This window comes from Ziziphus jujuba, chromosome 9 (genome assembly GCF_031755915.1).
Source record: "Ziziphus jujuba cultivar Dongzao chromosome 9, ASM3175591v1".
Classification (NCBI taxonomy): Eukaryota; Viridiplantae; Streptophyta; class Magnoliopsida; order Rosales; family Rhamnaceae; genus Ziziphus; species Ziziphus jujuba.
Genome location: NC_083387.1, coordinates 4,513,155 through 4,575,397, shown reverse-complemented (window position 1 = coordinate 4,575,397; position 62,243 = coordinate 4,513,155). Strand labels below are relative to the sequence as shown.

Sequence of the window (62,243 nt, the reverse complement as noted above, 5' to 3'; positions counted from 1 at the left end):
TATTTATCCTATAGATATATTTTTACCTTATAAGTTAAATTATTTATGAAGTTTAATTAAAAAATATTTACCAATATAATTTTTTCCATATACAAAATTCAAATTCAAATTCAAAGCCAAATATATTTATATGATTTAATTCAAATTCAAATATATTTATATAATAATTTTCATCTATGAAATTAAAATTAAAATTCCAATATATTTTTTGATTCTTTGTAAATAATTAATTTTCGTATCTTAAATCCGTAAATTTAATTTGATTAGACAAAAAATTTAATTTAAATAAAATAATAGTATCTTCTATATCTCTTCCATTATCTAATATGATAATGATTTTAATATTGTCGAATTTTTAAAGTAATTTTATTTTTGAATTTTAAATTTTTTTTAATGATTTTGGAGGGGACAGAATGAGCATGAGGGTGACGCGTGGTAAAAATTTTTGCTGACTCTTTTACCTTATATATTATATAGATTATTATATCATTATTATTATTATTATTTATCCTATTAAATGCTCAATAGAAATTAATTATCTCACTTATTTTTGTTTGTGTGCATGCTTGACCGCCAACTCATTTGGGGCACCCTTTTTTGTGCATTTTAAACTTTTCATTTGTGGCATCTATTTTTATTTTAATCCCGATAAAAGTAAAATAAGAAGAGAATAAAAGAAAAAAGAAATTTATAGACAACAAAGTAAAAAGGAAAAAAAAATTATGTGTTTCTCTATTTTAATATTTGATATATAATTTTCTTTTAAAAGGAAAATCTAAAAATGGCATGCTAGAGAATAAATTTATAGGGTATATCAACGTATACCATGACCATAATAATGCATTAAAATTGAATTATAAGCTTATTTATTTTACATATTTCATAGGAAATTATTCCAAATGGGGCCTTAGTAATTCCTTACATTCTCATTCCTTAGTTTTTATTTCTTCTAGTAAGATAATTCTTTACATTTAATAAGAATATTAAAATTCTGTTGGTGGAAAGATCGGATTAAATACTGAACACAAATATAATTTTGGAAAAATCTACGTATCAATAAATTTATGTGATAAACAATACTTACAAATCAAATAATTATGGAAAGAGGTGATTTTGTTGGTAAAGTTTTGTAATTGTAATTCTTATTTTCTGAAAAATTTATTTGTTTATTTGAAACATAATATGGAAACCTAATTGATTTTGCTTCTTCAATGACATCTTAATAAGGAAAAAAAAAAAAATCAATAAAGTAGCTATTATATATTTTGGAAAATATCTACGCATCAATAAATTTATATGACAAATAATGCTTACAAATCAAATAATCTTGAAAAAAATATGATTTTGTTGGTAATTGATATTTATCTTCATATAAAATAATTAAAATTTAAATAGTTTTAAGGTTAATTAAATAGGTCAATATTTTTCTTATTTTAGTTTTATATTTCTTTAAATAGACATTATTTATATATATATTAGGCCACAATTATGCCACAATTTCGTTGTAATATATATTAGGCTATATATATTAGGTCATCTAATATTAAGCTATATATATGTATAATTCTGTTATAATATATATGCATATTAATTAGACCATAAATATATATTTGGTCAATAAAATAAAATCAAATATTTTATTTATTATCAATTTATTTCAAAATTATTAATTTTATTAATTATTTGATAGTATGGATATTTATATTAAAAATTAATTTTATATATATTTGATTATATTCATAAAAGATAAAATAATGAATAATAAATAATAACTAATAATAAATAGAATAAAAAAATAAAACTGAAAATAATGATTTTAGAGAAATTTTGAAGGAAAAATATGCTGACACGTAGCGCATATATTTTTTCTTTTATATGTTGTATACATTTTGCATTTCTATCTTCTATTTTTATTTTTATTTTTTTGTCTTTTCTCTCCTGTTTTCTTTTTTTTTTTTTGTGTTTTATCTTCTATTATTATTTTTTCCTGTTTTGTTTTTGTTATCTTCTTCTTTTTTATTTTTTTAATAATCTGTTTTAATCTTATTTTTCTTCCACGACTTTTTTTTTTTCCTTTTTCTTCGTATTTTTTCTTCCTTTTCTTTGTTTCTTCCTCTCAATGTTTGAGTTTTATTTTTATTTTTTAGCAATATATAAATTGTATTTAAGAATTTTTTTGAATATTCAAAATAATATATATAATTTGAATAATTAATAGTAATAATATAATAAACTAGATAGCTTAATTTTTTTTTAAAACAAATTATAGACAGAGAAATAATCTAATTTAGATCATTTGAATTAATTGAAAAATAAGTAAGTTATTGGAAAATTATATTTATTTTTATTAATTACTAAAAAAAAAAAAAGGGTCAAATCCTATTGATCCAAATATAGAGCTAGGTCAATTTTTACATCAAATCCTACTCCAAATCCTAATCCTAATCTCAATTCCAATCTAGTTATGTCTTCTTACCCAACGGGTCTAGATAAATAATGTATAAAAAAGGAGATCTAGTTCAGATCATGTTGTTGACAGCCGCTGGCCGTTCAGAAGAGCCGTAGAAAGGAAAGGTAGATAAATAAATTCTCTGTTTCTTCTCCAGCCAAATAACAAAGGGACAGATTATCTCCGTCCAGCCAAATAAACACAGGTTGAAGATCATGTCGAAGAGGCTAATGCTGAAGGGGAATAAGAGTCGTAGGGCAATCAACTGTTTTTAAGGGTTTTTTTCTTTTTATTTTATTTAAAAAAAAAAAAAAACATGCTAATGGTTTTATTTTCTATTTGAAGGGACGAATTTTCTCCGACCAGTCAAATATATACAGGTTAAAGATCCATCCAAATAAATACATGTCCAAGAGGTTGATGTTGAAGGGGAAAAAGAGGCTTAACGTATTTAACTGTTTAAGAGGTCTTTTTTTTATTATTATTTTTTTTTTTTACTGAAAAGAAAAAATGCTAATGGTTTTATTTTCTCTTTGAAGGAACGAATTTTCTCCGATCAGCCAAATAAAAATATTTTGGAGAGGCAGATGTTGAAGGGGCAAAAGTGAAGGCTGAAGGTAATTTTTTTTTTTCAAGAATATTCTTTAATTTATTTTTTTTTTCATTTTATTATTAAAAAGCAACATGATGCTTTTGTGTGTGTGTGTTCTAAATTTTTTTTCTTTAATCTCCTATATGTAATGTTGTTAGTTTGACTTTTGATGAAAAAAATAATAATAATAATTGAAAACGTTAATTTAGCAGCAAGAGGAGAAAAACAAGGAGGAAGACATGATGAGTAAGTTGCCAGATGAAATTCTGGAAACAATTATGTTGTTTGAAGATGGAAGAAGCGGCAGCGGCGAGTTTGGTTTCTCAGCGTTGGCTAAAGATTTGGAAGACTACACTTACGACTAGGTCTAGGTTGGATTTTAATGTCGACAATATAAACCAATTGGAAAAAGGGTGGTCAAGGGAGGATTTGATAAACAAGAATATAAATGCGGTGAATGAAGCAGTGAACTTGTACAAGGCACCAACTCTGGATGAGTTTGATTTAAAAGTTTGCAGTTTAAATTCAGATCATTGTCATCATATAAACGCATGGATGGATTTTGCTGCCAAAAAACAAGTCAAAAAGCTAAGTTTGAACCTTTCGACTAATACTTATGGCCACGCTACTTTGTGGGTGATAATTTTCATTGCCTCAGGGATTTGGGTATGGTTGGAATAGATGTCACTGAAAACTTCATTCACCGTTTATTCTCCAACTCTCCTTTTCTTGAACGTTTTTCTCTCTCTGAAAGTTATGAAATTAAAAAGTTGGAAATTGTTTCTGCTCCCAATCTCAACTTCTTGGTGTTACGAATGTGCCATTATCTGCGACACCTTGAAATATCCTCCGCGAAGAATCTCAACACAATGGGAATATGTGATGCTTTATCTTTGAAAAGCATTAACATATCTTTTGCCCCAAATCTCTCCCACCTAATTCTTGGCATCCAAAATAAGAACTTCAAATTTGACCCCTATCTCACCCTACTTGATCAAATCAACAAACTTACTCTGCAAATGCTGGTGGCACACTATTTTTTATTTTTTTTATTTTCCTCCTTAATTTCCTAATTATTTTATTTTTGTTTTCGTGTTTGGAATATATCTAAGTTTATGTTTATGTTTGTGTATTTTGTTTAACTTAATTAATTCGTTAATTAGGTCTCCACAAATAGGATGTCATGTCCGTTTCCTCAGTTTCCTCAATCAATGAGCAAGGTTGAGCATCTAAAATTGCAAATGGGTTTGCCTTGTTTTCAAATACCAATTCACCGTTTGCCGGGTTTTTTTGAAGCAGCTCCTTGCTCGAATACTTTCTCGGTGGAGGTCAGTATCTACAAATATTCTTTTTTATTTTTTATTTAACTTTAAAATCCAAACTATTTATATAGGCCTGCTAAAATATTATTTACCAGTTTAAAAAGTACTATTTACAAATAGTATTTCCTGAAATTCTTTCCAGGGAACGCTCCCATTTGACTATGCTAACTTTTGTTTAACTAGATTTTGTCTTATATGTAATTGGGCATGACAATCTGTGGCAGGTCGGCTACTCATCATTTAATCATCCAGCGAATGCAAATGCCTTGCAGGTATTATTATTATTATTGTTGTTAATATCGAAAAATATCACCATATATAATAACTAAAAAATATGGTTGGAATGGTATAAAATTTTTTCTATCTTTAAAATTAATGATGCTCTCTATTATTGATGTTATTTATTTGAATGATTTTGCAAACATGAATGTTCACAACTATTTATTACAGTGGTTGGATAAACTTATACCTGACAAAGTGAAGGACCATCCATGTCAATACCTTAAGGTGGTGAAGTTGGAAACTTTTGCTGGAGGCCAATATGAAGTTGACTTTGTCTTGCATTTACTCAAGTATGTATCGGTTGGAAAAATAATCATTCAGCCTATGCGTTTAAATGTTTGGAATGACAGAACGTGCTGGAAATATTATAATTTTGATAATATCTACGAAAAATTTGTTGTGGTTCTCTGACCACTTTAGAGAAGAAATATGAGAAGAAAAATAAAAAAAATTCTATTACTTTTTTGGAAATAGAATACAAAAATAAACACTTATCTCATGGAGAATTATCACGTGGAACCTTTCTCTACACTGTTAAATTCTCTTCGGAATTATTCACTCTTCTCTCAAGCTCTCTCTAGAACTTAAACACTCTCTCTCGGAGTTTACTCTCAATACTCCTCACTTGGGATGATATTGAGCTTGCTCTACTTGGCTTGAATATGCATGCAACGGGCCTATTTATAACCTTACTAAGTCGGTTGCATGGCCATCATTTTCAACTTCTTCTGACAGGTGCCCACAATTGTTGAGCAAATTATTTTTTGGTGTTAATTGCAGCAACCATTGTTAACAATGGTGGCTGAGCAGTGTTCACACTGTCGGTGCAGTGGTGGTGCGGCTAGACTTCACAATTCTCCCCTTCCAGCCGCATTTAAAAACTGATGGTCATCTGCCATCCATTCCAGCTATGTCTCTGCACAGCTTCAGCTTCTCTTAAGCAACAACTTTTGTTAACATGTCTGCTGAATTCTCTTTTGTGTGGATTTTCATCAGTTTCAGCAACTGTTGATCTATTACTTCAAGTATCCAATGATAGTGGATGTCAATGTGCTTTGTACGGAAATGATTCATTGAGTTTTTGCTCAAATCCATGGTACTTTGGTTATTATAATGTATCTTGTAGTCTTCTTGTTTGATGTCCAATTCTGTGAGAAAACGCTTTAACCACAATATTTTCTTATCCGCTTTCGTTGCGGCAATGTACTCTGCTTCAGTAGTGGATAAAGCAACACACTTATGCATTGTCTGGTTTTCATGGAATACTACATCTCTGCTTCTAATAACCTTCTTTGTTTTTAGATCCCATAACGTGTATCCGAATTCTTCATCTCCATATCCTATAAAGATGCATGGAGTAGATCTTGCATCGAGCTTCTGTCTGAGCTCCTTGGATACATGTACATAAGCTAAACAACCAAACACTCTTAAATGAGAGTAGGAGGGAATCTTACCTGACCACACTTTCTCCGGAATTTCAAAATTCAACAGTACTGACGGTGATCTGTTGATTAAATAGCAGGTGGCACGAACAGCTTCTCTCCAAAATGGCTTTGGCAGCTTAGCCATACTGATCATACTTCTGACCTTTTCCATAATGGTTCGGTTCATTCTTTCGGCTATTCCATTATGTTGTAGGGTGCGAGGGACCCTTTTCTCATGTCGAATGCCGTGTCTTCTGCAGTAGGCATCGAACTCCTTGGAAGTATACTCGCCTCCATTATCTGAGCGGAGACATTTCAGCTTCTTTTCTGTTTCACGCTCTACCATGGTATGAAACAGTTTGAAGTAATCCAATACTTGGTCCTTTGTATTCAAGAAATATACCCACACCTTCCGAGAAGCATCATCAATGAAGGTAAGGAAATACTTGTTGCCATCTAATGATTCCACCTCCATGGGACCACAAACATCAGAGTGCACCAGACTAAGCAACTTTGATCTTCTCGATGCAGAGGAACTGAAGGAGACTCTATGTTGCTTACCAAACAAGCAGTGATTACAAGGATCTAGTGCAGCATCCTTGCAAACAGTGATAAGCTTCTTCCTTGCCAAAGTGGACAATCCTTTTTCACTCATGTGATCGAGTCTTTGGTGCCACAGATTTTGAGACGTCTCTCCTTCTGCAATATTGAGGCTATCTGCACATATCTTCGCATGAGTGTTGTACAGCATCCCATAAATATGTCATTGGGTGACAACTATGGCACATTTCGTCATTTTCCATGTGCCTTTGCTGAAGTAGTTGTCATAGTCTTACTTGTCTAAGGCTACTCCCGAAAGTAGATTAAGCCGAAGATCTAGAACATGACGGACATCCTTAAAAGTGATTGTACAAACAACATTCGTTTTTACCTGAATATCACCAGTTCCCATAATCTTTGCAAAACTGGAATTTTCCATCTTTACCGTACCAAAGTCTCTTGCTTTGTATGTTTTGAATAAATCTCTGTGTGGGGTGACATGGTAGGATGCTGCAGTATCGACTACCCACTCAACATCTTGGGTTGATATATGAAGGCATGTCTCTTCTTCTGTGGAGCAAAGCGCCACTTCTCTTGTAACAGTGATTAGTGTCTCTCCATCCTTTTTCGACTGATTACCTTGGAGTCTCTGCTCTCTCAACAACTTTCTGCAGTTCTTCTTCATGTGACCCTCCAAGCCACAATGAAAGCACTTATATGATGATTTTCTGCCATATGTAGATTTGCCTCTGCTCTTGCTCCTGCCTCTCCCCCGATCTCGACTACCTCTTTGCTGTCTTCCTCTCTCTGTGACGAGGGCATGCGACTGATCCATGCCAATGTTCTTTCTCCTAGCTTCTTCATTAAATAGGGCATCCTTAACCATAGATATAGTAAGTTTGCCATTTGGGGCCGAATTGCTGAGAGAGACTACCAATGTCTTCCAACTGTCTGGAAGAGAGCTTAGAAGTAGGAGGGCCTGATCCTCATCCTCTAGTTGGTAATCCACAGCAGATAGTTGATTTACCAAGCTCTGGAACTCACTGGTATGCTCGGCTACAGAAGTTCCACTCTACAATTTTAGATTTACCAATCGCTTAAGCAACATGGCTTTCTTTCGAGTAGTCTTAGCCTGGTACATGTTCTCCAATTTTGTCCAGAGGGCATATGCATCCGTTTCCTTTGCTACATGATGGAAGACATTATGGTCGATCCATTGCTTGATCTGACCGATCGTTTTCTTGTTTAATTTCTTCCATTATGCTTCTTTGCTGGGATCAGGGTTTTCTCCTTTAGCTTCTACAGGATCAAACAGATCCTTACAATTGAGGAGATCTTCCATCCGAGGTCTTCAAAGTGTATAACTTATGGCAGTGAGCTTAACCATAGCTCCCGAAGATGATTCTTCCATTGACATTATGGCTTGACCAAAAATGGAGCCGAATTTGGCAAAACGGATTTAACTGTTGTGTCCGGAATGGCTGAAAATGGTGGACTTGACTCTTCCGGGGTCAAAATATAATTACCAAAAATTTTGGGGCAAAAATGTAATTTCATAAAAATTCTAGGTCAACCTGTAAATATAAAAACTACAGTGGTTAATCTGTAATTTCAAATAATTCAGGGGTTGTTTTGTAATTTCAGAAACTTCTGATGACGTGGCAGATTGTGTTGACGTGTCAACACGTGGCAGATGACATGGCGATTGCGTGGCTGACGATGTGTCGGGTCGCGTGGCAGATGATGTGGCTGAGTGCTATGACGTGCCTGCTGACGTGGTCGTCTTCAACCTCCAGACGGCACGTGCGGGGCGTGAGGCGCGTGATCTGCTGCAGAAAATTTCAGATGGTGCGTGCGGGCGCATTAGGCTCGTCGTTTCTCTCCGACGAACTTGGTTGTTCTCTTTTTGTCGAGTACTTTCATCTGGTATTGTCAAATTATTGATTTGAGCAACTTTTCAAAACATCAACTTGAAGAACAGGCTCTATTTGTTCAAATTTTGAACCCCAGCTCTTGACCTAGAGCTCTGACACCACTTGTTGTGGTTCTCTGACCACTTTAGAGAAGAAATATGAGAAGAAAAATAAAAAGAATTCTATTACTCTCTTGAAATAGAATACAAAAATAAAAACTTTTCTGGTGGAGGATTTTTACGTGGAATCTCTCTCTACACTGTCAAATTATCTCTAGAATTGCTCACTCTTATCTCAAGCTCTCTCTGGAACTTAAACACTCTCTCTCTCGGAGTTTACTCTCAGTACTCCTCACTTGGGATGATATTGGCCTTGCTCTATTTGGTTTGAATATGCATGCAACGGGCCTATTTATAACCTTACTAAGTCGGTTGCATGGCCACCATTTTCAACTTCTTCTAACAGGTGCCCACAATTGTTGAGCAAATTATTTTTCGGTGTTAATTGCAGCCACCATTGTCAACAATGGTGACTGAGCAGTCTTAACACTGTCGGTGCAGTAATGGTGCGGCTGGACTTCACAGAATTCTGTCTTGGATGTGCCAAGCTATTGAAAACCAAAATAATCCAAATGAATACTAAGGTGGAGGTAATTATAATTTGATTATGAATAAATTATATATTATGTTTTTATATTATTTTTTACTAGCATTGACTACAAAGAGCATCTGAAATGTTTTTTTTGTTAAATAGAGCATCTGAAATGTGGATGTGAATATTTATTTATATGTAATAGTTATGCACAATGTTAATTGTAAAAAGTTTGATTATGATATATTTTTTTTGTTAGTTATGGTTAAGGTTTAAAAAATAGATGGATTAAAATATGAAAATATTCATAAAAGTATAAAAAAAAAATTGTATATTAATTAAATTCATGAAATATAATAGAAATTGATGAAAATTTGTTTAAAATAATTAATTAATTTATTAAAATTTAACATTAATTTATTCAATTAATTAATTATCAAATTAACTATAAAAATGGTATAATATTAAATGAATTTTATATATTTCTAATCAATATATAGATATATATATTCAAAAGATTGCTATTCAGTTTTGTTCTTCGAGTACGTAACTGACTCATAGCCCACATCTTTGAATTAATTAACATCTTCCTCATTATATTTATCTCTCTTTCCTTAATTTTAATTAAGTTGTGGGCTGTAGCTACGCCTATTAAAGAAAGCAAAAGAAGTTTTGACATTGATGTTATATACTACAACTGGCTGACTTTTTAAATTCGCCCATTCGGTCTTCTCCCACTTTCATATTTTCTTATTATTATTTTTTATAGGATATATTTTATTTACACCCATTTAAAATCATCATAAAGCACTCTTTAATTTATAATTTTATCATAACAGATCTATCTGTCAAGTAGCTTTCACAATTAAAGATCAAATTAAAATTAAAAATTAATATTTTTATTTGAATAATATTGTAAAAATATAATTTTATTTTTTAATTGTTAAAATTGATTAATAAAAACTAATAGATGATTTATTTTAGTAAATATAAAAAATTAAAAAAATAAGTAATAATTTTCTAAAAACATTCAAAACATAAATAATAATTTTTCAAAAACATAAATACAAATATATAATTAAAATAAATCTAAAAGATTTAAATAAAATTTTCCCGTGGGACGGTGTAATTTCGTAAATTCCATGAGGGCAGCAATTTTTCTATTAAAATTTTTATAGATTTCTTTTTTTGTCCCCACATCAAAACTTTTGTAAAGGAAGAAGCACAAGGATAACACAGTAATTTCCCAATCGGGAGAAAGCCTAAGTATGTTCTTTTGAAACAAGACCGTTAATATCCCAAAAAATATCCCAATTGATGAGAAATTAATTTCAACTCTTTATACATACAAATTCAAAGTAAATGACACTTAATTTCCACAGTGAGATTTATTAGCCACAAAAGGTAATTATAAAATTTTATCTAGGAGTATTATTATTGTTTTTAAGTGGAAATTATTACAAATTAATCATACATGATTAAAATTTCCACCATATATATAGCATAGCTAGCCGACGAGAGGGACTTGAGTGACAATCCCACTTTGATTGACCCAAACCCGAACTCTGTTGCAGCTAAAGTCTTTACTGACAGGACTTCCTTCGAGGATGAAAATGGCTTTGACATTGCGATTCTGTTGCTCTATCTTTCGCGCTGCCTCTTCACCTTTTTCTCCCACCAGCTCTGGCCACGAATTCTTACCTACATACCCACACATAATATTTCATATCAATATTCTCAGCCTTAACCATATATTAATTATTTCTAAATATGCACGAAATATGTACCGTTGCTTATATATATATATATATGATGATGATGAACAAAAAGAAAAAGAAAAAACAGAAAAAAAAAAAAAACATATAAAATTCATTACATGGACAGAACTCAGATTCCATTCATCGACCTCAATCTCTTTCCTTCCTTTCTATTGAGGATCGAAGCTAGCAAAGGGGCTGGGGGTATATATAAGATTCAAAAGGGATTGTTCCTCTTCAATCTTGGAGTAGCTGACTCCTAGGTATAGACCACATCTTTTGACTCCTTAAGTTGAAGTGACATCTTCATCATATTAAATTTATATCTCTTTCCTTTTAATTAAACTTTGTGCTGTGCCTATGCCTAATTGAAGAAATCAAAAAATTAAGAGGTGTTTGACATTGATCTAATGGGGGCATTGCAAGTTTGATTCCAACTTTGTGTTGCAAGTACTAGTTGTCTGTTTGTCTGGGTGGAAATTTTCCAATTAAAATATAATTCATATGTTTTAGCTAGTAAAATGTAAATATAATTCATAAGGAAACTATAGTTGAGGTTGTGCAATTAATCAGATCTCTCATCAAAGTGATTAAGAAGACTATGTTTGATCTGTTGTGTTTAAGTTATTTAAGCTAATGCTGACTTTGAATTGGCTATAAATTATGCTGCCTAAGCTCTTTTAGGTCGAAATAGTGACTCTTAATTGCGATAATGCATGAATTATACACTGCGTTGACTTTGTGACCTTATCCTACTTTCCATCTCACTATATGAGGTCCATTGTCTTATAGGCAGTAGCTTGGCCCACTTCGTCTTAATAAAAGAGCGAGGTTCAATCAAAAGCCCTTTATTTATTTATTTATCTATAGTTATTCCTTTTTGGTAATATATTTATCTATATAGTTATTCAAAGTGAAAAGAAAGACCTGATTTTGGCCTTTTTAATAGCACCGCTGCCGCTGCGAAATTTTGGAAACTTTTCTTAAATTTCAATTCACTGATCTAGCTATCTAATTCTCTTTAAAACAACACATATAAGACAATATGTTAAACTTTGGAGTTCTAAATGTTAAAATACACGGTAAAATTAAAAAAGAAAAAAAATCAAAATCAAAAAGGGGATTTGGGAAAATTTTAAAATATACTGGGAAATTTTATAAATTTTTGGGGAAATTTATAAACATTTTGGGAAAATTTATAAACATTTATAAAAGTTAATTCCAATGGTTTAGCTATATATAGTTGTTCAAGAAAACATATATAAAAACAGTATTTTAAACTTTAGATTTCTAAATCTCAAAAAAAAAAAAAAAAGGGGTAAAATTGAAAAATAAGAAATATTTGAGAAACTGTTAAACTTTTGGGAGTTTTAAAAACTTTTCTAATATTTAAGTTCAATGAACTAGGTGCCTATATTTCTGTAAAAAAACATATATTTATACATTATTTAAAACTTAGTATTTTAAAACTCAAAAAAGAATATGGTAAAATTGAACGATATAAAAGATTTAAGAAACTTATAAACACTTGGACAAATTTTGATAACATTTTTCTGAATTTTAATTTCAGTAGTCTAGATACCTATATATATGCATATATATATTTCAATTGGCACTAGATGCTGGGCAAGAACGATTAGTAGAAACATTACTGTGTATATATAATATATTAATAATAATACAAGAAACCCGAATTGAAGGTGTATAGCTTACTGGTCAATCCGAGGGATTAGGACTTGGAGTGATCATCCCACTTTCAGGACCCACACCCGAACCCTCTTTGCAACTCAACTCTCAAGTCCTTTGATCGGGGGCTACCTTGCAGGAAGACTGTGACGTCCGTTTTTCTGAAAAGTGGCCAACTTTTTCATATTGCCTATTCGGGTTTCTCTGACTTTATATATAATTTTCTTATTGTTTCAACTACTCTATGGCTAATATCCTTTGCTGATTTGATCGATTAATTTCCTCATGAAATCAGAAAAGTAAGAATTTGCCTAGTATTCTCATATCTTTTTGGTGAACCACCTGCAATGTATTACATACAAATTGCTGCCTATAAAATATTATATATAAAGAATTACTACCATAAAAATCACATTTAAATTGCACACACCAAATAATCAGTTGAGAAAGATATCACATGCAGGAAAATCATATGTAAATTGCACCTAGGTGATCAGAAAGATCACATGTAAGATTTAACGCACCAATTACACAAGGAAAGATTACATGTAAAAGACATCGCCAACCAAGAGGGCGACAGTACTATTATTTTTTAATTTCTTTTTTGGTAATAAGCGGGTGACAATAAAAGAGAGCTACGAAAGGAGGAGGTCGGTCCTGTGTGGCTAACATCGGTTGAGTAGAGAATAAAATCCCATGCCAACGACAAATATACTACATCATGCATAGCCTATTTTAAATGGATAGCACCTTCTTTTTTTGTTTTGTGTTTAAATGGTTAGCTCCTTTAATGATGACACGTATATATATATAGCCATACAACGCCATAATACGACAAGATATTATGTGTTTAGGTTTGCTAGATCTAGACATGTCAAAAAATACACTTAGTGCAACATGTTGGAGGATGTTAGAGTGGATATTAATTTTATTAAAGTGTTGTGATAAAATACGGGCTATATATATACTCAATTATAAAGTTAAGATCTGTGCAACCAATTAACCATCTTTATCATCCACCATGCTTCCTCAACTCTATTTCTCTTTCTCCTTCTTCATCCTTACCCTGCTCTTTTTCTTCTTCATCAAGAAGAAGAGCTCCATTCACACAAAATCATTATCTCCCTCCTCCTCAACCCAACTACTCCCCAAGATATATCCAATTGCCGGCCACTTCTTTGCCATCTTCCGCAACCAGTACCGCCACAACCAATTCTATGCTGAGGTTCTCCAGAACTCTCCCTCCGCCATCTTCGTGTTTAGGAACTTATTCGGCCCCAATGAGATTGTAACGGCCAACCCTGCCGTGTTTCAGTATATTCTCAAGACCAAATTCCCCAACTACCCAAAAGGCGAGGCCTTTAGAATCTCATTCTCTAATTGTTGTGGTTCTCTGACCATTTTAGAGAAGAAATATGAGAAAAAAAATAAAAAAAAATTCTATTATTCTTTTGGAAATAGAATATAAAACACAAAACTTTTCTCTCTCAGATTCTCATGTGGAATCTCTCTCTATTTACTTTCAAACTCTCTCCTGGAATTTCAACTCTTCTCTCAAGCTCTCTGGAGTCTTAACAGCTCTCAACACTCCTCACTTGGAATGATATTGAGATTGCTCGGCTTGGCTTTGAGATGCAATGGCATGGAACCTATTTATAGGCTCACAAATTCGGTGCATATCCTCCATCTTCAACCGGTTCTGACAATTGCCCACAATTATTGAGCAAGTTGTTTTTCGGTGTTAAATGCAGTAAACATTGTCAAAAATGGTGAGCTGCTGGTTTCACACTGATCTCCTTGGCGGCGGCATCTTCAATGCCGATGGTGATAACTGGAAGTTTCAGAGACAGATTGCGAGCCACCAATTCAATGCCAAGTCGCTCCGTTAATTCGTTGAGGTTGTTGTAGAAACTGAGCTCACTAATCGTCTTCTTCCAATCCTTTCCGTAGCCACCACTGATAAATCCTCCGTCCTCGATTTCCAGGATATCCTTCAGTGTTTCGCTTTCGACAACATATGCAACATCGCTTTCGGTTATGATCCTGCTTACCTATCACCCTCTCTCCCACATACGAAATTCGCAATCGCTTTCGACGACACAGTAAAGATTAGCGGCGTAAGGAGTGATCCATTGATCCCTATCATATGGAAAATCAAGAAGCTTTTCGGTATCGGCTCGGAGAAGCGGCTAGCGACTGCCATTTCAGAAGTGCGCGACTTCGCCATCACTGTAATTAGAGAAAAAAAAAAAAGAATTCATCGAGAAGAGCTCGCTAGAGTTAGCTGATTTGCTGTCTAGGTTCTTGAGCTTGGGTCATTCCGACGAGAGCTTCATAACCGACAGAGTCATAAGCTTCATACTGGCAGGGAGGGACACGACGCCGTCAGCTCTCACGTGGTTCTTCTGGCTAATCTCCAGAAACCCACAAATAGAAAACGAAATCCTCGAAGAAATCAATGAGAAACCTTCAGAGACTAGTCATTCAGCCTATGACGAGGTGAAGGACCTTGTATATACGCATGCCGCAATATGCAACAGCATGCCACTGTATCCACCGGTACCGGCTGATAATAAGGAAGCAGCAAAGGACGACATACTGCCAGATGGAACAGTGGTGAAGAAGGGGGAGAAGGTGATGTACCATTTGTATGCCATGGGGAGGATGGAGAGTGTTTGGGGGAAAGACTGGGCGGAGTACAGGCCTGAACGGTGGCTGGAACCGGAACGGGTGGACGAAGACACTAAGAAGAAGTACAGGAGGTTTGTGGGTAGAGATCCGTACAGTTACCCGGTGTTCCAGGTGGGACCACGATCGTGTATGGGGAAGAAAATGGCATTCTTGCAGATGAAGAGAGTGGTAGCTGAGGTTCTGCGTCGGTTTCGGGTGGTGCCAGCAATGGTTTCCGGTGAGGTTCAAGAAAGGTCTCAGACTTTTAGTGACTAATATTACAAACTGTAATTATTACTGCTAGTCTGCTACATTAATAATCGTTTGAAGGGTTCGGTTTGGCCGTTCAATATTTGCTCTGTGTACTCGAATATATATAGACGTTGATATATATATATATATATATAGAGAGAGAGAGAGAGAGGAGAAATAGTGGTACAAATGAATCTAATGTAAATTTGAACAATCCAAGTTTCAGAAACAAAAGAAAAAAAACAATCCAAATAAAGGGAAAATTCAGGCTCTGAACGGGTTTATAGCGTGTTCATCAGGTCGATAGGTTGGAAAACCAAGATCAAGGCAAAATAGTACACAAGGAAGTCAAGATTTGGTGATCAACATTTCAAAATATACTCTGTTGAAATTGATTTAAACAGTCTTCCAAGATATCCAAGATACTGGGGAAAAAAAAAAAAAGTTCAATGTTCTTCCTTATGAAAAAAAATGATATTCAATGAGGCTATCTGTAAAAAGGTCCATGTCAATCTTGAAAGTAAAAATGTCCACAAAAGAAATTTAAAAATGTATTTCCCTATTTCAATTTAACATGGTTTAATGAGTTTTATTAAGAAAAAAAAAATTAATGAGTTTGGCATAACATTAAAAAGGATGCTGGCATTCGTATGTGTTGCTATTTTTTGAGAGTTGGAAATGAAGAGCAACGCAAATTCGAGGTGTTTTTTTTTTTTTTTTTTTTTTTTTTTTTTTTTTTTTTTTTTTACGAGGGATTTCCTAATTATAAGGAAAAAGAGATCGTAAGTTCATATGTAAGAGGCCCAAACGGCGGTCATAAAAAGAGGGATTTACGTTTTATTTTTAATTTGCTTTGCTGCACTTATTATGCAAAGAGAAGAGGAACAATTTGGTCAAGTCAAAGTATGTCTAAGAGCTAGAAAAATTGTTGCCTGTTCTCTTTCATGTTAAAAAGTGTTTCCTTTACGTTAAATACTAAATCTTTCTATATATTTGACTAATTTTAAACCTTTTGGTTTCACAATTAACCAAATTAAACTGCTTTGAAGTACTCCGTATATTATAAATCTCCACCTTTCTTAGGGATTAAGGAACAAATAAAAATGTCAACTATATATAATAATTTTTTCCCAGCAACTATATATATATATATATATATTTTTCTTTCTAAAATTCCAGTTAACTATATAGTATATATGCTGTCTAACAATATATATGTGCAAACATATATTCTATGCAAAATATATATTTGCGGTCAAGAAATGTAGATATATTAGTGATGACTGCGTAAGCAAATTGTCAGAAACCTAAACAAGTATACGAATATTTTTATTTTGATTAAAACTTATACCTAAAACATAACGTTGAGCTTAATTTCACATTAATTTCCAAATAAAGTCATGGGTCCTTCACAAAATCCATTAGCGTCATTGCGCACTTCATCAGTGACACACAAAAACGCCGCTTTTACTTTGTCGCTCGCAACACTCTTTTCTAACGGTTTTTCTTCTGTCTGTGTTAATTTCAAACAGACTAGGAAAAGCCCCCATTATCATATATGAATGGTTGATCAAAAAACTTAAAAAATAAAAATCCCGTGAATATATCTGTTTTATTGATTAGAGCATATATTAATATATTATAGGGTTTAACAGTCCAGCAAATTAAATCTTAAGGCTCAGGACGAGTTGATTTCTAGGTTGGGAAAGTGAAATTCGGTCAAATTATTCACAACAAATTCGATCAACTTAGACGGACCAAAAAATATATCTATATTATATATAAAAGTAAGATAAGCATTAGAAATTTTTTCTACATGTCATTGTTAAATTTATTTGGTTCTTCTCCATGAGCATAAAAATAAGTATAATATTAATTTATTTGTTTAGGTTTATTTATCTAATGTTATAAACAATTATTTCAAAAATATTAATTAATTATTATTTATGTAGATATCTCATTTTTTTAAAAATATATCTTCTTAACCGGTTGAATAATATGATAATAGATTATGAAAAAAATACTTTTTATATAAAAAAGTAAAATATTAATAAATTGTACAAAAACTACACAAATATAATTCTAAATTACATTATATAATTCATTAAACAAACTAACTAATGCACTATATTAACATTATATATACACAAATCAATTAATCATTAATTTAAAATTTAATTTTTTTTTACTTTTTGCTTGAATTAAAATTTAAAATTATTGATCTATATAACTTTTTTATTTTCATAAATTATAAAATTAATTTTCCATATTCAAAGTACACTAATTTAAAATTTAAAATTTTCGATATAGAAGCTCTTTAAATTTTTAAAATATCGTGCTGCGAGTTCAGATCAGAAAGGAATGGCCCGCGAATATATGAACAGTTTGTAGGTTTTTCTGTATTGGAATTGCTGGAGAAATCTTCGGCCATATCTTCTGACGCACACTCATCCATAAAATCTTCCAATGGCTCTCTCTCTCTCTCTCTCTCTCTCTCTCTCTCTCTCTCTCTCTCTCCGTGATTTATTGTACAGTAGTATTTTATTTATTTATTTATTTTTCAATGGCGCTCTCTCCCTATTGGTACAATGCGATGAATTATTAATGAAGTAGGGAGGACAATGATCTTGTTCATTCAATTGGACCTTAACTCGTATTTTTGTTTTTAACATTCAAAATCAAAGTCACCTAACATATATCTCTTCCCCGAAAAATAAAAAAATAAAAAATACATATTTATATATATATATAGATAACAAAATATATAATATATTCTACTTAAAACAAAACCTCAAACAATTATCTTAAAATTCCAATACCTAACCAAATAAACAAAACATAATATTAACTTTAACAGGCAAAGATACTCTTCTTTCAATTCTTTGCCACAAACTTGCTCTTCTTTGCATTACTCTGTTCCACCCCTTTCCACAAACCTCAACGGAAACCCACCTTTCATTTTGGAAGACAAGTTAGAAATGAACACTGGCTCAGTCCCTTCCGCCATCGCCGGCACCACCCGGAACCGGCGCAGAACCCCAGCTGCCACCCTTTTCATCTGCAAGAATGCCATTTCTTTCCCCAAACATATCCTTGGCCCTGCCTGGAACACAGGGTAACTGTAGGAGTCCCTCATCACTAAGCTCCACTTCTTGCTCTCCTCGTTCCATTCCAGCCACCGTTCGGGTCTGTACTCCGCCCAATCTTTTCCCCATATGTTCTCCATCCTCCCCATTGCGTATGGATGGTACGTCACCTTATCCCCCTTCTTCACCACCGTTCCATCTGGCAATACGTCATCCACCACCGCCTCTTTAGTATCCGCAGGGACCGGAGGATAGAGCCGCATGCTCTCGCACAATGCGGCCTGAGTGTATACCATTTCTTTCACTTCGCTGTAAACTGTAGTCTCTGATTGCTCGTTGATTTCTTTCAGAATTTGCTTCTCTACATGTGGATTGATAGCCACGAGCCAGAAAAACCACGTGAGAGCCGCCGAGGTTGTGTCCTTCCCTGCCAGTATGAAGCTGATGACTATGTCCGTGACGAATTTCTCGTTGGAATGGCCGGAGCTCAAGAACCGAGACAGTAGATCGACGGAATCGAGAGAGCTTTTCTCGGCGAGTTCCTTTTTCTTTTCTCGGACAATGTGGGAGGCGAAATCTCTGACTTCCGAAATCGATTGAGCAAGCTGCTTTTCTGATCCGATGCCGAAAATCTTCTTGATTTTCCAAACCCATGGGACGAAGGAGAAACTCCTTTGGCTGCTAATCAAAACGGCTTCGTCAAAAGCCAGAGCGAATTTCGCATCCGGAAGAGATGGTGATAAGTAAGCGGGGTCGAATCCGAAAGCGATCTTGCAGATGTTGTCGAAAGCGAACCGCTGGAGTAGGTCTTGGAAATCGAGGACGGAATTATCAGACGCGGCTTCCGAGAGAATCGGAAGCAGACGATCGGAGAGCTCGGTTTCCACAACCGTCTCGACGAATTTCCGGAGCGATTTCGTGTTGAATTCGTGGCTGGCGACCTGTCTCTGAAACTTCCAGGTGTCGCCGTCGGCGTTGAAAATACCGTCGCCGAGGAAGTCGGTTAGGGGAATTCTAAAGGCATCGCCTTTTTGGTAGATGGAGAAGTTGGTCTTGAGAATGTGCTGGACCACGGAGGGGTTGGCCGTTGTGATCCGGCGGGCGCCGAATAATAGGCGGAAGACGAAGGTGGAGGCCGGAGAGATCTGGAGAATCTCGGTGGTGTATTGGTTGCGGCGGTGCTGGTTGGGTGAGATGGAGAAGTAATGACCGACTAATGGGTATGACTTTGGGAGTTGTTGTTTGGTTGAATTGGGAGATGACTTGTTCTTTTTCTTGGTGAAGACGTAGAGGAAGAGCAATGGAAGAATGAAAAGGAATGAGGATATTAAAAGTTGAGGAGGGATATTCATGGTAATCACTGGAAGGCAGGTTGGGATTGCTTTAATTTGCTGTGTGTGTCCGCACGTCTTGGTTGGACATTAGAAGTGGATATGGGTTGGAGGTGACTTTGGTAAAAGGCAGGTATTTATAAGTCGAAGATTAATAATGGTCTGCGTTTTTTGGTCAAGTCTAGGAATACCCAAAGTTGGAAAATTGTTTTTTTCTTTTTTTTTTTTGTTTTTCAATTGTTTTTTTTTTTTTTTTAAATTTTATAACTTGCATGGCAATGAATTCTGGTAGGGGGGATTGCCTTAATTTCTTTGTGTGTACGTCTTGGTTGGAAATTATAATTGGATATGGGAGAGGCTTGGTCAAGTTCTTTGCATTAATTATTGCTTAGCTCTATAAATATATACCTGCATCATCCATATGATTAATGGTTTGCGTTTTATGCTATGTTTGTAAATAAAAATAAGTTATAACGAAGCTTCCTTTTGGTGATTCAACAAAAAACAGAAGCTTCCTTTCGGTGGCTAGTGTGAACATTTCATTTCAGTTTTTGCATTAATTATTGGTTAGCTCTATAAATATATATTTGCATCATCCATAAAATTACGAAGACTTGACTTGTCCAAGTCCAGGAAAGTTATTATTATTTTCATATATATTGCGTAGACAATTTTGCAATAAGAATCTCGAAGATAATGTTTGTTTTTTGCAATTAAAATCATCACCACAAAATTACCAATAAATGTGTAATTTATATATAATTGACTAATTTATTGTCCTTTGTTTTCAATTTAATAAGGTGAATCAAGTAACAGATCAAAATGTTCACGTGCACGGATGTACGATGAGAAACGTTTTGCTAAGCAGAACCACATTTTTTTTATAAAAAAAATTAAGGGAAATATGGTATTTTTATTAACAATTGAGAAATTTACTTAAATGATTTGAAAAAACAAAAGAGAAAAATTACTTTTATATATATATATATATATTTATACTTCTGCGTGAGCAAAGTCGTCACAAAAGCTCCCCAAAAAAGTCAATTCCTTAACCAAAAAGCTAGTAAAGTCACATTGACCATCGTCACCCGTGACCTGGTCGTATGTACCAGCTTCCAGGAAGCCAGCTCTAATTTGTGCAGTGTTCTAAAAAAGATTTCAAATTGGTTGCTTACTGCTAGATTACGGTTTATTTTGTCCCAATAATTCAAAATTTAAAATAAAATGTGAATAACAAAAATATAATATTGCAATCATTGTTTTGTCTTTTATGATTGAATAAATTTTATATTTTTCTTTTGGTGAAATACTAAATCCTACCTAATTTATAAAATTCCTCTTGTTGGGTTGTTCCTTGTTTAATGTGATATTGAATTTTCGTTTTAGGTCTTTTAGATTATAAATTATTATAACGATAAAATCAAAATAGTAAAGTAAAAGAAACTTGTTTTCTATTAGAAAGAGTCGAGGAATCATTGTGGGTGGTGAAGTGGTAATTAATTATAATTAAATGGTAAGCTCCCTTTTAGTGACCAGTTCCAATTTGTTTTGCCTCTTGGTGGGAAAATTTGAATTGGATAATGATATTATATAATATGAGGAAATGCAGCGAAGGGCTATGAAATATATATATATATATATATATGTATAAATATATATCAATATATATGTATATATAATTTATAAATCATGATGTATAATTAATTGTGAAATAGAGGTGTCATTTCTTAGGGATAAAAGAACAGATTAATGTATTCAAAATTCGCAATCGCTTTCAACGACGCAGTAAAGATTAGCGGCAAAAGGAATGATTCATTGATCCCTATCATATGGAAAATCAAGAAGTTTTTCGGTATCGGATCGGAGAACTGACATTTCAGAAGTGCGCGACTTCGCCATCCCTGTAATTAGAGAAAAAAAGATGGAACTCAGTGAGAAGAGCTCGTTAGAGTCAGCGGATTTGCTGTCTATGTTCTTGAGCTTGGGTCATTCCGACGAGAACTTCATAACCGACTTTGTCATAAGCTTCATACTGGCGGGGAGGGACACGACGTAGTCAGCTCTCACATGGTTCTTCTGGCTAATCTCCAGAAACCCACAAATAGAAAACGAAATCCTCAAAGAAATCAATGAGAAACCGTCAGAGACTAGTAATTCAGCCTATGATACCATGAGAGTTTTATAAACTAAAGATATAAAATATTAAAGGCCTTACTTTATTGACTTGCAGTGTAAGTATATATACAGGAAAGCTGATAACACCACACCCCTAGTCATCCTTATCTGAAGGTAGTATCAACATAGGATAGGTACAACAGGATGGGTCACTTATCTAACCAGATTACACGTGAGTTACCCTTTGGTATTATCTAGTGACACATCAGCTGGGATACTTGTTTATCTATCAGACGAGGTGAAGGACATGGTATATACGCATGCCGCAATATGCGAGAGCATGCGACTATATCCACGGGTACCGGCTGATAATAAGGAAGCAGCAAAGGACGACACACTGCCAGATGGAACAGTGGTGAAGGAGGGGGAGAAGGTGACGTACCATCCGTCCGCCATGGGGAGGATGGAGAGCGTTTGGGGGAAAGACTGGGCGGAGTACAGGCCTGAACGGTGGCTGGAACCGGAACGGGTCGACAAAGACACTAAGAAGTACTGGAGGTTTGTGGGTAGAGATCCGTACAGCTACCCAGTGTTCCAGGCGGGACCACGAACGTGTTTGGGGAAGGAAATGGCATTCTTGCAGATGAAGAGAGTGGTAGCTGAGGTTCTGCGTCTGTTCCGGGTGGCGCCGGCAATGGCTGAAGGCGTTGAGCCTGTGTATGTTTCCTACGTGACTTCCAAAATGCATACTGGGTTTCCGGTGAGGATTCAAGAAAGGTCTCAGACTTTTAGTGACTCATGTTTTAAACTGTAATTATTACTGCTTGTCTGCTACATTAATAATGGTTTGAATTGCTATATAGATTGCATGGTTGCCACGTGCATTCATTTAATTTTATTTCCTTTATTTATTATTTTGCAATATTTTTAGCAGTTTAAACGTTTATTTTTATTTATCTGTGCATGCTTGCATTGCATTTAATTGGCTGAAAGATGTTTGAATATTAAATATTGATTGTAAGTATGTTAACTTATTCACAGTAAAAGTATTATGTTTTCTGAAGTCGAGATCACCTTTTCGATAATATGCTAATTGGAGAAGATATTTTCACAAATCTGTATCAGTTACAATTGAAATGTACACTTATATATATATATATATATATATAACAAATCGTATTTATTTTCAAAAAAAAAAAAATCGTATTTACTACTCTGATATGCTATGTGCTCGAATATATATAGACGTTGATATATATATAAAAAAAAAAATTATATATATATATATATAGAGAGAGAGAGAGAGAGAGACAGAGAAAGAGAAAGAGAGAGAGAGAGAGAGAGAGAGAGAGAGAGAGAGAGAGACAGAGACAGAGACAGAGAAATAGTAGTACAAATTAATCTAATGTAAAGGGAAAATTCAGGCTCTGAACGGGTTTATAGCGTGTTTATTAGGTTGATAGGTTGGAAAACCAAGATCGCAAAATAGTACACAAGGAAGTCAAGATTGGGTGATCAACATTTCAAAGTATACTCGCTTGAAATTGATTTAAATAGTCTTCCAAGAAATCCAAGATACTGAGAAAAAAAAAAAAATTCAATGTTCTTCCGTATGATAAAAATGATATTCAAAGAGGCTATTTGTAAAAAGGTCCATGTCAATCTTGAAAGTAAAAATTTCCACAAAAGAAATTTAAAAATGCATTTCCCTTTCAATCTAACATGGTTTAATCCGATTTATTAAGGGAAAAAAAAAGGAGAGTTTGGCAATTGGTATAACATTAAAAAGGATGCTGGCATTTGTATTTGTTGCTCTTTTATGAGAGTTGGCAATGAAGAGCATCACAAATTCAAGGTGATTTTTCCTTCTTCTTTTTTTTTTTTTTTTCCCCATTTACGAGGGATTTACTAATTATAAGGAAAAAGAGATCTTAAGTTCATGTAAGAGGGCCCAAACGGCGGTCATAAAAAGAGGGATTTACGTTTTATTAATTTAATTTGCTTTGCTGCACTTATTATCAAAAGAGAAGAGGAAGAATCTGGTCAAGTCAAAGTATATCTAAGAGCTAGAAAAATTGTTGCCTGTTCTCTTTCATGTTAAAAATTGTTTCCTGCACGTTAAATACTAAATCTTTCTACGTAATATGAGAAATTCGTTGATTAGCGATGCAATTAAATGCACTAAATGAAATAAACAAAAATGCATTTTAGCACGTCGCCTAACGTCCTGTCGCTAAAAACATTATACCAACGGCGACGTATAAATAAAAATCGCCTAATGTGGACGAAACGGCAATGCCGTATAAAAACACATCACTAAATGTAAAGAGACTTGCAACTTTAAAAGTAGAGGAATCCGCGAGTCTAAACACCTACGTCACTAATTGCTAGCATTTGTAGCGACATATACATACGGCATCGCTGTTTTATTGAAATTAATGCATCGCTAATATGGAAGAAACAACGACTCTACATTTATGAGTCGCTAATTGTTATCATTTTTTGTGATTTATTATACTTCATCGCTTTTTTATGTAAACTATGAATCTCTAATATGGAAGAAACAGCGACCCTATAGTTATGAGTTGCTAATTGTGTGACTGTTTAGTGACTTATTATATTCCGTTGCTGTTTTATGTAAATTTATGCGTCGCTAAGTTGTAGAATTTTTAACGACTTGTGTAGTTATACGTCGCCGTTTAATTAAAACTATGTGTCGCTAATTTCATATATGTTTAACCTTTAGTTACTCTTTTTTTTGCGTCGCTATATATTTAAATAAAGCATCACTAAAAACTATCACGCAAGTCTAGAGCGTCGCTAAAGGTCGAAAATGGCAACCAGGTTGTTATTATGCGTCGCTAAAGATCGAAAATGGCGACAATGTTGTTATTATGCGTCGCGAAATGTCTAAAAAATGGCAACCATTTTGTTATTATGCGTCAACTCTCTTCTTGTATGTCTCCATTTCCTTTTTCTAATTTGCTTTTTGTAATTTTGTTACAATTTATTAAAAAATAATAAATACAAAAAAAATTAAAATTAGCTTCATTCAAAGTAATTAGAATACAAAAATTGAAAGTAAACAGTTGCATAACAAAATAATTATCAAATAAATTAAATAATATCTTATGAAATATTTTTACAATTCTGTATACTATTGTATATGCAAAAGCAAAAGCAGTATTAACTAAATCTCCATGAATTGCATATTCATTGAGATGGAAGTTGCCATCCCGTTATTGATGATATTACACACCCTCATGCTGCATATGAAAAAATTAATAAATTTATAAACACTTATGCAAAATAAATATATATTAAGTATGAAAAAGTAATAAATTAGTAGATGAAAATTTAAAGAATATTATTGTTGTTCTTATGAAAGCGAATAACAAAATTAATTAAATGGATAATAATAAATGTCATAAATATTACTTAAAACATATAAATAAATCTACGTACCAATTTATTTAGAAGGTATTTGTTATCCATATCCCCTCACAGTCGTTACGAATATAGTCACTCTCACATTCATCCTCATTATCATTTTCATCAACACTTGGCAACTATATGACAAATGGATTGTGAGCCATCATAGTATCGCCAAGAACATCTTCTTCAACCAATTCTTCTTCAACAAAAGTATGATGTTGTGGTGGAGTTAAAACAACTAACCATCTCGAATCAAGTTGATCTTCAACATAAAATACTTGTTGAACTTGTGAAGCCATAATGAATGGGTCAGATTTATATCCAATTTTATTTAAGTTAACACATGTAAAACCCCATCTCATCAACTTTCACACCGCTGCTGTCAACCCAATCACACTTGAACATAGGAACTCGAAACACAATGTAATTGACATCCCAAATTTCTCTTATGACCCCGTAGTATGCCATCTCAGCAAAAATTGGGTTATTATCCTTAGCACTAGCAAAATGCTCACTTTTGGCAATTACTTTGACACCATTATTCTGGGTGACCCGCTTAGTATCCCTATCTAAAGTGTTGAATTGAACCCCTCTAATCTCATATCCTTCATGTTTCGTTACTATCCATTGTGGACCATGGGCTATCCATCTTAATGTTTCAGAAACTATGTGATTTGGTTGACTTCGCTCCTGTTCAATCTGGTCAATTGACAAAATATGAAAAATATTTATTCACTAAAGCTAAAGCTAAAACAATGATACCATATTAAATATTTAACTTCTCCATACCTTATCACGTAACCAGTAAATAAATATACGTTTGTGTTTATCTTGAAACCATTTTGCTTTTTTTCCTCGATTTTTTTTGCTTGACTTCAAGTCTTCAAAATGAATACTAAAACAAAGAAAAGTTTTTGTAATTAATAAATATATTCAAAATATCAACTTATTTATGCATATTAATATATTCAAAATATCAACTAATTTATAATCAAAATATATATATTCAAAATATCAACTAATTTATAATCTTAATATATATATTCAAAATATCAACTAATTTGTACATTAACATGTATATACGCACCTGACATAGGATGCCACTTCTGGTGCATTCGAAAGTACGCATCTATGGACTTGCTCCCAAAGTTGTTGATCAATTGATTGATTTTTTCCACCTTTAATGGGGGCACCAACATCATCTTCATTATTTAAGTTTTGATATCTACCAATGGGGTTTCCAACTGCCTCTAACCCTTTTTGAAATTCACTACAAAACTCAATCACTTATTCACAAATATAACTCTCAGCAATACAACCTTCTGGCCAATTTTTATTTCGAATATAACCTTTCAATACTTTCATGTACATCTCAAACGGGTACATCCATCTGAAATGTACTGGTCCACATAATCTGACCTCTCGAACCAAATAAATGTACAGTGAGGTGAACCATTACATCAAAAAAAGATGGTGGAAAGAATTTCTCTAGAAGACACAAAGTTGTAACAAGATCGTTTTGAATTTTGTCCAATTCAGCAACAATGATGGACTTCTTGCAAATCGCATTGAAAAAAAAACAAAGTCTTGCAATTGCATTTCTCACATTTTTAGAAAGGATTGCATGAATAGCAAAAGGCAAGAGTTGTTGCATCAATGTATGACAATCATGAGATTTCAATCCTACCAACTTTAAGTCCTCCATTGAAACAAGATTTCTAAAGTTTAAAGAATAACCATCTGGAACCCTTAAGTCCGCTAAACACTTACAAAACAATTTCTTCTCTTGCTTTGATAATGTATAGCAAGCCGGTGGTAGGAAAGTTCGATTTCCTTGCTGTTTAGGGGCTAAGTCTTTCTGCAAACCCATTTCTTATAAATCTAACCGAGCATTAACTCCATTCTTCGTCTTACCAAGAATATTGAGCAATGTACCATATATGCTCTCAAAAATATTTTTCTCAATATGCATGACATCTAAATTATGTCGCACATGGAGAAATTGCCAATATTCCAATTCGAAAAAAATGGACTTCTTCTTCCAACATTCTTCAGCATCAACAGTCCTTTTCCTTTTGTTTGAGTTATCAAAACTTATTGCATTCAGCTTAGCTAAGATTTCTTCTCCAGTCAACGGTATTGGAGGCAGTCCAAACTTTTGAAATCCATTGAAAGCCTTCTTTTGCTTTCTGTAGCAATGATTTGAAGGAAGAAATCTTCTATACCCGGTAAAACTCATTTTTTTCCCATGCTTTAGCCTTCTAGCAAAGGTATTTTCATTGCAAATTGGACAAGCATAATATCCCTTCATTGCATGACCAGATAAATTACCATAAGCTGGAAAATCGTTTACAGTCCATAGCAACACTACCTTCAAAGTGAATTTCTCTTGACGATAAGCATCAAAGACACTAACACCCTCGTTCCACAACTTCTGCAGGTCTTCAACTAATGGCTCCATGTATACATCAATATGATTGCCGGGTTGTTTGGGTCCATAAATGAGAAGACTCAACATCATAAATTTTCACTTCATACACAACCAAGGAGGAAGATTATACACAACTGTCATCACAAGCCAACAACTATACCTACTACTCAACATACTATATGGATTAACTCCATTGGCCGCGATCCCAAGTCTCAAATTCCTATCTTCTGATGCAAAGTTTGGCCATAAACGATCAATCAACTTCCAAGATGGAGAATCCACAGGGTGTTGCATTTCCCTATCTTAACCTTTCTCCCATTGGCATGCCATGTCAAATTCTTAGCCGTTTCAATACTACGAAACATTCTTTCAAAACGCGAAATAATAGGAAAGTACCATAAAACTTTATTTGGAATATTGCTAACAACTCCATTCTTACCAATTTTCCACCTAGAAGATCCACATTTAGGACATTCATTAAGGTCCACATATTCCTTCCTAAACAAAATACAACTTTTAGGACATGCATGAATCTTGGTGTACTCCATTCCCAAAGCACTCAAAGTCTTCTTAACATTGTACATGGATGTTGGCAACACATTGTCTGTTGGTAACATATCGGATACAATTGCAATAGTACATCAAAGCTCTTATCAAAATATCCATATCTTGCCTTTAAGTTATACAATTTAACCAAGGCCGATAACTTGGTAAATTTGGTGCAACCTCGGTACAAAGGTTTCTCCGTATCCTCCAATAACTTAGCAAATACATTAGGATCATTATCAAAATGATCAAAGACAGCACGGGTCATTTCTAAGTTATTGAAAGCCACGTCTTTCTCACTACCACTATCATTTCCATTAAATTCTACATTAATATTATCAAAATGAGAAGATGGTCCAATACCATCATTACATAACTCACCATGCCAAATCCATCTCCGATAATTGACATCAAACCCATTCCAAAATATATGACTTTTAATATCCCTAATAGAATGGATTTCCATATCTCCACATTTCATGCAAGGACACCGTATCGCATTACAATCATTGGCATTCTCCATGCTAAATTTCAAAAATTCCTTCACACCCTTAGCAAAATCGTATAATGTTCTATCTTTTGTTATCCACGATTTATCCATTTTCCTATCAATCTCTAAGCAAAACAATGTCAAGCAATATAACAAACAAAATATCGACAAAAGCAAGATTATGAAAACCCAACCAAACCTAACCTGCGGGTGAAATGGAAAAACAAAAAACAAAAAAAAAAAACAACCCACCACATGCCACCGTTAACCACTAATATACCCATGTAGCAATCCAATGAACATATATTCCATTAATCTAAAAGTAGAAAATAGTTTGTTCGTGCTCTTCACATAGAATTTTACCACACAACAAGGACTTATTGACCAATTCCACACATAAGTTTGATAAAAGGTTGTATTTTCACTTCTTATTACTTTAATGATTAGTTTGTTTGCTTTTAATAGTTGCAATCCTAATAAAATTTTTATTTGTTTTTCATATTTACATTTTATTTTCTATTTGAACTTCCAAGTCTTTATATTGTTTAATAAAAATTATGGAACAGACAACGCACGTAAACAAAAATCACGTCGCCTATTTGCATAATGATTGATTTTCCCCCCTCTTTGATGATCTTTTTTATCAAGTAGAGTTTGTTTTGTGTTTAAATTCGTAAGTCACTTAAATTGCATTATTTTTTTGAAAAAAATAAAAAGAACTAGCGATGTAGTCACTATATTATGCGTCGCTGTATCCCTTCCAAAAATCAATATGGCAACCCAGTTCCTTCATACTGTGTCGCCAATTCATTTTCTAATTTTTTTTCCTACTTAATTTCTGTTTTTTATTGTCCATCTACAAATATACCCATGTAGCAATCCAATGAACATATATTCCATTGATCTAAAAGTAGAAAACAGTTTTGTCCGTGGTCTTCACATAGAATTGTACCACACAACAAGGACTTATTGACCAATTTCACATATAAGTTTGATAAAAGGTTGTATTTTCACTTCTTATTACTTCAATGATTAGTTTGTTTGCTTTTAAAAGTTGCAATCCTAATAAAATTTTTATTTGTTTTTCATATTCACATTTTATTTTCCATTTAACCTTGCAAGTCTTATATAGGTTGATAAAACTTATTGAGCTGGCGACGCAAGGGAACAAATATCACGTCGCTTGTTCGCATAATGGTTGTTTTTTTCCCCTCTTTAATGATCTTGTTTTTCAAGTATTGTTGGTTTTGTGTTTAAATCTGCAACTCACTTAAATTGCATTTTTTTTTAAATAATAAGAACTAGTGACTTAGTAACTATAATATGTGTTGGAGACCCAGTTCCTTCATACTGCGCCGCCCGCATGTAAATATTGTCCGTTTTGAGCCTGCGGAATCCTCTTACAACCCAACCCTCATGGGTTTAAAATGCGTCTACAAGGGAAAGGTATCCACACGCTTATAAGTCATGCTTCGTTCCCCTTTCCAACCGATGTGGGACTTCACAATCCTCCCCCCTTGGGGCCCAGCGTCCTCGCTGGCACACCGATCCGGGTCCGGCTATGATACCATCTGTGACAGTCCAGACCACCCGCATGTAGATATTGTCCGCTTTGGGCCTGGGGAATCCTCTTATAATCCAGCCTTCACGGGTTTAAAACGCGTCTACAAGGGAAAGGTATTCACACGCTTATAAGCCATGTTTTGTTCCCCTTTCCAACCTATGTGGGACTTCACAAATATACACATGTAGCAATCCAATGAACATATATTCCATTGATCTAAAAGTAGAAAACAGCTTTGTCCATGCTCTTCATAGAGAATTGTACCACACAACAAGGACTTATTGACCAATTCTACACATAAGTTTGATAAAAGGCTGTATTTTCACTTGTTAGTGCTTCACTGATTAGTTTGTTTGCTTTTAAAAGTTTCAATCATTATAAAATTTTTATTTGTTTTTCATATTCACATTTTATTTTCTGTTTAACCTTGCAAGTCTTATATAGGTTGATAAAAATTATTGAACTAGCGACAAAAGTGAACAAATATCACGTCGCTTGTTCGCATAATGGTTGTTTTTTCCCCCTCTTTAATGATCTTGTTTTTCAAGTATTGTTTATTTTGTGTTTAAATATGCAAATCACTTTAATTGCATTTTTTTTAAAAAAAATGATAAGCATTAGCGACGTAGTTACCATATGATACGTCACCGGTTCCCTTTCCAAAATCAATATGGCAACCCAGTTTCTTCATACTGCATCGCCAATTCATGTTTTAATTTTTCCTTCTTAATTTTTATTTTTATTTTTCATCTACAAATATATCTATGTAGAAATCCAATGAACATATATTCCATTGATCTAAATGTAGAATTGTACCACACAACAAGGACTTATTTACCAATTCTACATATAAATTTTATAAAAGGCTGTATTTTCACTTGTTAGTACTTCAATGATTAGTTTATTTGCTTCTAAAAGTTTCAATCCTATAATATTTTTATTTGTTTTTCATATTCATATTGTATTTTCTATTTAAACATGCAAGTCTTTATATAGTGTGATAAAAATTATTGAACTGGCGACACAAGTGAACAAATATTACGTCGCTTGTTCGCATAATGGTTGTTTTTTTCCCCTCTTTAATGATCTTGTTTTTCAAGTGTTGTTTATTTTGTGTTTCAATCTACAAGTCACTTTAATTGTATTTTTTATTAAAAAAATAATAAGCACTGGCGACGTAGTTACTACATTGTGCATCACCGGTTCCCTTCTCAAAATTAATATGGCGACCCAGTTTCTTCATACTGCGTCGCCAATTCATATTTTAATTTTTTTCTTCTTAATTTTTGTTTTTTATTGTTCATCTACAAATATACCTATGTAGCAATCCAACGAATGTATATTCCATTGATCTAAATGTAGAATTGTACCACACAACAAAGACTTATTGACCAATTCTATACATAAGTTTGATAAAAGGCTGCATTTTCACTTGTTAATGCTTCAATGATAGTTTATTTGCTTTTAAAATTTGCAATCCTAATCAAATATTTATTTGTTTTTCATATTTACATTTTATTTGTTATTTAAACTTTCAAGTCTTCATTTTGTTTTAAAAAAAATTATTGAATCAGCAACCCATCTAAACTTAATCACGTCGCCTGTTCCTTTCTATGATTTTTTTTTTTTTTTGCTCCTTAATTATCTTGTTTTTCAGGTACAGTTTATTTTGTGTTTAATTTTGCAAGTCACTTAAATTGTATATATTGAAAAAAAAAAAAGTAGCAAAACGGCGACGTTATTACTATATAACACATCGCCAGTTCCCTTTTAATAATTTTTTTTTATTTGGCTTATATTTGAAGTACAATTTATTTTGTGTTCAAGTTTGGAAGCCTCTTAAATTGTTTTGTTTTTTTGGGGGGAAAAAACTTACTGCCGATGTAATATTTTTTCCTTAGAGTCGCCAGTTCCTTTTGAGATATATGTATATATATTTTGGGTCTTTAAATATATTTATTTGCCCCTAAACCCCTAAAATTACCAATAATAATGAAAATAATAAGAAACTAATATGGCACATCTTCCAACGGGCTTTCTTGTCAATCACTAACCCCAAGTACATATGTTAGGGGAAATTGAGTTTTGGAAGCAATCTACAAAATAATTTAAGGATTTGAAGGTCTCTCTCCCATTAGGCTATCGGGTTTCTTTGAAGGGTTTGAAGGATTTCAATGGTTTATTTCCTAAAAAATTTCCTTTTTCATATTCTTCTTCTTGCCGTTGGTTGGATTGTGAGCACTTCAAGTTTTTGCCATGGGTTGGGTGGCTGGATCGTGGCCATCGCCGTCGCTGTCGCGGGATTGGGTGGCTGGGTTTCTTGTCGTCGCCGTCGTAGGGGTTGGGTGGCTGGGTTTTCTCCATCGCCAACGCCTACAGTGGTTGCTGGGGTTTTACCTTGCCGTCATCGTCAACTACTTTGGTGGCTTGTTGTTCCTCTTGCTTGATGGATTTGTAAAGGTGTGCTGTTTTTTTTTTATGATATATGGGGTTTGGTGGTGTATGTTTAGCTTCTTGTCGAAAAATAGTTATATTATGTGTTGATATTTTACATTCAAGATATAGCCGTTATAAAATGCGAGGGAAATAAAAAACAACGTCGTTTTAGCGAGAAATATGCCTCACAACCAATTAGTGATCTTGTTGCCTTTTATGGTTGAACATGTTAAATGACTGTTAAGGGAGATACAAGTTAAATGACTGTTAATATTTTGTTTTAAATCTGCATGTATGTAGAATTATGGATCCTTTTAATGATCATTCCCTCTCGAATAAGGATGACGATGGATCGCCATCAAATGATATGGCTAGACCGACTACGTCATCCATAAAGTGTAGAAGAAGAGGAGCTACACTGATGAAAGGCCTTAGGATGGATTTGGGGGGAAAAAAAAGTTTGGAACCTCAATATAATAAGGTTGGCATTGCTATTAACCATGTAGCTGTCCAAATTACCAATTTCGAGGGCTCGTTGGTTAGGAGTACAATTCCAATTACTATTAAAAAATGGAGAGACGTGCCAAAGGGGTTAAAAGATAACCTATGGGGTTCGATAAAGGTAATACATTATTGTTAATTGTTTATTATTTGTCATATTTATTTGATGCATATTTTATATGTTTTTTGCATTAGTAACTTTATGCATTTTACTTGTATTTCTAACTTACCACATTTACTTGTTAACCAATATTAATAAATATATGTTTTAAATTTGCAGCAATATACGAAAAAAGACAAGAGTTTAAAGAAGAGAACTTTAAGTGATTGTGCTGAAAAATGGAGAAAATTCAAGAATAAATTATATGTACAGTTTATTAAACCATATATCGACACATCCAAAGTGTTTGAACATCGACCCAAAATGTATACATTCATAACCCTAGAGGTGTGGAATGAATTTGTGAAACAAAAGTTGTCGGATGAATTCAAGGTATAGTTTTATTTAATGCATGTTAATGTTACTTGTATAAAATGTGTTATGGTGACTTACATTATTAGGGTTTTCTAATATGTACATGTGTTTATAATTTTTGTAGGCAATAAGTCACCCATATTTCGAAAAACGGAAATTAAATAAGTATCCGCATCGAATGGGTACAATGGGATATGCCCGATCGGAACAAACCATTGTATGCAATTTATTTTTATTTACATTTAACTATATGTAATTTGGCCATTGTTAATAACTTGCATTATTAAAATTTATTTGTAACTTTTAAAGCAAAAAGAAAGAGGCACCCAAGAGTCTATTGACCGAGATGACTTATGGAAACGGGCACGTATGGGGAAGGATAGAAAATATGCCAATGAAGAAACTGAAAATATGGTGGAAAAAATTGTGAGTACACTTTTTTTATGATTATTTGTTGCATATATTATGATTTTGTTAAATCTTATATCGATCGAGACATTTAATCATTTAATAAATATATTGTAGAATGTCCTAAAGAACAACGCAACAGAAAAGGAAATTGACCATTCACCTCTGGTTGATATCCTCACATAAGCGTTGGGGAATGACGAAAACGGAGGTAAGCTTAAGGGTCGAGGCAAAGGATACACGGTGGTAAAATTCTTCCATACCCCTAAGCAACATCCACAGAAAAAGACTAAGGCCCCGGATAATGAAAAATATAAGAATATGGAGAAGCTGATTGTTGGTCTTGTGGGCATCCTCGAAACTGAAAGCAATAAAGAGAAAGTATGCAATCTTCTATCGTCATGTGGTTTTACCCTCCCGTTGCTTTCTGCTATTTCCGATGATGCTGCTCAGAAGACCCCATCTACAACTATGGTAGATCCTCCTCCCATGACGTCTGCAGAGGTATTTTCCCAAAAAAAAAAAAAAAAAAAACCATATTTTGCGCATTAATATGTATGTTATGCGGTTACATATATGTTTAAGTAAATGTCATGTTGTCCAAGTGGGTAGCTTCCGTGGTTGAGTATCCTATCTATGTCCATAGATCATGGGATCGAGTCTTTCGAGTGACAGAATATTGTCATGTGAATATATATTAATTTGTTTCTAACTTTATAGGGCGTAAAATGCAATCTTGCACAAGGCAATGTCGGCCATATTGTAGCACGTGGCACTTTGGTACCTTCTATGCCAACCAATATGTGTCATGGTATGAAGCTAGGTGCACAAAATTGTAAAGTCACTGTCGATGAGGTGATTGATAAATTTGCACCTTTGCATGTTCCGTCATTTGACCTTACATGTGTCGGTGATGCTGAAGGTGCCTTTGTTGCATGGCTGAGACATCTTGTTATTTTCCCATCCGATGAGGTATTGTTTGATTGAGCTATATATATAATTAATTTTGTATATGTTTTAACTAATTTCGTTTTTTTTTTTTTTACGTCAAATTTTGTTTGTTGATATTTGTATGTTTTGACTAATTTCGTTTTTGTTATACTTCAAATTTTGTTTGTTGATATTTGTAGGGGAGTCCGAAGAGTTCACATGTTGTGGATGATAAAGATGATGATATTGATCCCGTTATCATTACCCCACCAATCCGCGAGTTGCTGTGTTGGATCAAAAATGTCAAGAGCGATAATTTATATACATTTCAAATGAAAAAAAGAGATTTTTGGGGAAGAACAAATGTTGTACATAGGTAGAAGTGACATATCCGATTTTTGCTACATGCAAGAATTGTCTGCCGAGTGTATCTTATTCTATATAAGGTAACCTAAATTTGGATGTGTTTATAATTAATTATTTCATTCAATTATTTATAAATTTGGTTTTAAAAACTATATTTACTTGTAATTGGATTACGCAGGTTTTTATGTGATGGATTGACGGCACACCATCTGAACGGAAATTTTGCTTTGTTCATCCGGCTTTTATTGCGCTGGTTGGTCATACAAACCCTCATGAACAGATGATACATATAGTGAGTAAATGGAAAGATGCATCGCCAGATCAGCTATGGTTTTTTTCTTACTGTGCAAGGTATATTGTGTTAGTTTTAATTGAATTATGTTGTTACAATATTACTTTAATAAAACCTCATATTAACTAATATATTTATCGGCATTTTTAGCAATCATTGGATGCTTTGTGTTGTTGATGTATACAAAGTAGTAGCATGGCTTTTTGATTCCTTGAAGTCTCATAAGAATAAAATTGATGGGGATCTAAAAGCTTTACTCGATGAATAAGTTAAAAACTCTTAATTTTATTTAATTAATTGTTCTTATATTAAATACACTATTTAAGCTACACTATAATATTATATAATATTCATATTTTTATATAGTTCATTCGTTGCATGGAACGAGGGGAAGACACCCGAACAGAAGCTTCAGTGGCAAAATGCTAAGGTAATTATTATATATAAAGTGAGCATTATTAGTTGTTAATAAAGTTACATATTTGTTGTCTTACACATGTATTCTTATCTAACATTACATGTTGTTTGTAAATTCAGACTCCTATGTAGCCCGGAAGCACTAAATGCGGTTATTATATTATGATGATAATGAGAGATATTGTCAAGACAAATCCTTGTCGACAAAATATAAGAACAATGGTAAATTATTTAATGATTTCGTATTTCTATTAATAATAATTAATATTTATGATTGTTTGTATATGTATGATTATATAACTTTATAATGTTCAGTATGAAGGTGTCACTTGGCTACAAGCTGATTAGTTCAACCGGTTTAGAGAAGAATGGGCAACATAGATGATCTCAAGCATCTCATCATAATGAATATCTATGCATGGTTGTGTAATAGCTTTTGTTTGTACATATAAAATGGTTGACCAATATGTAAATATCGCACATGAGTTAATATTTAATTAATTCAATGGTGAATTTGTTTTGCAAATATTCGGTGCTTATTTAAAGATGAGAAAAAAATTATTAAAATACAAAAAAAAAAATGTCAACAACGATGCATTAGGAAGGATTATGCATCGCCTGTCCCATTTCCCAAAAAAAAAAAATATAGTGATACCAAATTTTAAAACATAATAACGTGTACTGGAAAAACAAAAAAATTAAACAACCACCTAAGAAATATTGCTTCACATATTTAAGAAATAATTTCAATGCGGCTTAGATGGTAAGGTAAAACAAATTCCCCCAAAAAAACAAAAAAGTCACCAACGACGCATAGTAAAGATGTATGCGTCACCTGTTAGACATAAACATTATTCCTCCACATTTTTAGAAACAATTTCAATGCTTATTTGATGATGAAGTAAAAAGTTATTAAAAGACAAAAAAAAAAAAAAATTGGAACAAATGGCGATAATCAGTGCTTATTTAAAGATGAGAAGAAAATTATAAGAATACAAAAAAAAAAAAAAATATCAACGGCGATGCATAAGGAAGGATTATGCATCGCCGGTTCCATTCCCAAAAGAAAATTGTAAAGTGATACCAAATGTTCAAACATAATAACGTGTACTGGAAAAACAAAAAAATTAAACAACCACTTAAGAAATATTGCTTCACATATTTAAGAAATAATTTCAATACGGCTTAGATGGTAGGGTAAAACAAATTCCCCCAAAAAAAAAAAAAAAAGTCACCAGCAACGCATAGTAAAGACATATGCATCGCCTGTTAGACCTAAACATTATTCCTCCACACTTTTAAAAAACAATTTCAATGCTTATTAGATGATGAGGTAAAAAGTTATTAAAAGACAACAAAAAAAAAAAGAAAAAAAATTGGAACAGACGACGAATAAGTAAGGAATCTGCGTCGTTGGTTCCATCCAAAAAAATATTTTTTTTAAAACAAAAAAAAAATTAAACAACCATAATCAATGCTTATATAAAGATGAGAAGAAAATTATAAGAATACAAAAAAATATATATCAATGGCGACGCATAATGAAGGATTCTGCGTCGCCGGTTCCATTCCTTAAAAAAAAAAAATTTTAAAGTAATGCCAAATTTTCAAACATAATAACGTGTATTGGAAAAACAAAAAAATTAAACAACTACCTAATAAATATTGCTTCACATATTTAAGAAATAATTTCAATGGGTATTAGATGGTAAGGTAAAACAAATTCCCAAAAAAAAAAAATTTCTCCAGCGACGCATAGTAAAGACTTATGCGTCGTCTGTTCCCACTAAACATTATTCCTTCACATCTTGAAGAAACAATTTCAATGCTTATTTGATTATGAGGTAAAAAGTTATAAAAGACAAAAAAAAAAAAAATTGGAACCGACGACGAATAAGGAAGGATTCTGCATCGCCGGTCCATTCAAAAAGAAAAAATTAGACAACCATAATAACCTGTACTGGAGAATGAAAAACGTTAAACAACCACCTAAGCAATATTGTTTCATATATTTGAGAAATAATGCTTATTTGAAGATGAGATAAAAAATTATTCGAAAACAAAAATAAAATATTTGAACCAGCGACGCGTAGGGTTGGATGATGCATTGCCGGAACGGAAAAAAATTAAACAAACACCTTAAAAATATTTCTTCACATATTTAAGAAATAATTTCAATGCTTATTTGATGGTCAGATAAAAAATTATTAAATAAAAAAAAAATTAGAACCGGCTATACAAAAGTAAAAGTTATACGTTGCCAGTTTGTTTCAAAAAATATTATTAAAGTGATAGCTAAGTTTAAAACATAATAACCTGTACTGGAAAAACAAAAACAGTAAACAACCGCCTAAAAAATATTGCTTCATATATTTAAGAAATAATTTCAATGCTTATTTGAAGATGAGATAAATAATTATTCAAAAACAAAAAAAAAAAAAAAAATTGGAACCAACGACCCATAGGGTAGGCTAATGCGTCGCCGGAATGAAAAAAAAAATTAAACAAACACCTAAGAAATATTACTTCACATATTTAAGAAATAATTTCAATGTTTATTTGATGGTGAGGTAAAAAGTTATAAAAAATCAAAAGAAAAAATTATTTATCATCGGCGATGCATAACGAATGTTTATGAGTCACCTGTTTGTTTTAAAAAATAAATTAAATTGATAGCAAAGTTTAAGACATAACAACCTATACTAGAAAAACAAAAAAAATTAAACAAACACCTAAGAAATATTACTTCACATATTTACGAAATAATTTCAATGCATATTTGATGGTTAGATAAAAAATTATTAAATCAAAAAAAAAATTTGAACCAGCGACACAAAAGCAAAAGATACACGTCGCCTGTTTGTTTCAAAAAATATATTAACTTGGTAGCAAATTTTAAAACATACTAACCTGTATTGAAAATACAAAAAGGTTAAACAACCACTTAAGCAGTATTGCTTCAGATATTTAAGAATAATTTCAATGTTTATTTTATGGTCAGATAAAAAATTATTGAGAAAAAAAAAAAACTTTGGAACCAGCAACGCAAAAGGAAGTCTTCTGGGTCGCCTGGTCCATTCAACAAAAAAAAAAAATTAAAGGGATAGCAAATTTTAAACATAATAACCTGTACCGGAAAAACAAAAATAATCACCTAAGAAATATACTGCACATATTTAGGAAATAATTATACTGCTTATTTGAAGATGAGAAAAAAATGATTAAAAAACAAAAATTTATTTTTTGAACCGGCAACTCAAAACTAAGGTTTCTGCATTGCCGGGCCATTTGAAAACCTCAAATAGGTAGTAAATTTTTGAAACATAATAACCTGTACTAGAAAAACAAAAAAAATAAACAATCACCTAAGCAATATTACTTCATATGTTTAAGATATAATTTTAGTGCTTATTTGAAAATGAAAATAATAAATTATTAAGAAACATAAAAAAATTAATTTCATATATCAGGCGGACGCATGAGTAAATAGTTGCGTCGCTGGTTCTCGTAATTATAAAACAAAAATACTATTTGAATTACTTGCAAATTTTAAAAGAAAATAATCTGTACTTGAAAAATAAAAATATTAATCACCACACCAATAAGTTTCCTTTATATTTTAAGAAATATTTTTAGTATTTATTTGTAGATAAAAAAATATAAAAACTAATTAAAGAACAGTAGAGAAAGAGTTGATATTCTTATATACAGCGACGCCGAAAATCAGAGTCGCTTATTTTTGTTTTTAGCAACCTTTGGTTTATACTTTTTGTATCGTCGCTAAGTTTATGTTGTTAGACGTCAATTTTCTATCTATTTAGGGACGCCGTACAAAGTGTGTCGCTTGTTGTTTTATTTAGTGACGTGTTATTTCTCATTTTTGTATTACATCGCATATTTGGTGTCGTCGCATAGTGATTTGACTAATTTAAAACCTTTGGGTTTCACAATTAACCATATTAAACTGCTTTCACGTACTCCCTATATTATAAATCTCCACCTTTCTTAGAGATTAAGGAACAAATAAAAATGTCAACTATATATAATAATTTTTTTCCCAGCAACTATATATATATATATATATTTTATAAAATTCCAGTTAACTATATAATATATATGCTGTCTAACAATATATATGTGAATATATATATATGGAAATTCTATGGTGAGGACGGTCCGTATGAGGACCGCAGTATTAGTGACGGTTTTTCATTGTATTAACGACGGTTTCTTAGAAAATCGTCACCAATACTATGAAAAACAGTCACTAATACTGTGGTCCGCATGAGGACCGTCCGCACCATAGACGGACTGTATATATATATATATATATTCTATGCAAAATATATATTATATTAGTGTATGACTGCGTAAGCAAATTGTCAGAAACTTGAACAAGTATACATATATTTTTATTTTGATTAAAATGTATACCTAAAACATAATGTTGAGCTTAATTTCACATTAATTTCCAAATAAAGTCATGGGTCCTTCACAAAATCCATTAGCGTCATTGCGCACTTAATCAGTGACACACAAAAAAGCAGCTTTTACTTTGTCGCTCGCAACACTCTTTTTCCAACGGTTTTTCTTCTGTCTGTTTTAATTTGAAAAACCCTCCATTACCATATATGAATGGTTGATCAAAAAACAAAAAAAGAAAAATCCCGTGAATATCTCTGTTTTATTGCTTAGAGCATATATTAATATATTGTCAATTTTAACAGTCCAAAAATTAATGGGGAATTTCAGGCTCAGGACGGGTTGATTTCTAGGTTGGGAAAGTGAAATTCGATCAAATTATTCGCAACAAATTCGACCAACTTAGACAGACCAAAAATATATTATAAAATTAAGATAGTCATTAGAAAATTTTTCTGTATGTCATCGCTAAACTTATTTGATTCTTCTCCAAAAGCATAAAAAAAGTATAATATTAATTTATTTTTTTAGGTTTATTTGTCTAATATTATATATAATTATTTCATAAATATTAATTAATTGCTATTTATGTAGATATTTCATTTCTTTTAAAAATATATCTTCTTAACCAATTGAGCAATACGATAATAAATTATGAAAAAATATTTTTTATATAAGAAAATAAAATATACATAAATTGTAAAAAAACTACAAAAATATCATTTTAAACTACATCATACAATTTACTATATAAAGTACCGGATACACGATATTAATATTATATATGCAAAGTTAGTTGATCGTTAATTTAAAATTTAAAGTTTAAAAATTTAAAAATGTTGACCTATATAAATTTTTTATTTTCATAAATTATAAAATTAATTGTCCATATTGAAAATCCATTAATTTAAAACTTTAAACTTTTGATATAAGGCTCTTTAAATTTTAAATTTTAAAATTTAGCTTACATAACTTATTTATGAATATTATTTGCTAATAATAAATAATTCATTAATTTAAAATGAACAATTTCAATATAAAACTATTCAAATTTCAAATTTTATATATTATTACAGGGAGTAATTGATATAAACAATTAAAGAAAATCAAATTAAAATATCAATTATGATATTAGTATGTTAACATTTAAAATTTAAAAATTTTCATCCATAAAACGAATATTATTAATTTTAGAGATTTAAAAACGATTTTCTTAACAAAGTAAAAATTAGAATAATAAATTATGCACAAACAATCTTCAATTAATAAATTAAAATTTTTTTAATTACTTCATAAATATTAACTAAATACCATTTGTGTATTGTTAATATTACAATTGGTGATTAGGTTTCAAACACCCAGCAGGCCTATAGTCAATGCCGTGTGACACAGAATTACGGTCTGGTGCTTATGATACTACTAAGAGATATCTTCTTCTGTTTTTGTAGCCAAAAAAAAAAAAAAAAGAAAAAAAAGAAATTGTAGGTTACTTGAATGACTTATCAAAACGGGGAGCAAAAGAAATTACTGGTCAAATGAAATAGCCTTACCATCTATGTCAATGCATGTGAAATTAAGGAACAGATTGACTTCTTAATCTTATCCATGTTTTTTGCAATTCTTGCAGTGTATGAGCTACTTCTTGAACGAATTGTAATCCTTCATTTCCATGTTGAATAGAGTTAAGCATATGCTCCAGAAAATCTTTATCAGTCTCAGTGCTTCCAACCTGTCATTAAGTTCTGAGATTTCATTTCCAAGAGCAACTAGATTAATTTTGCTTTGATGCACACAATTTGTTTGGCGATGGGAATCAAAATGATTTTTTCCTTTGCTTGATAAACAACAACATGTTAGATAAATAAATAATTTGTGGACTTAGCATAATCAATTACTAACTTACAGGGTCTATTTATGTCATTAATGGGACTGACTTATTTTAATATTTTGTAGTAGGGCCCTTGATCATACACTCTCTATAAGACTCCAGTTGGCCCATTGGATTGGAGGACCAATTCTCTTTATAAGCTCATTGACTTACCCATATTTTTCTACTATTATTATATTATTAAATTATTAGTATTTTGTGTGTGTTAAAATTAATGGGTAAGTGTGACTTACAAAGACTATAAAAGGTCTAGGGCAAGCAAACAAATATATGCCATACGGTATTTTGATATTAGGATTTTCAGAGATCTGAGAGTGGTTTGAGAGTAGTGTGTCCACAGGCACTACTTTATATTGTTTTCTATTTTGCAGGATTAAAGATTTAATTTATCAATGACTGCGTTTGGAGGTTAGTAATTTATGATTAATGGAATTTATTATGTATATTTAGATCCACAAATTCTAACAATTGGTATCAGAGCACATGGTTAATATGCATAATAAATTATTTTGAAATTTGTTGTTATATTGATATGCGGCATTGAACTTTCATCGTGTATATTGATGACATGATATTTATTTTATAATTATTCTCTCATCCTCGTGATTCTATTATTACATGCTTGTTTCCTGAAATCCAATATGTGATATTCATTTGTGTTGGCGGCTATTGATTGTCTGGAGATCCAAATTTTAATTTTGAATTTTATTGATTAATTTCTTTTCTCTTGCGCAATATCGGGTTTATATTGAGTTTGTGCAAATTATGTGAATTTTTTGTTTTAGTTCGAATCAAGATCTGGGCACGGTGGAAAAATAGGTTGTTGTTATGAATTGTATTGTTTAACATCTTTAATTGGACTGGAAACCTTTTTTGTTTTTTGAATAAAAAAAAAAATGAGAAACCCCGTTTTGGCCGAACGAAATAAGTTTTCTTGGGCATTGATTTTGGTTGCTAAAACATTGAAATTGATTTGTGGAAAACATTGCCCAAGAAAAGAGGAATCAAACAGCACCAAAATTGTAGAAAAAGATTGCCGGAAAAGCAATTTCCAGGCGGGTCGAATTAGCGGGTCGCGTGACCCGTTTGGGCTGGAACCGGGTCACCCGTGACCCGGTTGGGTGAAGAAGAAGAGAGAAACGGCATGCCGTTTGGAGCCTTGGTGCTGATGTCAGCACAACGTGTCGTTTGCTGACGTCAGCAGCAAAAAAAAAAAAAAAACCTTTTTTTTTCCTTTTTATTTTTATTTTGTTTATTTATTTATTTGGTTAGTTGTTTATTTATCTATTGTTCACTCTTATTAACCAAAAAAAAAAAAAAAAAGAAGGGATGTTATTCATTTATTTATTTGTTTATTTATTTCATTCCAATTTTATTTTATTAAATTTAAATATCTATGCATGAAAATTTTGATTGTGTTAGCTTTCCCTAAAGAGGCTTTGTGCCTAGTTGGTATAGTAGTGTGGAATTTTAAGTATTCACCTGTCGTGAGACTTATTTTATCTGTATTATGTGTACCAATGTAATGTATGTTGGCATAGTGGATGGGATGTTTTATATTTGCTTATTTCATGAAATTGCCAATATGTTATTTTTCTCCCACTTATTAACCAGGGTCTATACGGGTAACTAGGCTACCCTGTCGGTAGTTTTAGTTGCTTTCTATGACGCCTGGAATGGCAGTGGAAGTTAATTAAATGCTATGTATTGCAGGTTCTGAGTTGCCCTATCGGTGATTCAGTTTAATGCATTTGATTGTGGTTATTTAGTTGACTATCCCTGGCCCGCGAAAGGGTATCTTTAGTGGTACAAAGACCCTAGCGATATTGATATTTTATGTTTTGTGTTAAGGGGCTGGAAAATAGTTATTGTTTTATATATATTAAATGTTTTATTGTGCTTGCTATTTTCACAGTTAGTAGCACCTCGAATGTTCTGCCTATGACTGCCATGATGAAATTTGATGGGACAAACTATCAGAAGTGGGAGAAGACTTTAGTTATGAATTTGATATTTATGAAATTGGATTTGGCTTTAGAGATAGATCCACCAGAGATACCAACTGATGAGAGTAGTGCAGCAGATAGGAAACTTTATGAGGATTGGAGGCATTCTAATAAGTGCTGCATGATGATGATGGAGAATTATATGGATGAATCAATTTATGCGAGTATTCAAAAGGTGGAAACTGCAAAGGAACTTCTTGAAGAGATAGGAAAGAAATTTATCAAGTTTGATATGAATGAGAAGCATCATTATTTGGACCTTTTGAATAATACTAAATATGATGGAATTAAAGGAGTAAGGGACCACATTATGTTACTTTCTTCTTATTATAATAAGTTAAAGGACCTTAAGAAGGACATTGGAGAGGAGTTCTTGACCTATTTGATAATGAAGAGTCTTCCATCTCAGTTTGATAATATAAGGTCTAGTTTGAATACTAAGAAAGAAGGATGTAGTTTGGAGGAATTAACTGCTATTCTTGTAAAAGAGGAAGATGATATTAAGCTCAGTAGGTCAAGATCTGTTGCTATAGTTTCACATCAGATAGATAAGTCCAAGAGGGTTTTCCAAAAGAAAGGACAAGGATTTAAGCCTGGACAAGGATTTACGTCTGGACAAGGATTTAAGCCCAACAAGAAGAAGTTTTCTGGTATGAAGCCAAAAGTGCCTAGGGATGGAGCTCATCATATAGAGGAAAGGAAAGCCTACTTCAATGGAAAGTGTGGCTACTGCAATAAAATTGGACACAAAAAGATAGATAGTTGGCATTTGAAGGGAAAGCAAGAAAAGAAATTTAATATTTTAATGATTGAGACCAATATTATTGATGTGCCTATGAATACTTAGTGGTTTGATACTGGAGCAACAATTCATGTTACTAATTCATTGCAAGGGATGATAAGGCAAAGGGGGCCAACCAATCTTGAGCAGTATGTTTATATGGGAGATAGCTCAAGAGTGAAAGTGGATATCATAGAAACAATTAAGTTGAAGCTTGTTACTGGATATGTTTTAGAATTACAAGAAGTTTCATATGTACCCTCAATTAGGAGGAATTTATTATCTATTTCTCTTTTGGATAATCAGGGTTTTAGTTTTTTGTTTAGGAATAATAAAGTTGAGATGTATAAGGATGATAAAGTTGTTAGTTTTGGAACTTTATGTGGCAATTTATATAGACTTGATTTATTTAGTAATGGTCTCAATTCTTCTATTAATTCTGTTGTTGACCCTGTTATTGCTTTTAAACGTCCAAGAGTTAATGATAATTTCTCAATGTTGTGGCATAAGCGTTTGGGACATATTTCTAGGCACAGGATGGAAAGGTTAGTGAATGATGGAATACTTGCTAATCTTTATTTCTCCGATCTGTCGACTTGTGTAGAATGTGTGAAAGGGAAGCTAACTTCCAAGGTTAGAAAGGATAAGATAGTAAGGTGTGGAGATGTTTTGAAATTAATCCATACTGACATATGTGGATCTTTCACTCCAACTGCTTTGAGTGGTTATAGGTATTTTATTACCTTTATTGATAATTTTTCTCGTTATGGACATGTTGAGCTTATTCGTGATAAGTCAGATTCTTTAATTGCTTTTAAGGAGTTTAAGGTAAAGATGGAGCTTCAAAAGAATAGGAAGATAAAGGCTGTGAGGTCTGATAGAGGTGGTGAATTTTATGGCAGATATGATGAGACTGGGCGGAACCCAGGACCATTCGCAATTTATTTACGTGAGTGTGACATTGATGCGCAATATACAATGCCTGGTACACCTCAGCAGAATGGCATAGCTGAGAGGAGAAATTGCACTTTGTTGGACATGGTGCGATCTATGTTGGCAAATTCTAGCTTGCCAGATTACTTGGGGGGAGAGGCTTTAAGGGCAGCTGCTTATATTTTGAATCAAGTTCCAAGTAAATCTGTTCCTAAGACTCCTTTTCAGTTATGGTCAGGGAGAAAGCCTAATTTGCATCATTTTCGAGTATGGGGTTGCAAAGCTGAAGTAAGGATTTATAATCCCCAATTTAAGAAGTTGGATCCTAAAACTATAAGTGGATATTTTGTTGGCTATTGTATAGGATCTAGGGGTTCAAGATTTTTTTTGTCCATCTCACACCACGAGAATTGTTGAATCAGAGAGGGCTATTTATTTTGAAGATGATTTTGGATTTGATGATAGTAATAGTCCAAGGAAGCCTCAATTTAGAGAAGAAAATGTATTCATTTCCAATGTTGTAGTTCCTGATAGAGATATTATTAATCTAGTAGTTGATAAACCAGTAGTTGATCAGGATGAACCCATCATTGAAGAGCAGAATACCCCAGCTATTGTAGATGCTGATGTGCCTTTGAGAAGGTCACAAAGGACTAGGAGGTCAGCTATTCCTGATGACTATGAGGTTTACTTGCAGGAGCATGATTTTGACATAAGTGATGATTCAGATCCAGTCACTTATGAGGAAGCCATAAGCAGTTCGCACTCAAACTTTTGGTTGGATGCAATGGAAGATGAAATGAAATCCATGGCATCAAATGGTGTTTGGGATTTGGTCGAGTTACCATTGGGTAGCAAGCTTATAGGGTGCAAATGGGTCTTTAAGACTAAAAGAGACTCTAATGGTCAAGTAGAAAGGTATAAGGCTAGACTTGTAGCCAAAGGGTTTAGCCAGAAGGAAGGAATTGATTACACAGAGACATTCTCTCCTGTATCCACAAAGGATTTGTTTAGAATCATTATGGCAATTATGACCTAGAGTTGCATCAGATGGATGTCAGAACTACTTTTCTGAATGGTGATTTATTTGAAGATGTGTATATGGTTCAACCAGTTGGCTTCCAACAAACAGGGAATGGTAATTTGGTTTGTAAGCTTAAGAAGTCAATTTATGGTCTTAAGCAGGCTTCGAGGCAATGGTATCTTAAGTTTGATGAGGTTGTCATCCAAAATGGCTTTAAGGAGAATGTTGTTGATAGATGCATATATATAAAGGTCAGTGGGAGCAGTTTTATATTTCTGGTGTTGTATGTTGATGACATACTTTTGGCTACTAATGACACTGACCTGTTGGCTGAGACAAAGCAGATGCTGTGCAACCATTTTGATATGAAAGATCTTGGAGAGGCTTCTTTTGTTATAGGCATCAAGATTGTTCGAGATAGGACTAATTATGTGTTGCAATTGTCTCAAAGAGCCTATATTGATAGAATCCTTAAGAGATTTGATATGCATAATTGTTCTCCTGGAAGTGTACCGGTCACAAAGGGTGAAAGATTTTCTAAGGATCAATGTCCCAAGAATGATAAAGAGAGGATGGCGATGAGAAATGTTCGTTATTCTTCAGCAGTAGGTAGTTTGATGTATGCTCAAGTATGTACACGGCCTGATATAGCTTTTGCTGTGGGTGTACTTGGTAGATTTATGAGCAATCCTGGTCCTATTCATTACCAAGCAGTTAAGATGGTCTTTAGGTATCTTCAGAGTACTAAAGATCATATCTTGACATATCGACGTACCAACTCCCTAGATGTTGTTGGTTATAGTGATGCAAATTATAAAGGCTGTGTGGATGACAAGAAATCTACCTCTGGATATATATTTATCATGGCAGGAGGTGCTGTATCTTGGCGTAGTGCCAAACAGTCAATGACAGCATCCTCGACTATGGAGGCAGAGTATGTGGCGTGTTATGAGGCTACTCGTCATGCAGTTTGGATTCGAAATTTTATTCGTGATTTGGGAGTGGTTGACTCCATTGAGAGGCCTATTATGATGTATTGTGACAATACTGCAGCAGTATCTTTCTCCAATAATTTAAAAAGTACCCTTGGTGTGCGGTACATTGATGTTAAGTATTTTGTGGTTGAGGAGAAAGTTGAAGAAGGCCTCATTACTGTTGTTCACACGCCTACTTACAGCATGGTGGCAGATCCACTGACCAAGGCCTTACCCGTAGGCATATTTGAGGAGCATGTGTCCCGTATGGGATTGTTAGACAGCTGAAACTGCTGTAGGTCAATGGGAGTTTGTTATAATTTCTGCAGTAATATCCATGTTGAGTATTATTTATTTATTTGAGTATTTTGATACATTGATGTATGTGGATCATTATTTATTTATGAGTTGATTTATTACACATATTATTGCTCCTATATTTACAGGCCTGTTGAGACTATTAGTCTATATATATGTGTATGTTGATCCACAGGTGCCATGGTGAGTCTCTACTACCTAGTTTGGGTATATTGTTGTATCCTGTCGATACACAATGTGCTCGGATGAAATGGTATTTTGTGTTAGGGGATTGCACGTGGTTAGGTAAATCTCTACTACCTAGACTGAGTTTATGGCATGCAAAGTGCTCAGTTGAAATGGTATCATGTTTTGGGAGATTTACTGAGAGAATCTCTACTGCCTAGTCTAGCATATTGTTGTGTCCTGTCGGCATGCTATATATTTGGATGAAATGGTATTATGGTTCGGGAGATTCTGTAGTAAGTGAGTTTGGATTATATATGATGATGATTATGCAGTCCAAGTGGGAGAATGTTAGATAAATAAATAATTTGTGGACTTAGCATAATTAATTACTCAACAGGGCCTATTTATGCCATTAATGGGACTGGATTATTTTAATATTTTGTAGTAGGGCCCTTGGTCACACACTCTCTATAAGACTCCAGTTGGCCCATTGGACTGGAGGACCAACTCTCTTTATAAGCCCATTGACTTACCCATATTTTTCTACTATTATTATATTATTAAATTATTAGTATTTTGTGTGTGTTAAAATTAATGGGTAAGTTTGACTTGTAAAGACTATAAAAGGTCTAGGGCAAGCAAACAAATATATGCCATACGGTATTTTGATATTAGGGTTTTCAGAGATTTGAGAGTGGTTTGAGAGTAGTGTGTCCATAGGCACTACTTTATATTGTTTTCTATTTTACAGGATTAAAGATTTAATTTATCAATGGCTGCGTTTGGAGGTTAGTAATTTGTGATTAATGGAATTTATTATGTATATTTAGATGCACAAATTCTAACACAACAATCATCATCCGAAGCACTTGCATCTCCTAGAGAGGTAGTGCTTCCATTACAATCATGTTAATATTCTTCAATCTGACCATTTAACAGAATCTCCTTTCGATGAGACCCTGTTCCGTTATGTCCATCATCTGCAAATTTCTTAGAATGATCACGATTAGGCATGTTGCAGAAAGTGCCATTGCGAGAAATTTGACAAAGCTTCTTCTCCAAGCACTGCAAACGTTGTGAGATATACAACGTAATTTTCATCTTCAGACTCTAAACATGGAGTCTTAGCTGCAAAAGTTTTGCCACAAGCTTTTATATCAGTATTATTGAGTGACAAGGAATGCTGATGTTATCTCTGCGGAGCACACTAGGAGTCTCTGGATCATTCTTGCTCTTCATATTGTAACCTCCATGAAAATTTTCCTTTTTTTTTTCATCTGAGAAATTCAACGTATACAATTCTAGCTCCACTTTCATATCTTGTCTCTTTCTGCTTCTCAGTCAGGAGGTCATTAGCTCTCTCCAGTGCCTCAGCATCATACTCTGCTTGCTCTTCCATCATACGTAAATATAGAAGAGCCTCCATATGAAGTGCTGCTTTTTCTTCTTTTAGCCTCGTAATCATGGCCATTGCCTGGTTTGTAGCAATTTCAGAAGCAATCCTTTCTGCCTCTAGTTCCTTGAACAAAACAGCCATGCGTCTCTGTCATGCTCAACCTGTCGTTGTAACTGATCAACTATATTTTTACCTTCAATTTCAGTGACATTGCTACCATTTACAGATTCAAGACAAGATTCCACTGACACTGACTTCCGAAGCATCTGAATTTCATTAGAGTTGGAAAAATCTATTATCTGAACTTCATCACCGTGGGCATCTCCTCCTGGACCTGTATGTTTTCATGATATGCTGAGGAGTTTCCAAGTTACAAAGGTTTTGATTTCTTATCAACTGCACGAGATTCTTTCATGATAGGTTCAATAACACCTGATGATTCTTTTTCGCAGACGTCAATTATGTCATTTTTTTTTTTTTTTTTGGGCCTTTATAACAGTGGTATCATTGACAACCCGATCAATTTTAGTATATGGTTCTGCTGATATACTCAGTGGATTTCAAGACTTCCTTGTGCTTGTCAATAGATGCATGTTCAAGGTCACTTCCTCTACTAACATCTGCTAAAAATAATTTCAAACGGGAGTTAGCAACATAAAAGAAAATAAATAAATCACATGCAATGCATGCAAATAGCAGACAATCTCAGAGAGAGCTTACACTTCTCTGAAGAGGTTGTTGCGAAATTATTTGAGGCAAGGCACAAGAGTTGGGTTTCTGATTGACTTGTTGCCAATTAAGTTCACCATCATAATCATCAAAAGAAACATGAGACGCCAAAGATTTCACATCATAAGCCTTGCTAACATCGTACGGCAAGGTCAGATCAGAAAGGAAAGGCCCGGGAATATATGAACAATTTGTAGGTTTTTCTGTACTGGAATTGGTGGAGGATTCTTTGGCCATATTTTCTGACGCACACTTATCTATAAAATCTTCCACAGGCTCTCTACTTTCCCGATCATTACTTCTACCATTGTCATGGTCAGACCATGGAACCTCAGTTTCAGAACCAGAATTGATCTTCAACTCTTTGTATCCTACATCAGACATAGGATCAAGACCACTTTTTCCAAGTCTTCGAGTGGTTACTGAGCCAGAAATTTTATTCCTTATCTTCAGTGAATATCTCTGCTTTATTAGTTCGAGCATATATTAATACTTTGTAAATTTTAACAGTCCAACAAATTAAAGGAAAATTATAGGTTCAGGACGAGTTGATTTGTCGGTTGGCAAAGTGAAATTCGGTCAAATTATCACAACAAATTCGGTCAACTTAGACAGACCAAAAAAAAAAATATATATATATATATATAGATATATATTCCCGCAATTTATTGGACAGTAGTATTTTTTTCATTTTTTACTTTTTAATGGCGCTCTCTCCCTATTGGTACAATGCTATGAATTATTAATGAAGTAGGGAGGACAATAATCATGTTCATTCACTTGGATCTTTACTCCTATTTTTTTAACATTCAAAAATAAAGTCACATACAAGTTACAACAAAGTTTTTACAACAAAGTTACAACATATATCTCTTCCCTCCAAAAAAATAAATATATATATATATATATATCTAACAACATATATAATATATCCTACTTAAAACAAAACCACAAACAATTATCTTAAATTCCGATACCTAACCAAATAAACAAAACATACTATTAACTTTAACAGCCAAAGATACTCTTCTTTCAATTCGTTGCCACAAACTTGCTCTTCTTTGCATTACTCTGTTCCACAAACCTCACCGGAAACCCACCTTTCATTTTGGAAGACAAGTTAGAAATGAACACTGGCTCAGTCCCTTCCGCCATCGCCGGCACCACCCGGAACCGGCGCAGAACCCCAGCTACCACCCTTTTCATCTGCAAGAATGCCATTTCTTTCCCCAAACATATCCTTGGCCCTGCCTGGAACACAGGGTAAGTGTAGGAATCCCTCATCACTAAGCTCCACTTCTTACTCTCCTCGTTCCATTCCAGCCACCGTTCGGGTCTGTACTCTGCCCAATCTGTTCCCCATATATTCTCCATCCTCCCCATCGCGTATGGATGGTACATCACCTTGTCTCCCTTCTTCACCACCGTTCCATCTGGCAATACGTCATCCACCACCGCCTCTTTAGAATCAGCAGGAACCGGAGGATAGAGCCGCATGCTCTCGCACAATGCGGCCTGAGTGTATACCATTTCTTTCACTTCGCTGAAAACTGAAGTCTCTGATTGCTCGTTGATTTCTTTCAGAATTTGCTTCTCTACATGTGGATTGACAGCCACGAGCCAGAAAAACCACGTGAGAGCCGCCGAGGTTGTGTCCTTCCCTGCCAGTATGAAGCTGATGACTATGTCCGTGACGAATTTCTCGTCGGAATGACCAGAGCTCAAGAACCGAGACAGCAGATCGACGGAATCGACGGAGCTTTTCTTGGCGAGTTCCTTTTTCTTTTCTCGGACAATGTGGGTGGCGAAATCTCGGACTTCCGAAATGGATTGGGCAAGCTGCTTTTCCGATCCGATGCCGAAAATCTTCTTGATTTTCCAAACCCATGGGACGAAGGATAAACTCCTTTGGCTGCTAATCAAAACGGCATCGTCGAAAGCCAGAGCGAATTTCGCATCCGGAAGAGATGGTGATAAGTAAGCGGGGTCGAATCCGAAAGCGATCTTGCAAATGTTGTCGAAAGCGAACCGCTGGAGTATGTCTTGGAAATCGAGGACGGAATTATCAGACGCGGCTTCCGAGAGAATCGGAAGCAGACGATGGGAGAGCTCGGTTTCCACAACCGTCTCGATGAATTTCCGGAGCGATTTCGTGTTGAATTCGTGGCTGGCGACCTGTCTCTGAAACTTCCAGTTGTCGCCGTCGGCGTTGAAAATACCGTCGCCGAGGAAGTCAGTCAGGGGAATTCTAAAGGCATCGCCTTTTTGGTAGATGGAGAAGTTGGTCTTGAGAATGTGCTGGACCACGGAGGGGTTGGCCGTTGTGATCCGGCGGGCGCCGAATAATAGGCGGAAGACGAAGGTGGCGGCCGGAGAGATCTGGAGAACCTCGGTGGTGTATTGGTTGCGGCGGTGCTGGTTGGGTGAGATGGAGAAGTAATGACCGACTAATGGGTATGACTTTGGGAGTTGTTGTTTGGTTGAATTGGGAGATGACTTGTTCTTTTTCTTGGTGAAGACGAAGAGGAAGAGCAATGGAAGAATGAAAAGGAATGAGGATACTAAAAGTTGAGGAGGGATATTCATGGTAATCAGTGGAAGGCAGGTTGGGATTGCTTTAATTTGCTGTGTGTGTCCGTACGTCTTGGTTGGACATTAGAAGTGGATATGGGTTGGAGGTGACTTTGGTAAAAAGCAGGTATTTATAAGTCTAAAGATTAATAATGGTCTGCGTTTTTGGTCCAAGTCTAGGAATACCCAAAGTTGGAAAATTGTTTTTTTTTTGTTTTTCAATTTATTTATTTATTTATTTTTTATAACTTGCATGGCAATGAATACTGGTAGGGGGGATTGCCTTAATTTCTTTGTGTGTACGTCTTGGTTGGAAATTATAATTGGATATGAGAGAGGCTTGGTCAAGTTCTTTGCATTAATTATTGCTTAGCTCTATAAATATATATCTGCATCATCCATAAGATTAATGGTTTGCGTTTTATACTATGTTTATAAATAAAAATAAGTTATAACGAAGCTTCTTTTTGGTGATTCATCAAAAAACAGAAGCTTCCTTTCGGTGGCTAGTTTGAACATTTCATTTCAGTTTTTGCATTAATAATTGGTTAGCTCTATAAATATATATTTGCATCGTCCACAAAATAACGAAAACTTAACTTGTCCAAGTCCAGAAAAGTTATTATTATTATTATTATTATTTTCATATATCTTGTGTAGACAATTTTGCAATAAGAACCTTGAAGATAATGTTTGTTTTTTGCAATTAAAATCATCACCACAAAATTACCAATAAATGTGTAATTTATAAATAATTGACTAATTTATTGCCCTTTGTTTTCAATTTAATAAGGTGAATCAAATAACATGTGAAGTCCCACATCGCCTGGAAAGGGGAACGAAACATTCCTTATAAATGGGTGTGGATATCTTTCCCTGGGTTGTAAGAGGATTCCTCAGGCGCAAAGAGGACAAATCCCAAATCTCATGCGGGTCTGAGCTAGGCTGTTACAGATGGTATCAGTGTCAGTACCCAGATCTCATGTGGGTGGTCTGGGCGGTCTGAGCTAGGCTATTACAGATGGTATCAGAGTCAGTACCCAGATCTCATGCGGGTGGTCTGGGCGGTCTGGGCGGTCTGGGCTAGGCTATTACAGATGGTATCAAAGTCAGTACCCAGATCTCATGCGGGTGGTCTGGGCTAGGCTGTTACAGAGGACAAATCTCATGCAGGTGGTCTGGGCTAGGCTGATTCCGACAATATCTCATGCGGGTGGTCTGAGATCCCCAGACAGAGTCAGTACCCAGATCTCATGCGGGTGTCTGGGCTAGGCTGTTACAGAGGACAAATCTCATGCAGGTGGTCTGGGCTAGGCTGATTCCAACAATATCTCATGCGGGTGGTCTGACAATATCTCATGCGGGTGGTCTGAGATCCCCAGATCTCATGCGGGTGGTCTGGGCTAGACTGTTACATAACATATCAAAATGTTTAGCATAACCACATTTTTTTTATAAAAAAAAATTAAGGGAAATATGGTGTTTGTATTAACAATTGAGAAATTTACTTAAATGATTTCAAAAAACAAAAGAGAAAAATTACTTTTATATATATATATATATATATATACACTTCTGCGTGAGCAAAGTCGTCACAAAAGCTAGCCAAAAAGTCAATTCCTTAACCAAAAAGCTAGTAAAGTCACATTGACCATCGTCACCCGTGACCTGGTCGTATGAACCAGCTTCTAGGAAGCCAGCCTCTAATTTGTGCAGTGTTCTAAAAAGGATTTCAAATTGGTTGCTTACTGCTAGATTACGGTTTATTTTGTCAATAATTCAAAATTTAAAATAAAATGTGAATAACAAAAATATAATATTGCAATCATTGTTTTGTATATTTTTCTTTTGGTGAAATACTAAATCCTACCTAATTTATAAAATTCCTCTTGTTGGGTTGTTCCTTGTTTAATGTGATATCGAATTTTCATTTTAGGTCTTTTAGATTATAAATTATTATAACGATAAAACAAAAATAGTAAAGTAAAAGAAACTTGTTTTCTATTAGAAAGAGTCGAGGAATCATTGTGGGTGGTGAAGTGGTAATTAATTATAATTAAATGGTATGCTCCCTTTTAGTGACCAGTTCCAATTTGTTTTGCCTCTTGGTGGGAAAATTTGAATTGGATAATGATATTATATAATATGAGGAAATGCAGCGAAGGGCTATGAAATATATATATATATATATATAAATATAAATGTATATATAATTTATAAATCATGATGTATAATTAATTGTGAAATAGAGGTGTCATTTCTTAGGGATAAAAGAACAGATTAATGTATTCAAAATTCGCAATCGCTTTCGACGACACAGTAAAGATTAGCGGCGAAAGGAATGATTCATTGATCCCTATAATATGGAAAATCAAGAAGTTTTTCGGTATCGGATCGGAGAAGCGGCTAGCGACTGCCATTTCAGAAGTGCGCGACTTCGCCATCCCTGTAATTAGAGAAAAAAAGATGGAACTCAGTGAGAAGAGCTCGTTAGAGTCAGCGGATTTGCTGTCTATGTTCTTGAGCTTGGATCATTCCGACGAGAACTTCATAACCGACATTGTCATAAGCTTCATACTGGCGGGGAGGGACACGACGTAGTCAGCTCTCACATGGTTCTTCTGGCTTATCTCCAGAAACCCACAAATAGAAAACGAAATCCTCAAAGAAATCAATGAGAAACCGTCAGAGACTAGTAATTCAGCCTATGATACCATAGAGTTTAATAAACTAAAAATATAAAATATTAAAGGCCTTACTTTATTGACTTGCAGTGTAAGTATATATACAGGAAAGCTCATAACACCACACCCCTACTCATCCTTATCTGAAGCTAGTATCAACATAGGATAGGTACAACAGGATGGGTCACTTATCTAACCAGATTACACGTGAGTTACCCTTTGGTATTATCTAGTGACACATCAGCTGGGATACTTGTTTATCTATCAGACGAGGTGAAGGACATGGTATATACGCATGCCGCAATATGCGAGAGCATGCGACTATATCCACCGGTACAGGCTGATAATAAGGAAGCAGCAAAGGACGACACACTGCCAGATGGAACAGTGGTGAAGGAGGGGGAGAAGGTGACGTACCATCCGTCCGCCATGGGGAGGATGGAGAGCGTGTGGGGGAAAGACTGGGCGGAGTACAGGCCTGAACGGTGGCTGGAACCGGAACGGGTCGACGAAGACACTAAGAAGTACTGGAGGTTTGTGGTTAGAGATCCGTACAGTTACCCAGTGTTCCAGGCGGGACCACGAACGTGTCTGGGGAAGGAAATGGCATTCTTGCAGATGAAGAGAGTGATAGCTGAGGTTCTGCGTCTGTTCCGGGTGGCGCCGGCAATGGCTGAAGGCGTTGAGCCTGTGTATGTTTCCTACGTGACTTCCAAAATGCATACTGGGTTTCCGGTGAGGATTCAAGAAAGGTCTCAGACTTTTAGTGACTCATGTTTTAAACTGTAATTATTACTGCTTGTCTGCTACATTAATAATGGTTTGAAGGGTTCGGTTTGGCCGTTCAATATTTGCTATATAGATTGCATGGTTGCCACATGCATTCATTTAATTTTATTTCCTTTATTCATTATTTTGCCATATTTTTAGCGGTTTAAACGTTTATTTTTATTTATCTGTGCATGCTTGCATTGCATTTAATTGGCTGAAAGATGTTTCAATATTAAATATTGATTGTAAGTATGTTAACTTATTCACAGTAAAAGTATTATGTTTTCTGAAGTCGAGATCACCTTTTCGATAATATGCTAATTGGAGAAGATATTTTCACAAATCTGTATCAGTTACAATTGAAATGTACACTTATATATATATATATATATATAACAAATCGTATTTACTACTCTGATATGCTATGTGCTCGAATATATATAGACGTTGATATATATATATATATATAGAGAGAGAGAGAGAGAGAGAAATAGTAGTACAAATTAATCTAATGTAAATTTGAACAATCCAAGTTTCAAAAACAAAAGAAAAAGAAGAATCTAAATAAAGGGAAAATTCAGGCTCTAGCGGGTTTATAGCGTGTTTATTAGGTTGATAGGTTGGAAAACCAAGATCGCAAAATAGTACACGAGGAAGTCAAGATTGGGTGATCAACATTTCAAAATATACTCTCTTGAAATTGATTTAAATAGTCTTCCAAGAAATCCAAGCTACTGAGGGAAAAAAAAAAAAAATTCAATGTTCTTCCGTACGATAAAAATGATATTCAAAGAGGCCATTTGTAAAAAGGTCCATGTCAATCTTGAAAGTAAAAATTTCCACAAAAGAAATTTAAAAATGTATTTCCCCATTTCAATCTAACATGGTTTAATCCGGTTTATTAAGGGGAAAAAAAAAAGAAAAGAAAAAAAAGAGAGTTTGGCAATTGGTATAACATTAAAAAGGATGCTGGCATTTGTATTTGTTGCTCTTTTATGAGAGTTGGCAATGAAGAGCATCACAAATTCAAGGTGATTTTTCCTTTGTTTTTTTTTTTTCTCCACCCCCCCCCCCCCCCACCCACCCATTTACAAGGGATTTACTAATTATAAGGAAAAAGAGATCTTAAGTTCATGTAATAGGCCCAAACGGCGGTCATAAAAAGAGGGATTTACGTTTTATTAATTTAATTTGCTTTGCTGCACTTATTATCAAAAGAGAAGAGGAAGAATCTGGTCAAGTCAAAGTATATCTAAGAGCTAGAAAAATTGTTGCCTGTTCTCTTTCATGTTAAAAATTGTTTCCTGCAAGTTAAATACTAAATCTTTCTACGTAATACGCGAAACTCGCTGATTAGCGATGCAATTAAATGCACTAAATGAAATAAACAAAGATGCATTTTAGCACGTCGCCTAACGTTCTGTCGCTAAAAATATTATACCAACAGCGACGTATAAATAAAAGTCGCCTAATGTGGACGAAACGGCGATGCCGTATAAAAACACATCACTAAATGTAAAGAGACTCGCAACTCTAAAAATAGAGGAATCCGCGACTCTAAACACCTACGTCGCTAATTGCTAACATTTGTAGCGACATGTACATACGGCATCGCTGTTTTATTGAAATTAATGCGTCGCTAATATGGAAGAAACAACAACTCTACATTTATGAGTCGCTAATTGTTATCATTTTTCGCGACTTATTATACTTCGTCGCTTTTTTATGTAAACTATGCATATCTAATATGGAAGAAACAGCGACCCTATATTTATCAGTTGCTAATTGTGTGACTTTTTAGCTACTTATTATACTACGTCGCTGTTTTATGTAAATTTATGCGTCGCCAAGTTGTAGAATTTTTAGCGACTTGTGTAGTTATACGTCGCCGTTTACTTAAAACTACGTGTCGCTAATTTCATATATGTTTAACCTTTAGTGATTCTTTTTTTTTTTGCGTCGCTATATATTTAAATAAATCGTCACTAAAAACTGTCACGGAAGTCTAGAGCGTCACTAAAGGTCGAAAATGGCGACCAGGTTGTTATTATGCGTCGCTAAAGGTTGAAGTTGTTATTATGCGTCGCTAAAGATCGAAAATGGCGACAATGTTGTTATTATGCATCACGAAATGTCTAAAATGGCAACCATGTTGTTATTATGCGTCGCTACATATCATTTTAGCATCAACTCTCTTCTTGTACGTCGCCATTTCTTTTTTCTAATTTGCTTTTTGTAATTTTGTTACAATTTATTAAAAAATAATAAATACAAAAAAAATTAAAATTAGCTTCATTCAAAGTAATTAGAATACAAAAATTGAAAGTAAACAGTTGCATAACAAAATAATTATCAAATAAATTAAATAGTATCTCATGAAATATTTTTACAATTCTGTATACTATTGTATATGCAAAAGCAAAAGCAGTATTAACTAAATCTCCATGAATTGCATATTCATTGAGATGGAAGTTGCCATTCCCTTGTTGACGATATTACACACCCTCAGACTGCATATGAAAAAATTAATAAATTTATAAACACTTATGCAAAATAAATATATATTAAGTATGACAAAATAATAAATTAGTAAATGAAAATTTAAAGAATATTATCGTTGTTCTTATGAAAGCGAATAACAAAATTAATTAAATGGATAATAATAAATATCATAAATATTACTTAAAACATATAAATAAATCTGCATACCAATTTATTTAGAAGGTATTTGTTATCCATATCCCTTCACAATCGTCACGAATATAGCCACTCTCACATTCATCCTCATTATCATTTTCATCAACACTTGGCAACTATATGACAAATGGATTGTAGCCATCGTAGTATCGCCAAGAACATCTTCTTTTACCAATTCTTCTTCAACAAAAGTATGATGTTGTGATGGAGTTAAAATAACTGAGCATCTCGAATCAAGTTGATCTTCAACATAAAATACTTGTTGAACCTGTGAAGCCATAATGAATGGGTCAGATTTATATCTAATTTTATTTAAGTCAACACATGTAAACCCCATCTCATCAACTCTCACATCGCTGCTGTCAACCCGATCACACTTGAACATAGGAACTCGAAACACAGTGTAATTGACATCCCAAATTTCTCTTATGACCCCGTAGTATGCCATCTCAGCTAAAATTGGGTTATTATCCTTAGCACTAGCAAAATGTTCACTTTTAGCAATTACTTTGACACCACTATTCTCGGTGACCTGCTTATTATCCCTATCTAAAGTGTTGAATTGAACCCCTTTAATCTCATATCCTTCATGTTTCGTTACTATCCATTATGGACCATGGGCTATCCATCTTAATGTTTCAAAAACTGTGTGATTTGGTTGACTTCGCTCCTATTCAATCTAGTCAATTGACAAAAATATGAAAAATATTATTCACTAAAGCTAAAGCTAAAACAATGATACGATATTAAATATTTAACTTCTCCATACCTTATCACATAACCAGTAAATATATGTACGTTTGTGTTCATCTTGAAACCATTTTGCTTTTTTTCCTCAATTTTTTTTGCTTGACTTCAAGACTTCAAAATGAATACTAAAACAAAAAAAAGTTTTTGTAATTAATAAATATATTCAAAATATCAACTTATTTATGCATATTAATATATTCAAAATATCAACTAATTTATAATCTTAATATATATTCAAAATATAAACTAATTTGTACATCAACATGTATATACGCACCTGACATAGGGTGCCACTTCTGATGCATTCGAAAGTATGCATCTATGGACTTGCTCCCAAAGTTGTTGATCAATTGATTGATTTTTTCCACCTTTAATGGAGGCACCAACATCATCTCATCATTTAAGTTTTGATATCTAACAATGGGGTTTCCAACTACCTCTAACCCTTTTTGAAATTCACTACAAAACTCAATCACTTCTTCACAAATACAACTCTCGGCAATATAACATTTTGGCCGATTTTTATTTCGAACATAACCTTTCAATACTTTCATGTACCTCTCAAACGGGTACATCCATCTGAAATGTACTGGTCCATATAATCTGACCTTTCGAACCAAATGTATAGTGAGGTGAACCATTACATCAAAAAAAGATGGTGGAAAGAATTTCTCTAGAAGGCACAAAGTTGTAACAAGGTCGTTTTTAATTTTGCCCAATTCAGCAACAATGATGGACTTCTTGCAAATTTCATTGAAAAAAAATAAATAAAGTCTTGCAATTGCATGTCTCACATTTTTAGGAAGGATTGCACGAATTGCAAGAAGCAAGAGTTGTTGCATCAATGTATGACAATCATGAGATTTCAATCCTACCAACTTTAAGTCCTCCATTGAAACAAGATTTTTAAAGTTTGAAGAATAACCATCTGGCACCCTTAAGTCCACTAAACACTTACAAAACAATTTCTTCTCTTACTTTGATAATGTATAGAAAGCCGGTGCTAGGAAAGTTCTATTTCCTTGCTGTTTAGGGACTAAGTCTTTCCGCAAACCCATTTCTTGTAAATCTAACCGAGTATTAACTCCATCCTTCGTCTTACTAAGAATATTGAGCACTGTACCATATATGCTCTCATAAATATTTTTTTCAATATGCATGACATCTAAATTATGTCGCACATGGAGAAATTGCCAATATTCCAATTCAAAAAAAGTGGACTTCTTCTTCCAACATTTTTTAGCATCAACAGTCCTTTTTCTTTTGTTTAAGTTATCAAAACTTATTGCATTCAGCTTAGCTAAGATTTCTTCTCCAGTCAATGGTATTGGAGGCACTCCAAACTCTTGAAATCCATTGAAAGCCTTCTTTTTCCTTCTGTAGCAAAGATTTGGAGGAAGAAATGTTCTATGCCGGTAAAACTCATTTTTTTCCCATTCTTTAGCCTTCTAGCAAAGGTATTTTCACTGTAAATTGGACAAGCATAATACCCCTTCACTGCATGACCAGATAAATTACCATAAGCTGGAAAATCGTTTACAGTCCATAGCAACACTGCCTTCAAAGTGAATTTCTCTTGACGATAAGCATCGAAGACACGAACACCCTCGTTCCACAACTTCTGCAGGTCTTCAACTAATGGCTCCATGTATACATCAATATGATTGCCGGGTTGTTTGGGTCCAGAAATGAGAAGACTCAACATCATAAATTTCCACTTCATACACAACCAAGGAGGAAGATTATACACAACTATCATCACAAGCCAACAACTATACCTACTACTCAACATACTATATGGATTAACTCCATCGGCCGCGATCCCAAGTC

General features: G+C 33.8%; 5 protein-coding genes and 1 pseudogene across 19 annotated transcripts; 4 read left to right on the top strand and 2 right to left on the bottom strand.

Moving 5' to 3' along the window:
• Nucleotides 1–2,281: 2,281 nt before the first annotated feature.
• LOC132805392 (uncharacterized) lies at nt 2,282–9,243 on the top strand. Of its 15 annotated transcripts, none has more exons than XM_060820220.1 (8): nt 2,291–2,701; nt 2,795–2,896; nt 2,989–3,066; nt 3,254–3,707; nt 4,205–4,369; nt 4,588–4,635; nt 4,814–4,935; nt 5,381–5,752. In XM_060820220.1, the coding sequence occupies exons 4-8, from the start codon at nt 3,300–3,302 to the stop codon at nt 5,436–5,438; spliced, it is 801 nt and encodes a 266-aa protein (XP_060676203.1). In that variant the 5' UTR covers nt 2,291–2,701; nt 2,795–2,896; nt 2,989–3,066; nt 3,254–3,299; the 3' UTR covers nt 5,439–5,752. The 15 variants fall into 15 exon arrangements, 12 of the variants coding, with proteins under 12 accessions (XP_060676202.1, XP_060676203.1, XP_060676200.1 ...); XM_060820222.1 differs by lacking the exon at nt 5,381–5,752 and adding an exon at nt 8,254–9,243 and having other exon boundaries at nt 2,292–2,701; XM_060820221.1 differs by having other exon boundaries at nt 2,293–2,701; nt 5,426–5,745.
• Nucleotides 9,244–13,577: 4,334 nt separating this feature from the next.
• On the top strand, nt 13,578–15,502 carry LOC107425840 (cytochrome P450 94A1-like; annotated as a pseudogene).
• Nucleotides 15,503–18,200: 2,698 nt separating this feature from the next.
• LOC107425886 (cytochrome P450 94A2) lies at nt 18,201–20,051 on the bottom strand. The gene has a single exon (XM_016035934.4). It carries the CDS (start codon nt 19,914–19,916, stop codon nt 18,387–18,389), a length of 1,530 nt encoding a protein of 509 aa, XP_015891420.3. The 5' UTR covers nt 19,917–20,051; the 3' UTR covers nt 18,201–18,386.
• A 1,545-nt stretch (nt 20,052–21,596) lies between these two features.
• On the top strand, nt 21,597–22,908 carry LOC132799513 (cytochrome P450 94A2-like). The gene has a single exon (XM_060811565.1). The coding sequence runs from the start codon at nt 22,318–22,320 to the stop codon at nt 22,822–22,824; it is 507 nt and encodes a 168-aa protein (XP_060667548.1). The 5' UTR covers nt 21,597–22,317; the 3' UTR covers nt 22,825–22,908.
• Nucleotides 22,909–51,701: 28,793 nt separating this feature from the next.
• Nucleotides 51,702–53,629, bottom strand: LOC107425874 (cytochrome P450 94A1). The gene has a single exon (XM_016035916.4). The coding sequence runs from the start codon at nt 53,524–53,526 to the stop codon at nt 51,973–51,975; it is 1,554 nt and encodes a 517-aa protein (XP_015891402.3). The 5' UTR covers nt 53,527–53,629; the 3' UTR covers nt 51,702–51,972.
• Nucleotides 53,630–55,794: 2,165 nt separating this feature from the next.
• LOC125424351 (cytochrome P450 94A1) lies at nt 55,795–57,249 on the top strand. The gene is made up of 2 exons (XM_048466619.2): nt 55,795–56,108; nt 56,360–57,249. Exons 1-2 carry the CDS (start codon nt 55,795–55,797, stop codon nt 56,982–56,984), a joined length of 939 nt encoding a protein of 312 aa, XP_048322576.2. The 3' UTR covers nt 56,985–57,249.
• The last annotated feature ends 4,994 nt before the right edge of the window (nt 57,250–62,243 follow it).

Excerpts from the sequence above, each read along its gene's own strand:
- LOC125424351 (XM_048466619.2), top strand. The coding sequence starts at position 55,795 with ATGTATTCAAAATTCGCAATCGCTTTCGACGACACAGTAAAGATTAGC. Across the intron at positions 56,109-56,359 it reads CTGGCGGGGAGGGACACGAC|GATAGGTACAACAGGATGGG; the intron begins GTAGTCAGCTCT and ends GTATCAACATAG.
- LOC107425886 (XM_016035934.4), bottom strand. The coding sequence starts at position 19,916 with ATGAATATCCCTCCTCAACTTTTAATATCCTCATTCCTTTTCATTCTT.
- LOC132805392 (XM_060820217.1), top strand. The coding sequence starts at position 3,300 with ATGAAATTCTGGAAACAATTATGTTGTTTGAAGATGGAAGAAGCGGCA. Across the intron at positions 4,370-4,587 it reads CGAATACTTTCTCGGTGGAG|GTCGGCTACTCATCATTTAA; the intron begins GTCAGTATCTAC and ends AATCTGTGGCAG. Across the intron at positions 4,636-4,813 it reads CGAATGCAAATGCCTTGCAG|TGGTTGGATAAACTTATACC; the intron begins GTATTATTATTA and ends TATTTATTACAG.
- LOC132799513 (XM_060811565.1), top strand. The coding sequence starts at position 22,318 with ATGGTATATACGCATGCCGCAATATGCGAGAGCATGCGACTATATCCA.
- LOC107425874 (XM_016035916.4), bottom strand. The coding sequence starts at position 53,526 with ATGAATATCCCTCCTCAACTTTTAGTATCCTCATTCCTTTTCATTCTT.